A 72,089-nucleotide genomic window follows, 5' to 3' on the forward strand; every position below is an offset into this window, starting at 1 on the left:
AAGGCTGGATACATTCTTGCAATAAACGGAAAGTGCCATTCTGACCCAGAATTGTTTTTAAATAAGACACCAATCAAAATTGTCAAAAAGACCAAATCTTTAGGAAATACATTTTGATAACAAAATATCCTTAATAACCACATTAAGAATCTTAAACTTAAATGCATAAAGGCACTAGATATTCTTAAAGTTGAGGCAAATGATACATAGGGTGAGGATAAAGAAACTCTTCTGCATCTTTACAAAACATTGGTCAGATCTAAACTAGATTAGGGATGTTGTATATATGGTTCAGCCCGCAATTTCGTCTTTATGACAAAATATAGATTTGAGTCCAAATAGTCAGTTTTACTAGTTTTTTTCTGTGAAATGTTACTGATAGTTTCTGTCATCCCTATACCATTGTTATTCATATGCACAAGCTGATTCTCGCCGTGAATAGCTGTAATATTGCTGATGCACCGTGAGGCAATATTTATTCATGCATTCATGCTACAATCTTAAAGCAAAATGTACCAGATCCTTGTCCCTGGGGTTCTTGTCAACGTGACGTGGACACCTTGCTCCTGGGGACGTTTTGCCGAAGGTGCACGTGTCCCCTCCACATGTCAACCTGGCGTCCGAATGTCCAACACATGCATCATCGGTTGTTTCATCTGCTCCATAAAAGAAATGTCTATATTATCAACAGTGATGGAATTAGCAAGTTTCACAGGAGCTGTTTGTTTGTTCTTTAACGCCACACTCAGCAATATTCCAGCTATATGACAGAAGTCTGTAAATAATCGAGTATGGACCAGACAATCCAGTGACTGACATCAGGAGCTGAAGTAAATGCGCAAGTGACGAATCCTACCCATCAAGCATACCACTGGAGTACGCCATCAATGCTAAATAAATACAAGGTCCATACGGAAATTATTAATACAAATAGCATGTTAACACATATGTACATGGAATTTGTTCCCTGTTTAATGTACTGACATATTTATACATAACTGTATAATGTGAATATAGTTTTGTATGTTTAAGGCAGAACAAACATAAAGGATTGCTTCCTTCCTGAGACGCCAGGAGTAAGCTTCCCTTCTCCAGGAGACATAACATAACGAGTAACAGCAGATTGACGTATCTCACTTCAGGAAGCCAGAAGAAAATCGCTGTTCTCTGTTTAGGATTTAGAGTAACGGCCCCGTTGCGAGGACAAGGGTCCCTGGGCCGTCTGTGATGGTACCCAGTGCATTAAGTGGGTGCATTACAGATGTACTGGACATTATATCAAGACAAGTACCTGAAACAATTGAAATCAATTCCATGTTGTTCTCATATTCCATTACGATTACATAATTCAATCTCCTTGTTTGTTCTACAATTCACTGTGTCAATGGTGGCATTGGGATGGTGATGGGAGGAACACAGACGATACATTGTGCTGTAAATGTCTACTATTTACTTACAATCTGAAGTCTGTCAATGTTGTGGCATATCCTCTCCAATCTGGTTTGCGTTGGAAGCCTAGGGGACATCCATCTTTTGATACCACGGTTGCTGTTTTTAAAGACGAAATCACCCCCTTCCCCTTTGCTTGGATGACCAGACACAGACATCTGTTGCGGCGAGGCGACGTGTATGGAAGTCCCTGTCACGGCAGATAATATACTGATCTTCATACTTTCCATAATCGGAAAGGGACATAATTCATTTGAAGCGTTATTTAAGAATATGACAATATCGGTTTTATTGCATGATAATGTATACTTTTTCAGTTCGAAAGTGTAAGTTTTAAGTACCTGAACGTCAGTTTTTTATCCTGTGTCATGATGAGACCATAGTAGAGGTCACTCATGCGGGTCTCATTCTCCCTAGCAAGCTCATGGTTTCGGCACCTGATGTCAGCTTGGCAGAGGTACACATACAGTGTATATATGTCAAAACTGAATGAACCATGACAGTGAAATGATCATTTTTCACAGTGAGTAGCCACTTGTAGAATCCGTCTGCTGTTGGATTTTGTTGTTTGCATCTCTTGCATATAGTAACAACAGTTCTCTCATTCTCCCAATGAGCATGATCTCAAATGGTCTGTCACGCCTTGTGGTGGTCAGAGGCGTTCTCACGTGTAGACAATGCCTTGGGTGATATATAGCCTCGCATACCAGCAATACCTTAAATGATCATGGGCCACAATAACTTGAATATTCCACGAATCATGTTTATTTCTTTATGGCCGCGACCGGGGACAGGCGACCAAAAGCCAGATGCTCACTGATGTCGTGCATGTTCTGTGATGTCACCATGTGTTGTCAAAAGACATCTGGCCCTCATGACATATATGGCGCACTGATAGGTTGTGGAAACGATTCTAGATACAAAGTTAAAGTGGAGCCCATCACATACAACATGTGTTTTTTAGTGATTTGTACGTCATCATCTACATTTTGGTCTGTGTAGTCTTACTTCACAAGTAGTTGATGTGTGAGGAGCATATAGGACGTCTGATACAATACTATCAAGTGTTATTGTTCAGAGAGGACAATTATTATTTACTTATGTAGACAACGCGTCCTATTTTCTCTGAATACACCATAAACATCCCATGAAGGTACAATGGCGGATTTGCTTTTTGCAATAGCAGATGGTGTACAGGAACCAACTCTAAGGACAGTACTGGGTTAATTAATTACGAGGGTCCATAGACCCGTGAAGATTCCGGGGTAGAATAGGTCTTCAGCAACCCATGCTTGCCGTAAAAGGTGACTATGCTTGTCGTAAAAGGTGACTAACGGGATCGGGTGGTCAGGCTCGCTGACTTTGTTGATGCATGTCATCGATCCCAATTGCGTGGATCGATGCTCTTGATATTAATCACCGCCGTCATATAGCTGGAATATATTCTTGAGTGCGGCGTTAAACAACAAACCAACCAACCAACCAACGAGGGTCCATATGTAAAAAGATGGTGCTGACACTGATGGGGACCTTACAATCGTACCAGAAGAGCTAATTCCTTGCAAGTCCTGGTTATTGTACAAAAATGTCACCATATCTCCAGATTTGGGACATTTAAAGGTTTCATTGCCAATAGTGTTTAGCCATTTTTGGATCGTACTGTAACGGCCACAAGGGCTTGAGGCTGCGTTAACGCCACACCTACCCTCACTACCATTAAAGATACAGCATGAGATTTTGCACAAACCTCAGTGGGGCCACACGTCCATTGTTACATGTGAAAGAAAGGCTTCTCATAACGCACTAGCCTGCCTACTTTTTGTTTTCCCGATGTATCTGTAATGCTATAGTTTCAGAAATAATAAGAATGATTAAATATTCAACAAATTCGGACTTGCTCTAGTAGATTTATATTGTGAATTTGGTACACACATATTGAATGGTCGTTTTGAATAGTGGTCGTAGTGCATTGACATGAATCACCCATACGGGGGCCAGAATTACGGATTCTATGATTGCTTCAACCAGTTTCTTTGAGTATTTAAACACCTTCTCTGTTGAGTCGAGAATGAATCTGACCACATGCCAATAATTTGTTGTTGTTTTTAATCCAGTTGAATAGAAGGCTGTTGATAAACGTTGATGATTACCCATTTGAACCATCAGTGAAATGTAAGTGGAATCCGAAAGAGCATAGAACATGTGTAAGCAGGTTATATGAAAGATTTGGGGTAAACTATAAAGAACTTATATATATATGTTATAATGGAAAAAGATTTTAGTATAGTAATATAAATGTTAAGTGATAGTGTGGTATCAGTTGCTGCGTTATCTGTCACAGATGAATATAAGGAATACTTCAATACCAATGGACAAGTAGACTGGAAGTGGGAGATGATATAATCCTCAGAATTGAAAAACAAAAGTACTTTCAGAAAATAGTAGAAAAATGTTTTGTTCAAATTTGAAATATTGACATCCGGTAGGTACACCCATTTTTCAAGAGTTTCTTATAGGATTAATCAAATGCAATTTCTATACTTACCAATGTTATATTTGATTGGCTTCGTGTGGGCTAAACAACATCCGAAATGAACTTTATCCGTTCATACCATGACCATCTCCTTATGTACAGGGCATCTAAACCAGCACCACTTTTCCGCGATTTTTCTTTCTAAGCCCTCTCCTGGGACAATTGGGCCCTGAGAGTGTTCCATTTTGGCTTGAATTCATCTTCTGGAAAAACTGTTGTATATATATGTAAACAATTATCTCAAATACAATTTATGGCAAATGTATTCCCATTATTGTAATCGTACCGTGAAGGTGATTGTCTCTCAAATAAAATGTTTGTTGCATTGGTCCCCATCTCAGAGTTGTTTTCTGCATGCAGTTCCCTTACGGGATGCTGATAACTGTTTCCTAACATGAATCAGAGTTATGTCCCTTGCCTCTGCCTGACTACAACCGTATTGTTGTTTTCAATACGATACTATTCGAACACAATTACGGGTACACAGTTGTGTTCTTATTATGAGTATTTGAAGGGAAGGAACATTCTTACTTCAAGGCATCAATTGGTGTCTAGCTATCATCATGACTTTGTCATATTCCTTATTTATCAATATGTACAGGGGCGGTCGGGTAGCCTAGTGGTTAAAGCGTTCGCTCGTCACGCCGAAGACCCGGGGTCGATTCCCGACATGGATACAATGTGTGAAGCCAATTTCTGGTGACCCCCGTCGTGATGTTGCTGGAATATTGCTAAAAGCGGCTGTAAAACCATACTCACTCACTTATCAATATATACAACTCATATTCATATTTCACGCCTCAAGTCAGCTGTACTTCTAACCCAGGTTACTTCATGTATGGAAGTATGGCTATAGGGACTGCACTAGTCTCAACAATCTACTGCAGGCCATTGAAGGTTGACAAGTATTCATCATAAATGATGCATGAACAAAATGACGAACATTACACTGGATATTTAACAACTATGTTAATAAGTGTATTTAAATATCATCAATATGTGATGTGCCATTCATTACAATATATTTACTTTGGAACCGTGAAGGTTTATGTTTCATACACTAATTTCAAATTCAAATTATGAAATGAAAAACTCACCATTTACTTGTAGCTTTTCGCATATCTCCAGTACAGGATTACTCCCTCCTCTTGACCTTGTCGTGGTACAAGTTTGACCTGACATCTCAAATACAGTCTCGTTGTTGAACTAAATCAATCAGTTCTCCCAACATATCGTTGGTCCAAAAGAGTTTGCTCATTTTCAATTGACTCCCTGCACTTCCGGTTGATAAGGGGTAAATGTTCCTTGCATTGTGATTGGTTATATTAAATTGACGTCATCAAACTTTGATCAAACTTTGACAAGAAATAGGATCGGTTTCCATTCCATCAAAGTCCCGTCAAAAACTTTGTCTTAGTTTTTGACGGCATGTTACACTCGCAAAAAAGTTTTTTTTATCAAAGTGTGTGATAGTGTAACGGGGGCTTTAGAAAACAACTATTGTCGAATGACATCAACAATCTTTAGATATGACGTGGGTTCTAGTGTGACGTCTTTCCGACCTTCAGTCTGGCCCTCACTCTATGAAGATTCATACCAAAATGAAGTCACAAACAGTGAACGTCAATTCTTATAAACACCATTTTTTACCTCAGATAATGTAGAGCTAGATCTATACAAATTATATTTTGTACTTGTGATTTCATGTCTACACTGACAACCATACAACAACCAGCTGTATCGCGGAATAAAATGGTTCCTCAAAACGAGAGGTGACATGAGCGTATGTCGTTTCTGTGATCAAATGCATTCTAATAATATCCTCAGTAAGTGAGAAAGGTGAGTTAAGAACTACCCCAGTAAGTCAGTAACAAAGACAGCGCGTCGTAATACATTAAATCAAGTACAAGACGAAAAAATGGCCGAAAATATTTCCGAAGTTGTTAGTGAACCTGTAGGTATTAAGAATGTTAATCATACTTATCAATTGATCTATCATTGAAAGGTGATAGAAAAGATGTCTCCAATAGATACAGAGGTAAATTTATAGAATGCTGTGGGCTGCCACTGTTATCTAGACACGGATCGAGTCGATACTGCGGTAGTTTGGATGTTGGTGTTCTAAGTTTTGTTTTCTAGGATGCCTTGTAGCGACAATATCCCTGCAAGGCCATGCAATCCAACTCACTGACTTACCCTAATGTATGATAAAACGTCAAGTTCAAGACTAAAGGGCCCACATGATGGATGAGAAACAACGCTTCTGTATAATTCGTGCTTTGGAATTCCAAGGAATGTTGAAGTAGTCCGTTAGTGTTTACAACATTTCAAGAATACAGTGTCATGCAAAACGAATGAACGTCAAAATGTGTCGTTCATACACTAATGAACTGCAGTTTCGCAGTCATGTGACCGATCTCAAACTTCCACATTAGGAAATTATTAATATTTGAATGCCTTCAAAAATGCCGTCTGAATTACGAAAACTATAAACTGGTGCGGTGAAATGATATTTGCTCTAGGGAACATGCGATGTTTATCAGTGAGTGAGTGAGTGAGTTGGGTTTAACGCCGCTTTAACAGTATTCCAGTTATATCACGGCGTGTCAGCTTAATGTGGGAGGAAAGCCCGAAGTGATGCAGGTCTCAGACGTTTACCACTTCGGTGAAACCCACGAGCACGGGTATGGTGCTGACAAACCTAGAAACATAATCGGGGCGAACCGGGATTCGAACCCACAATCATAGGTTTCTGTCGTGCCCAAGGGACGCAACTCTGCACAGCGAATCGCGGCGCCCAAGACGACTGGGCCACCCGTGCCCCCCGATGTTTATGAACTCGGTTATGTCTAACCCAGTGGGTAATAAAACGGAAATAGGGTCTAGGTGCCTTCAAGCATGAATAAAAGTGCCATGAATTAAAAAGATCATTATAACGTTACACCGGTGGAATAGAAGAAGTTCCGCAAAATATGAAAAGTCAAAAGACTCTTTCTTACACACTGCTATGCAATACCAACTGATCAGGATAAGATAGGTGTTAATACGCAGTCTTCTAACTGCAATACATAGGCATTCATACACGAGGACAAACAAGGGCCAAACAACTCCTTTACATATGAACCGAAAATGTGAACCGATAACTCACCTGTGTCCTTTGCAACGTTGACCACATGCACAATCAGATCTGAAGAGTAACCCCAGGAGTTTTAGCTCACCTGGCCTGAACAGCATTTTGGGCTTGTGCCGTTGCAAATCGTCCGTCTTCGACCGTACACTGTTTACGTTTTGACTTCTTCTACGAATTGGCGTGATGTATTCAGCTAATGTTTGCACCAAATAACCAAATTATCTCATCTCCCCTGCAACTGCTGAACCTGAAACTTCATATGCTCGTTTCCACCAATGATGACAATCTATGTTTTTTTCAAGAAGTAATGAAAATCTGAATAATGGACATTTGTTCAGAACGTAATGAAGTTTGGTGTATGTTTAGATAGAAGTGGGGCTGATCACATTCGTATCGATTTTCGCATCTCGATTTTTCAATGATCAATAAATTCTTTCAAAAAGCATTTTTGGCCTACAAAACATCATCTCTGTATGTTTCTTCCTGTTATGGGATCATATTGTTTTTTCAAATCATTATTAGGTTAGTGACTGTGACTGTGTATTCCGTATTCATGCAGAAAATATTTCAGTGTTGACTGCAACATATCTTATAAGTGGCTATCTTTATTGACATTTTAAAATGTTCACTACATATCCAGGTAAGCCTTGTAACCTTTTTCATCCTTCCTGATGCCGGTCAAACATGGAGACATGTCGTATTGGTCATAAACCCACAGGTTCATTATTTTAGCAGGAGCGGGGAGGAAATTGAAGCTTAACGGGTGACTGACGGACAACCCGCCATGCATGACACTCGCCCAGGTAAGCTAACAGCGGGGTCTTAAAATTGTAAATCCTCCAACCATTTAAATATTTCAGTGGCGGTATATTAGCAACTTATTTCATACCAAATAAGGATTTAAAATGTGAGTTCAATAAATCATCTAAATGTATCTGTCTGCCATGGTGGCGAAGATGATGTGTTTTTTGTCACGACTTGCTCAGTCGTTACAGACGCGTTCCACTCCAGTTACCAACGCGTTGTTAATGTCAGTGACCCTTAGTATAGAATGTGGTCGAAGGACGAGAGTATGGATTGACACAGTTAGCAATCGCACTCACTGACATGCTTATAACTGAAATGATGCGTGAAGAAAACAAATTCGTTGACACATATATGCCTACAGATCGAAATAAAACGTCAAAGACAGAGAAAAACCGAAGTAACCGATTGTCCGTCGAAACAGATTCCATTGGGCGTAAAAGGCAGTGGTGACAATTTATCAACACCCTTAAAGAGACTGTTGATATCTCGTATAAGATATATACGAATTGTGGTCGTTGTTTATCGTACGGCGTCATTCATGGTTATTCTCCTTGCCGTGTTTTATTGTACGATAAACATCTCCCACTCATCGTTTATTTCTTAATTCAAAACTGTTCCCATGAGTGAACAAACAGTGATGATAGTATCGTTCTGTGAAGAAGTCTTAGCATTCATAATTAATGTTGTATTTTCTTTTCTTTTCGAGACTGAGTATTGATCGTATGGTGACCTGATTCAGTATCGATTATAATGGATCACATGGACAAGAGAACTTATTGGTAAGCAGGAGTATATTTGTGCTAGATGTCCTAACTGACGAAGAGACGTCAAACGGGTCTTCTCCTATTGAGGGTAAGTATTGTGAGCAGAATAATACTTTGTGCTTCCATTTTGCATTCGTGCATGTTGACAAAGAGTGAAACGATGCCTCATGATGTTGGCCCTGTGTGTTAATATTATAGATTGATTCATTACCCAAGGCAAACGACCAGGCCTCCCCGTCGGCTTGTCAATAAGGGAATGTTCGGCTTGTGGTCGTGGTGAGGATGCTTTTTATTATATTTTTCGTTGTTGTTTTTTGTTTGGAGGTTGTTTTTTTGTTTTTCTGGTTTTTTTGTGCGTTCTTTTTGTTTTTCTGGGTGGGGATTGAGGGAGGGTTTGTTTAGTGTTGTTGTTTTGTTTTGTTTTTGTTTTTTTTTGGGGGTAGTGGTTTTGGTTTTGATGGTGGGAGGCAGTAGCGGTTTTGTTCAGTGGAGAAGAGAGGAGAGACAGCAATTTTGTACACACCAAACAAACTACCTACCACGTGTATTTGTGTTTTTAGAATTACTATTTCCCTCATTGTCAAAACTGGTTGTTACATCAACATCATCACAGTCGTCATGGTTCTATTGCATCAGTCATCACAGCCTAAGAAGTTTCTAGTTATCTCTGCCGTGAGCTGACGCTTGCTCTTCACGTACCCTATTTTCACATGCCAAATATTTTTTAATCATGTTTATTTTTTCCTTCGTCAGTTTCTGTGTCTTTCGTAATATTGTGATAGTCTAGATATTTGTCCAAGTCTGACTGTCAATGTTTTTTTTCTCATTTTCATGAAACAAATAGTTCACTCAATTGATGACCCATATAGGTTCTGCTCCAGTCGCGCTACACTGGATAATGTATATGGTCTACATATTTCTGTGAAGATCCGGGGTAGATTAGGTCTTCAGCAACCCATACAAGGCGACTATGCTTGTCGTAGGCGACTAATAGGATCAAGTGGTCAGGCTCGCTGACTTGGTTGATGCATGTCATCGATTCCAATTGCGTATAGTGGCTGATGATATCAATCACTGGATTGTCTGGTCCAGACTCGATCATTTACATACCGCCGTGATATAGCTGAGTGCGGCGTTAAACAACCAACCAACCAGCCAACCATTTGGGGGCATGTACCTGTGTTTCTTCAGTTCAAAAATAAGGAATGGCATCTGAACTAAATTTAGTCACTGATGCGTCAAATTTAGAAATGTGTTCCACATGTCTGCAATAGAACTATGATGAGTAAATGGTATTCTATACCATTTCAGATAGAAACATATATATCTACCAGGTAACATAACTTACATAGTTCAGTTTTAGCGGGTATTGTAATACAACCCGTATCATTTAGACTTCTTCAACGGCACACCGTTATATACTGTAAAACAGGAATTTAACTGAAACACCGTTATATAATTGAAACACCGTCATATAACTGAAACACCGTTATATAGCTGAAACACCATTATATAACTGAAACACCGTAAATGGAGACATAAATCCACGAATGTATTGCCTTCTTTTCAAAACAAGACAATATATTGTAAAGTATGTATCATAGCATAATGGGTATTTCATTAATGAAAAATGCGGAATGTATAAGTCATATTGTTTAAGCAACATAAACAAACATCAGGAGTGCGTTGCAAAGCGCCAATCGCTTGCAAGCGATGGACAGCGATTCCCTTACAACAGTGCGCTAACTTTCAGGCACTTGCAAGCGCAACAATCGCTGGCTGAGGTCGCTTCGTTCTCAAACCAAAATGGCGGCTGAGTTTGACTGCGAAATTCTTGCCTGGATCAACTTGGAAATTAGCAAAGGCAGCTAAAGCTAACATCGCACCGTCCTCAGTCTGTTCCAACTCTACAAAGTAGTCATAAATGCATCGGCTAGTCATCGAGCCTCTTCTATGCCGTTCTTCATTAGGACAAGGCAACCAAGCGATAATTGCGCCGCCATTTTGGAAGAGTGTGCAAGCGCGTCGATATGTCGCAGACCCCGGGGTGAGCCATTAACTTGCTTACTCTAAGCGATTCGTGGCTTGCAACGCGCCCAAGATCTTTTTAGCTCTTCTGTGTATTGTTCATAATGTAATTATCATTCTGTGAATCATGTCATCCAGAGAAACCTCTTGTCTTGGAGTAGATCAGCTAACTCTTCAAGGTACGGTCTGTACAATTTGTCCAACAAAAGACGAGTTTTATTAAGCATTGGTCCAGCTTTTCTCTTCTTCTCAGTGACGTGCATGTGAGGTATTCGAGTAATCTTATTCAGGAAATCTTCAGTGTAATCTGAAATTACATTAATTCATCCGTTAAATCCAGATTTATTAAAATCGTTAATAAGTTTTTTCTTGTCAATACTTCTTGTTACCTTAATGATGAAAACATATCACATTTGTTCTGGGAATATATTCTAACAACTTACTCAATTTCGACCCGTGAAGATTCCGTTTGTTTGTTTGTTTGTTTGATCCGGGGTAGAATATGTCTTCAGCAACCCATGCTTGCCGTAAAAGGTGACTATGCTTGTGACAAAAGTCGACTAACGGGATCGGGTGGTCAGGCTCGCTGACTTGGTTGATGCATGTCATTGATCCAAATTGCGATGCTCATGATATTACTGGATTATTTACAGACCGACGTCATATAGCTGGAATATTGCTGAGTGCGGCGTTAAACAACAATCCAAACCAATCCAAAAACTTACTTAATTTCAAATAATCATACACTTTTCGCAGTGTACCCTTCATGTCGTGGTGGTAGTCCTCTGTCCTTAGTGTAAGGAAATTTTCCCTCCTGAAAACGTCCAGCCATTCCTTCATATACACTGAGTAATATCCGATGAAGATGCGTGTCTGAAGGCGATGATAAGCATGTATAATACAGATGTACGACAATTGAAACAAGCAAATGGCAATGCACTGTGGACATACAGCTGTGCTTAAGATGGTACTTTGATGTTGTGTAAAATTTCATGTAAAAGCTATTCAGCTGTCTGAATGGACCAGGTGTATCGGCCTTTAATCCATGTGGAAATCTCACTTATGAAAGGAATCCGCACTTAAGGAGTGAATTCAGTTCAAACAGCTTATGGCTATATAACACCAGGTGAGATGAAATGGGATTTAACGTGGCGGCCAAACTTTTTGCACTTATATAGCGACGTGCATGCACGTGTGTTCTTGTACTAGTCCGGACTGATGCCGATTTATAGTGCTAGCCCACTGAGATATCATGCCGCAGTTTAAGACGGATACCTCACTCACACACAGTATACTGACTCCGAGCCGACCAGTTTTCGCCCGTTAATGCCGAGCGCCAGACAGGGTAACAACAAGTGCCATCTTTTAACGTCTTTTGGTATGACGTGGCCCAGGATCAAACCCAAGACCTTCTGCTCTCCGGGCGGACGCTCTACCACGGAGGCGATCCCCATACAACACCATTTGTGGGAAGCTTCATTCACCTTTACCGATTAAAATCGGATGGTGGACATTTCGCGGACTCCTTCACATGTACATATTAATTTATTACATCACAGTATCGTACATTTTTCTTGAGTGACACCATGCAATGACCTAATGTTATTCTGAATAAAACATTATCGCCTTAAAACATTTTGAGAATATATACGGTCTTCAGCAACCCATGCTGTCTTAGGAGGCGACTATCGGGATCGAGTGGTCAGGCTCACTGATTTGGCTGACGCATGTCATCTTATCCCAGTTGCGTTATTGATGCTAACAATGTCAATCACCGGATTGTCTGGTCCACACTCGATTATTTTCATCGACAATCATTTTCGTCATATAGCTGGACTGATGCCGAGTGCGGGGTTAAACTAGAAAAATTATCTCTCGCTTTGGGAAAGCGTTTGTTTCCACAACAGAGTCAGTCGTTATACAGATATACTAATGAAATGCAGCGTAACATATTATCACATGTATCACATGAAATGGTGTAAAAATCCTTCGAGATGGTGACAAATTTTGACAATCATACGAACTGCCAATTATTTTGTGTGAGTTCATTGGAGTTGAACCTTGACAGACCGAGGGCCAACAGTTAGCTTCTTACCGGCAGTTGTTTGGAAACATCCAAGCTGAATAGACACTGCCTCGTTGTGTTGTTCCTCATACATTCTTCCTCGATCTGAATAGCTTGTAGCACATGTTTATGAAAGGTCTGAGGGGAATCGCCATGGTTCAGGAATATGTAATCCGAGTATAATCTGTAATTATTACAATATTATTAGAGTCATAAGATAATAAACCGGAAAATGGCTATACTTGGTGTATTATGCAATAAGATGCATTTCAAACAAGATGACTTGACCTCACTGAGATCATCGTAAACATTGTTGATGACCATTATCTTGCATTGACATATCAACTTATCTTTCTTCATTCAACTCATGACTTACTTCTATCTTTACAATATAAGCGACAAAATCCTTTTCATTTTCATAAGACATATCTGCCAAAAGCCGAGAGTCGATCTGCCAAGAGTCGATTGAACGATTCCGACTATGGTTTTGTTTTTTTGTTGTTTTTTGTTTAACGCCGCACTCAGCAATATTCCAGCAATATGACGGCGGTCTGTAAATAATCGAGTCTGGACCAGACAATCCAGTGATTGATATCGTGAGCATCGATCCACGCAATTGGGATCGATGACATGCATCAATCAAGTCAGCAAGCCTGACCACCCGATCCCGTTAGTCGCCTTTTACGACAAGCATTGTCACCTTTTACGGCAAGCATGGGTTGCTGAAGACCTATTCTACCCCGGAATCGTCACGGGTCCATTCCGTCTATGAGCATGTGTTTATGAGTCACAATCAAACATGTAAAATCACTACCTTAATATATCGAGCACTGGTGTTCATACGTTCAAAGACGAATTTGCACATCGACAGTTTCATGTGTTGAGAAATAACGTCAGTCTGTAGTTGTGGCAAGGTTGAACTTGGTGAAACTAACCAAACTAGAGTTCATTATTTCAAGGAATACTAGGTCTCCTGAATTGTTTGTACAAAATCAAGGAACTGTTTTTTAATTGAACGGTATTCGGAATGTGGGTCGTTTTTTATGCTTATGTCAATGTGTGATCCGGAAAGGAGTATTGTTTATCATTTATTTTATTGGAGCCAGTTGTATTAATAATTGACCTAGCGTGCGCACATTCTTTTACGTTTATACTGGCTATAAGATTAAACTTATGTTCACTCCTAAAAACAAATATATCAACAATAATAATTTCACAGACTACTTCTGGTACAGAATTTAGACAACGATATTATTATGAGCTCTAGCAGCAACCAATCAAGAAACAGATATCGGGTAGTGGGCGTGGCCTAATTGTGTTTAGGTTTATAGAAACGTAAAACGCAAAACAAATTGTTTGGATAGCCACACAAATTCTGTAGAATCACTTGCAATTTATTTATTATTGGATAACATATCACCATGTAAAGTAGTATCGGTTGCTCGGTTTCTTACCTGTCTGTTGGATTCCTGAAGATTATAATGAATTTTGGATCGTTATACATGTGCTTCATAAGGTGAGGTTTAAGAACCACAGGGTCGCTGAGGCCTGCATTTTGAGGGATCCTTTTCCATCTCCGGAAATTATAGAAATCTGTCGGAGTTCCGTCTCCTGTATCAAAGGATCAATCCTTTAGTATGTATATTCCATTATTTATATAATATATCATATAGAAAGAATTGCGAAGTGAAAGATTTTGTTGTGGACAGTATATCATGTCAAAGAGGTATATCCGTATATTCCCACAAACCTGAGTCAATTGAGAAAATAGTTTCGCTGTGACAGGTGGGTAAAATAAGCACAGGTCTGTGACCTTCACAATGGACAAAATGGAGGAACGTGCAGTCATCTAGTACTTACAGAAAAGAAACACCGAATACCTTCCATGAGGACCTCAGTGCGGCACAAGGGAAGGTTGCCACCTTAAAGGCAAAGGCCCTGAGCTTATTATAAGCCTACCTAGCCTGACTGTGCCAGGATCACACAAACGCTGAATTTTGTAATTTAATCTGTAAATAATAATAATAATCATAATAATAGTGACTGACAAAGCACCTTTCGGACATATCAAAGTGATATATATATTGTTCATTTCAACTTTGAGGTCATCTTCAAAGCGTGTTAGAGGACGTTTAGAAACATGTGTTTTTAATGTATCTGAAACGTGCAATGGAGGGCGAAATACACCACATGTCATGTGATTGAGTGATTGAGTGAGTGAGTGAGTATGGTTTTACGCCGCTTTTAGCAATATTCCAGCAATATCACGGCGGGGGACACCATAAATGGGCTTCACACATTGTACCCATGTCGGGAATCGAACCCGGGTCTTCGGCGTGACGATCCAACGCTTTAACCACTAGGCTACCCGACCGCCCCTCATGTGATTGAAGGTAAAGAGATCTACAAAAGTCGATGTGGATGACTAATTTTCCCTTTACCTCTGTTGAAACCTTTGGCACTGATGCAGGGTACATCTTATTTTGTTATCAACAAATTTGTCCATGAACTGACATATACTTTATATATTTCATTCGGTATATCGTTCATAACCCTTTGCAAGGGATCTGGCGGTATTCTATATATTTGTTACCACCAACCCTTTGGAGTTTTGGGTATCCTTAAAAGAAGTAAAAATACCCACTATTCATCAAACTGTTCCTCAGAAGTGCAGATCGTATACGACTCCCATAATGGTACATATTCATGTTATTATCAAACCTGTTAAGATCCGGGGTGGAATGGGTCTTCAGCAACCCATGCTGGCTGTAAAAGGCGACTATGCTTGTCGTTAGAGGCGACTTTCGGGATAGGGTAGTCAGGCTCGCTGACTTGGTTGATGCATGTCATCGTATCCCAATTGGGTGGATCGATGCTCGTGATATCAACCACTGGATCGTTTGGTCCAGACTCGACTATTTACAGACGGCCGTCATTTAGGTGGAATATTGGTGAGAGCGGCGTTAAAGAATAAACAATCAAACAAACAAACCTGTTATCTTATTGTGAAAGTTTGTGGAAGTAACATTCCCTTCAATCCAGTGTGCAGGAAATCCTCGAATATAGCAGCTGAAGTTACATGGCCGGACACGCTTAAGTTGATACGTCAAACCTGCATTTCCAAAAACATCTTTATTATGGGTTGTTGCAAATGGGTGTATGAATACGCGTTTCCATAAACGAATAAATGATTCTCTGTTGTTTTTTAAGAAAGATGTGCCTCAGCAATACGTCCTTCCCTGTGATTTTACACCGCTCTCAACAGTGTTCCAGTTATATCACGGAGTGTCCGCATACCGTTAGAGGAAATCTAGAAGTGATGCAAGTCTCAGACGTTTACCACTTTGCTCAAACCCACGACAAACAAAGAAACATAATCGGGGCGAACCTTCATTCGACGCCTCGTGAAGATTCCGGGGTAGAATAGGTCTTCAGCAACCCATGCTTGCCGTAAAAAGCGACTATGCTTGTCGTAAAAGGCGACTAACGGGATCGGGTGGTCAGGCTCGCTGACTTGGTTGATGCATGTCATCGATCCCAATTACGTTGATCGATGCTCTTGATATTAATCACTGGATTGTCTGATCCAGGTTCGATTATTTATGGACCGCCGTCATATAGCTGAAATATTGCTGAGTTCGGCGTTAAACAACAAACAAACTAACAAGCAAACGTGATTCGACACTACAATCATAGGTTTCTGGCATGCCCAAAGGACGCAACTCTGCACAGCGAATTACGGCGCCATAGACGACTGGGCCACTCGTGCCCCCACCCACCCCCGACCCATAAAGAAAGCTCCAGCATAGTTGTTCTGAAACAACTGGTACAGTATCAGAACGGATGAAAATTGGTGACGGGTTGGGCCTACCATATCGAGTATTGCTCCAGTAGTACATGCTTTTGCCGAGTCTGTACCCACAGCCCAGTACGTCCTCGTGTGCCCTGATTCGAGCGGAAAGGTCTCCTGTTCCTGATTTGCTGACTCCCAGAATGTGATAGTACGGGAGACAGCGTAGTTCACGTTGTCCAGCCTCATCAGAATACCAGCATGGGTTCTTGTAGTTTTGAAGGAACGCAGGCCTTTCCTGTATTAAAACAGCAATACTTACTTTTTAATATTGCGGCTGCTATTTGTAATGAAATAGATACTTAATGTGTTCAAAAGCTTGTGTAGTTTTTAAGGAACGTAGGCCTTTCCTGTATTTAAACAGCAACAGCATCACTTTATATTCACACTTTTTAAAAAAGCTACTTATAAGGTTACCGATATGCCATATATGATCTCAAACACACCCCGATCACGAAAATGAAGATAATTTACTTTTAGTGTTCTTATCGTGAACGAAACGTATGCGTACTTTTCCTTGGCATACTATGCACGTACAATACAAAGAATGTCTTCTGTCTGTTGCGCTTTTTCGCCAATGCATTGCATGTTTGGTGTGTGTCTTCCACCATGAAATATTGTTTCCTTCCACGCTGTCCAGGTCCTTTGATTGCCAATACAAACGTAATGCCACACACAAAAACAGAGTAGACACTGTGTCAGAATCACGATCAGCAGGATGCCTTCTCTCCCCATGGTCCACTGGAAATGAATATCATAATTCTTTTACATGAACATTTGTTAAGGTTATTTGAGGATGTAAAGTACAACTATCAGGCTGATTGACTGACATTTCAAAATATCAATTATATATGTACTATACATAGGCATATGACAAGCCAACTGCATATCAAACCTGTTTATTCCACAATAGCTAAGTATTTGGCAACAATAATTTTGCAAGTTTCCATATTATCCTAAACCATTATATACACATGCACAAAAGTTAAGCGCCGCCCACCATATTTGTGAGCTGTTACTTTTGGCACTTAATGATGACTATTATAACGAGATGTACGATTGTTATAAGCCGTATATGTAAACCTCATGTGATGCAAACGTTAAGCAAAAGCAAGTTTATCTTGTGTTCCAAAAGAATATGTGCAGAATGGAATTTTACCGAAGACCAGAAATTGAAGGATTAGAAAACATTGAAAAACCTTTTTTGTCATGTAACTGTCATGATATCAGCAGACCATATCAGGTGTTACCTAGACACCCTAAGGAGTGCAAAGTCTATTGCAACACAGAAACGTCAGTAACGTGTGTATGATCCACGGACATTGACCACAGCTTCAACCCTATGCCCCATACTCATTACAAGTCGTTGAATGCTTCTCTGAGGCAAACGGATCCATTCTTCATGAAGTGCGGCTTCAAGTCCAGCGAGATTTTGAACTGTGGGATCACGATGTCTGATTTTCCGGCCAAGATCGTCCCAGAGATGCTAAATCGGATTAAGATCCGGACTACAGGCCGGCCAAGGAAGAGTGGCAATAGGTTCTTGACGCAAATAAGCCGAAACTGCCCGAGATCTGTGTGGTCTAGCATTGTCGTCCATGTAAACAGGTCTTGTCTGAAGAGGATGGTTGTCAAAATGAGGGACTACCACTGGACGAAGAACGGCATCTTGGTATGGTTGGCCATTCAGGTTTCCACGAATTGTCACCAGCGGAAGTTTGCAGCCGAAGGAAACACAACCCAAAATCATGACACATGCTAAGCTCTTCTGGATGTCCCTCGGTGCAAAACGAGTGTTACGTTGCCTCCAAACACGTATTCGACCATCAACAGTTCGTAGCAGCATTCGACACTCGTCAGACCAATGGATCCTTCTCCAGTTGGCCAAGTTCAATCGACTACGGGCACGACACCATATCAGACGATTCCGCATGTGCCTCTCAGTCAGTTAAGGACGTTTTACTGGTCTTCTGGCGTTATAACCAGCCGCTCTGAGGCGACGCATTACAGTCATCGTCGAGAGTCTCTGATGGGTAATCCACTGCAGTCTTAAATTTGCTGAAGTGGCAAATGGATTTCGTCTGACTATCCTGAAAAGACGTCTATCCTCTCTGTTAGAGGTCTTTCTTGGCCTACCAGACCTATGCCTGTCATTGACATCATTGGTTTGACCATGTTTGACAATCAAACGAATGATAACACTGTAATGACGACCCATTTGTCTTGCAATGGCCCTGCATGATATGCCAGCATTTTTCATGCCTATGACTTCCTTCCTTCACTATGCTGTCCTTCAGCGTCGTTCACTTTCTCCTCACCATGGGTGATTTTCAACCTCTATTGGAAGGGGAATCTCACACAGGAGCAAAATTCAACCACGTGTCTGAAACTTGAATTTCACTATTTATAGGGTAGGGGAAATGCAGCAACACGTAAAACACGCTTTCCTTGTGGTATCTGGACAAATTTGGGTTCATGAAACTATGGAAGCCTAATTCAGTCATACATCATCATATTTCGTATTTCTGATTCCCACACGTGAAATCAAGAGACTATGAATATGGTGGCGCTTAACTTTTGTGCATGTATATATGTTACAGAATTTAGATGTCTGATTGGAGAGCGCCGTCTTGCAAACCCTAGCCATTTGGTTGACCGGTTTTTACGGGGAGCACAACGCCAAGGTGTGACGTCACCTGCTTGACACAGCATTAATAGCCCTGTTCGTACTTCGAGTTAATCTGCTGTCAGTCTGATGACAGTCACACAGATAGATTAAGTTTTTTCCGAAAATATGTCTTCTAACCTGTGACCTCCGAATACAAAAATCGTTACATTTGTCACTATTGGGGAGTAGGGGATTTTAAGAACTGAACTTCCCGGACAATCCGAAAGTGACTCATGTTATCGCGTTGATTAATCAACACTGCCGGACAAAAGAAAATATACATTTGAAAGTTACAAACCTCATAGTAACGTAACCGAAACACAAACTTCAGATCCAAAACACAAATATGATAGTAGTTTGTTACATGTTAGACACTATCAAACATTTGTGTATACTTTATTTTGCCTGGCAGTTTATGCACAATCAGTCGATAACCGCTTGGTTTGGGTTATATTATTTCAGCATTAATGTTACTGCAAATGTGGCAATGGGTATAATGACCTTACCTGTTTTCTCTTCATTTTCAGGTGCAAGTTGTTTCTGGAAGTATATTAATGACCCTTAATCACGATACGCACTTGTCATCTGCAACACATCACCATGACCAACAAACTGCTGCTCAGACTGAAGGTAAGTATATTTCTCATATTGATCATGACAGATGTTATCGAACACAAAAATGTAGGATCTAATTGGGAAACTATACAACCGACGTCCGAGTCGTATTTCATTAATTTTGTAGTCTCTTATCATGTTACACATCACAAGGACAGCTGCTAGGCGTTCTGAGTGTAATCATTGGACTGGATTTTCACATGACACACGGAACTCGCAAGACAATATGGCTACACCCCGTTCAGTTGATCCTGGTGACTGAAGTCAACATACCCCGACTCCCAGCTGGCGACTGACAGAGAATGGGGGTCAAGCGTTGTCTCTAGCCGGGTCTTCCCTTTTGTTTTAGAATAGAGGCCAGTTTGTATAGTATAGCCTGTGATAAGTTACTGCTAGAAACTGGGAAATCTCATAGTTTGGTCGAACCTCTGTCCTCATAATATATATAGAATGACTGCTTTAACTATGCATACATTCATACTTATTTGCTTCACCAATCAAGATGTCATGATCCCTATGACAGGTCATAGTGGCGGTGTTATTCTCCAAATGGCCTTCATTATCTTTATTTGTATTGTCAGCTTTTACAAAGCAGGTTTATACATGTATGATGTCTTTATCTGTAGTCTGTCTGTCGCCATAAAGTTTTTCGTCATTGTCATCCTCTAAAATTAATGTTTTGTTTTCAACTTCTGAAACTCTGCTCTTGTTTCATACTCACCCAGTAGCACCTCGAAATGTGGGCTGGGTTGTACCCTTTAGGACAAATGATGTGTTCTCACCAAAATACATCGAGTGGTTTCACTCTTAATCTGTAAAATGTATGCATTTTGTTCTGTTAACAAACCATATTTCATACAGTAGTGAAAGCTCAAATCAGTTTAAGCCCTTGTCAACTCTGCACTGTATTCATTACCACTGGAAATGACGTGAACACTGTATATTGATCCTTACCAATACATTCAGACTTCGACTTGCATCTTGGTCCAGTGGATAAAGCGTCAGCCCGGAGAGCAGAGGATCGGTCGTTAGATCCCCAACCGCGTCATACCAATAGATGTTTAAAATATGGTACTTGTTTTACCCTTCCTGGCGCTTTGCTTTAAAGGGGTAATACAGGGGCTGGTAGGCTGTGTCGGAGTGGGCTATCCATGTTAACCAGCGGCATGGTATCTCAGTGGTCCAGCTGTAAAAACCGGCATAAGTCACGACAAGTAGACACACACGTGCATGCACGTCGCTATGTGCAATAATCTTGAACGCGGCCTTAAACCCCATTTCAACTCACCTAAACGCACATTCAGACAGTCACGAGCTTTTTATAAACATTTTCCCTGGTTCAAATAAAAATATGTACATAAAGGTTTGTAAGTGAAACAAGTTCACGTCATAATAACATTTGCTTTTAGGCATATGATATCCATTGATATATGATGATTCACAGGTTAGCTTGTTTGTTTCCAGCGAACCAATATCGTGACAAAGAGATTCCTACAGATCGTGATTTTCTCTACGTGTCTACTCTGTATTTTACTGTGGTATCTGCTATACCATGGCAGACAGATGATTTATGTATCGCCGAAGAAAATATCTATAAACGCTGGAAGTGCATCTCGAGACAGTCATATACCAAACACGAAGTGTATTGGCGCAAAGGCACACCAGCCAGAAGACCTTTTTTGTATGGTACGTGGTTAGTCACGGGTGCCTGAGCGCATACCTGTTTTACAACAAAACTTGTAGCGAGTGAGTGAGCATGGTTTTCGCCGCTTTTAGCAATATTCCATCAATATAACGGCGGGGAACACCAGACATAGGCTTCGCACATTGTAACCATGTGGGACATCGAGCCTGGTACGTGACGAGCGAATGGTTTAACCACAAGGCTAACCAACCGCCCCAATTCTAAAAGTAAACTGAAAGTACATCGTGATTTGTAATTATACTATTCGTGTTCTTAAGCTTTTGAACACATTATATATTCATTTCATTACACATAGCAGCCGCAATATCAAAAAGTAAGTATTGCTGTTTTAATACAGGAAAGGCCTGCGTTCCTTCAAAACTACAAGAACCCATGCTGGTATTCTGATGAGGCTGGACAACGTGAACTACGCTGTCTCCCGTACTATCACATTCTGGGAGTTAGCAAATCAGGAACCATAGACCTTTCCGCTCGAATCAGGGCACACGAGGACGTACTGGGCTGTGGGCAAAGGCTCTGCAAAAACATGTACTACTGGAGCAATGGTCGATATGGTAGGCTCAACCCCTCACCAATTTTTGGGACATTTTTGACAGCGGTCCATCTCTAGATCCTGGCTGATATCTGAACCATTTCTCTCAAACCAGTTCTACAGTTTAATTCGCTGATCCCATGGTCTATTTCAAGTAATTTTCTGACATGATTTGTTTTTGGCGCCGCAGTAGTAGAGACATCTTTCCTCGTCTCCTCATCCGCCACCGAGTGCCATCAAAGACAGTGCCTTATGCTTGCGGGTCTTTGATAAGCGGTGGCAAGGATACCTAACTGATATTCTCGAGCAGATAAGTTAAGGTCTATGCAAGTATTACTTTGATGTCTAACATTTCGTCCACAACATCTGTTACTGAGAGTGTGTGAGTGAGTAAGTGAATTTAGTTTTACGCCGCTTATAGCACTATTCCGGGGGACATTAAAAACGGGCTTCACACATTGTACCCATATCGGGAATCGAACCCGGGTCTTCGGCGTGAAGAGCCAATGCTTTAACCACTAGGCTCGCCTCTTACTACCAGGGCCCACTTGCACAAAGCGATCTTAGCCCTAAGATGATCGTAACTCCCATACTTTGACATAAGCTTACAATAGTCGTCGCACGAAGATCGCTTTGTGCAAGTGGGCCCAGCAATATAAAATCTTAATAAGCGCATAATATCGATGTTTATGAAAACACAGGTTTCAGATATAATATGCTGCCTGTGACGAAATGGAACTTCAGCAAATATGTTCAAGGACTTCCTGCATACCTGATTGAAGAGAGCGTTTCCTCAGACAACTTTCACAATAAGATAACAGGTTAGTTGATCAAATTAATATGTTTCTTTAAAAAGAGAATCCCCCCCGAGTGTCTTTTGATATGAAATATATCAACACGAGTTGATAAAAGTGGAAAAAGTCCGAGGCTTTCCGAGGATTTTTGCCACTTTTATCAACGAGTGTTGATATATTTTATATCAAAAGACACGAGGGTGAGATTTTATTTATCATCCAACATCATTCTTTCAACTTTTTCAATTTGTAGACAGTAATTAGCAGTGTCTTCAGTGTAAAAAGTACTGCAAACAGCTTCAGTAGCAGAGCCATTAGTGATGTCATTTGATTGTGACGTCATGGTAATAAGTGACGTCACAATGGTCTGCAAAGCATTGTGATGTAATTTCATTGCAGCGATATCTACAGTGTAGATATCGTTTGATCTAATCCAAGCGATATCTCCTGTGGGGGCCTGTTTTGGATGATAAGAGAGTGGGGTCGATTCCGTGGTCTTGTGGATCATCATAGCAGAGCATCTACCCGGAGAACGGAAGATCGGTGTTTCAATTCACTCGCCACGCCATACCAAATGACGTTAAATGTACTTGTTGTTAACCTGCCTGACGCTCGGCATTAAGGGCATAAAACGAGGACTGGTCGGCTCGGAGTCAGTATACTGTTTCTCAGTTGGGTGTCCATGTTCAACTACTGCATGATATATATTTCATCAGTGGACTCGCACTGCTAAGTGTGGACTGGAACAGACGTCGTCATGGAAGTGCAATTATCCTGATCGCAACGTTACACCCCAGTTCACGAAAGTGGTATGCTTCCTTTATTTTTGAGGAAATTGATGTACACTGGTCATGAAGGACATATGGTAAGGATACCAACACTTCAAAAGGTTGGTGGCAGCAATTATTTGAAGCACGCATTCACTGTCAAATTTCCACGCATCCCTTGCATTATGGACGATTTGACTGATCATATATATGTCAGTAGTTCATGATATTTATGGAATAAATTGTACGTATCCTGTGTCAGTTGTCTCTAAATGGGGGGCACGGGTGGCCCAGTCGTCTAAGGCGCCGCGATTCGCTGTGCAGAGTTGCGTCCCTTGGGCACGCCAGAAACCTATGGTTGTGGGTTCGAATCCCGGTTCGCCCCAATTATGTTTCTAGGAAATTGGAGTAAGTAGTGGATGTTTCCGGGCTAGGGCTTGGTTTCTAGGGCTAATATTGTTTTTTATTAAGTTTTCGATTAGAGGGTTTGATTGGGACGCGGAAAGAAAGAAAATAATAAAATATAAATACTGGAACAAACGTGCTGCAAAGTGTAAGACAACGTCACTGTACTGTGAGAAGAGCTGCTGCCCTCCCTCTAGTACCTCGTGACAAAGTGGATGATGTGTCGCTTGATGCCATTGCTGACTCTCCTGCTGGCCCTAAAGTGACTGCCTTCATGGACTACGTGACAACCAGTTGGGTTCAAGGAGGTAGTGAAGCTATTTCAGCGAGAGCAGTCACTCAAAGAGGTGACAGTCCTGAGACTCTCTCACCAGTGGTCAGAACCTTCACGAAGAAAGAAGTACAAGGCAATCGATGCACGTATTGCGTCCCTCAAGATCCAGCTCCTGAACCAACACCTGAGTGAGATGGAATATGCTGACCACGTGGGCGACCTCCTTCATCTGCAGTAATGACATGAAATCCATTATGCTATTCATATTCATCAATGTAAAGTTTTGATGAATATGTTATCCTTGTTGAATAAAACATGAGAAAACAAGACTTGTTTTGTTATATACGGTAACCTGTTAGAATCACAAAGCATGTTTTGACAGCATACCCGCGAGAGCCACATTATACAATCACGCAACCATAACCATTGCCGCGAGAGCCACATCAATTTGGGCTATCTATTTTCGAAATGTGGCTTTGCCGGCCTGTAACCGTTATTTTCCTTTGGATATGGTGAAATTTGGAATAGACAATCAGTTTCTTGTATTCATTCATTTATATCCGCTTTTAGAATAAGATTGATATTGATAAACAGTGTCTCTTTGAACCTTTTGACAAATTATCTTCATTATATTTGGATAAAACAATTAAACTATCAAATGAATATGAAAATGATTTAAGTGTTGTGAATATTGCTGCATTTAGGATTACTCGATCTCTCACAGTTTCAAACGTCGAGCAGTGATCTTATGGTATCACAGGGTAGAAAGTTAAGTATTCCAATATGTGAAAGACTTTGTCCATTTTGTATGATTCCAAATGTAGAAACAGAAAACCATCATGTTTGTTTAGTTTGTCCGTTTTATGACGATCTTAGATTAAAACTTTCTGCCAAGTTGTTATTATACATCTCCATCAGAGCATAAATGTAAAGTTTTATTTACCACCAGTAATGCTTTCACAATAAATAATCTTGCCAAGTTTACATTCTTCGCTCTTAAAATGAGGAGCAAGCAGTTGTCCATTATATAAACTATTAATTCTACCATCATATGTTTATGGTCTCAGATACACTTGTACTGATTAGTATTGATATTACTACATGCACTATTTTGATAAAAGTATGTCCGTTGCATGATGAACTCAGAAAACAGTTCATTGATAAATATTACATCTGTTATCCTAGTTTACAGAAGTTTGTTTCGTTAGTGTCTGGTAACAATGTTGTAATAACGACAACAACTGTCAATTGCAATGCACATGTTGCATGCTATGAACCTTAAAAGTCCAGAATATGTTACCTTTTAAAAACTGTCATACACCTATTACTGTATGACATGTACCAGAGGTCTATGGCCTCTCAGTATCATGAATAAACACTACTTGGCGTTGGTCAAATCTTCTAATTATGTAGACATCTTCTAATAACGTGATCACAGTGTCACTCAAGTGACGAAGAGATCTCGGTTCACTCAGTTCACAGAGTCACTGCGACTGAAATGGAGGATCTGTCACAGCAGCAAGGCCATGTTTAAGAAGGCACTGACTCAGAACAAATTGACGAATGTGAAGACTGATCATCATTAGATGAGAAGAAATCGCGCCTCGGGACTTGATCCTCTCAATGTGTTGTGCTTAGGTTGTGCTTAGGTTGTGCTTTACTGTGCTCCAACTGGCTGACAATTGGAACATGAATGGCACGTGAATCAATGACAAACGAAGCAACGTTACCACCTCTATCGAACGATAACTCCGGCAGACTGCGGCCGGCTACTGTAGGAGATATCTCGTGTTGTATCCGAAATGACTTGTGAATGGCTTATAATTGTATTTGACATCATGATTAAGGATTAACTTGATCATGCATGACTTTTGATGAATATTTTTCTTTTACATTGAATAATTAATTTTACTTGCATTATTTACCCTGAAAGCCTTCGAGTGTTGAGATTATGTTATTCATTTTGTCATTACTTCTGCGGAAGTTATTATTTTGAGATGTATTCGTCACCTGTATCGAAACCTTCCAATTACATCTTCTTTGATTGTCTTTAGTCATTTTTGTCTCTCTGGTCGACACACCGAAAGATTGACGTTGTACATATCGCAAACTGGAGTTTTCTTTCAATTATGTTTTCAATGATTGTGGTGTGTTGTTTCCCCGGTCAAGATTTAAATGTGAACACGTGTCGGATTTTGATTGTGTAGAAATTGTTGGAAGGTTATTTCTGATAGCTTTGCCAAACAAGTTTCAAGTAAATTCAATAATGATTAATTTTTTTATTTTTTTTATATTTTGTTTTAGTTTACATTATTTTTCCCGGTCGACAGACCTACCTTAAAAGTAGGTAATTTTTTCTTGGAAATAATAGTTGAGTTCATATATTAATAAAATCATGTTACAGTATGTTCCCAGTCTCTTTCTCCTCTTTCTCTCGCTATGATACTGACTTTGGTTTTGTTTATTTGTATTCAACAGTGTGTTTTGTGCAATACAACAACATTTCTGAGATATGGTTCGGATAATAGTGTGCAGAATATAACGTTTAATCTCCTCTTCTGGCGGGAACACCCCGTGACTCTGTATTAGTTGAATATTTGATTATTTTTGATGGGTATCGACAGAGTATCGAGATGTTCAACAGCAAAAAAATTAATGATATGAAGGGTAAACTTAAATACAATCTATCATATTATATTATGCTTCATGTTTAACGTGTTTCAGGAGACGGAACTCCGACAGATTTCTATAGGTTCTACAGATGGGAAGACATCCCTCAAAATGCAGGCTTGACCGAACCTGTGGTTGTCACACCACATTTAATGAAGCATGTGTATAAAGATCCCAAGTTCATAATCATATTTAGGAATCCCACAGACAGGTAAACAACTTACCATCCGTACTACTGAACCTGGTGTTTTGTTGTTGTGTTATTTGTTTCCACATGGCCTTTGCATACTGTTTCTTTTTCAAAAAGTTCTGACTTACAACATTCATTTGCTTTCCATTTTTTTATGGTATAAATTTGGAGGAAACTTCCACCCGTGACCAAAGAAATATATGATGCACTTCCTTATTTTCACTTGTATTATACTTGAGTTTATACCTACAAGGCTACATAAATAGTCGTTATTATACCGAAATATGTGATTAGTGTTGCAATGTACGCTACTTTACAACATTGTCGCAGCAACGGTTGGCATTGTGGTTTGTTTGTTTGTTGTTTAAAGCCACACTCAGCAATATTCCAGCTATATGAGGGCGCTGGATGGCGTTGTAAGATATAATATAAAGGAAGTGATTTCACAAAAGTGTACCGTTTAATGGCATGGGCTACAGTTAAATGAAAGAAGACGTCAAATTTGATATTGCAGGTTGTCTCAAAGTGGACATCAAATTAATTAATCGGGTTTTTTTTAATATTAATGACGTCGAATACTTCCTGATCCTAAAATTCACCATTGTATCTTTTCATGTTCAGTATATCAACACTCATCGCCCAACATGCGTTGATATAATGGATGTGAAAAGAATCTGAGAAAAATTGTTTCTTGGGTTTCGATCTCTGAAATGTTAATCTGTTTTTATTTCCATTTTCTGTGGTATCTATAACTTGTCAGAATTAAGTCCCTAAAAGTCAATTAGATGTCCGACATTGGAAATTAGGAATCATAGCATTTGATAACTCAATGACACGTTCGATATGAGTATGATGCAGAATACACATATAGTCGAACCCCATTGTGTCAACCTGAGATGTGTAGACATTTCTCGAACTCAATAAGTTCCAAGAGACAAATATTGGTTAAAACGTTAAACTCAATCTATTCTTAAACACAATATAGCACAAACTATTATAATTAAAATGCATATAAATGCATAAATGTAAATATTGACAAACGCTTCTGGTTTTATTTCTTATTATATGAATGTATGATCAAATTACAGATTATACTCGGATTACATATTCCTGAACCAAGGCGATTCCCCTCAGTCCTTTCATAAACATGTGCTACAAGCTATTCAGATCGAGGAAGAATGTATGAGGAACAACACAATGAGGCGGTGTCTATACAGCTTGGATGTTTCCAAACAACTGCCGGTAAGAAGCTAACTGTTGGCCCTCGGTCTGTCAAGGTTCAACTCCAATGAACTCACACAAAGTGATTGGCAGTTCGTATGATTTTTATGTCAAACTTTATCACTAATTGCCGGTAAGAAGCTAACTGTCAAGCAACTGTTATAAATATTCCATTCAAAGATGTTTCCATTTTATTCATACATACATGGGGGCACAGGTGGCTCAGTGGTGTAAGGGGCATTTCCCTTGGGCACACCGGAAACCTATGATTGAAGCTTCGCATCCTCTCGATTATGTTTCTAAGTTTGTAGGCCCCATGTCAGTGCTCATTGGTTGGTTGGTTTGTTGTTTAACGCCGCACTCCGCAATATTCCAGCTATATGACGGCGGTCTGTAAATAATCGAGTCTGGACCAGACAATCCAGTGATTGATATCATGAGCATCGATCCACGCAATTGGGATCGATGACATGCTTCAACCAAGTCAGCGAGCCTGACCACCCGATCCCGTTAGTCGCCTTTTACGACAAGCATAGTCACCTTTTACGGCAAGCATGGGTTGCTGAAGACCTATTCTACCCCGGAAAAAGTGTATGATTGAACTTGTTTATTGTATGGCATCCTTCGTCTTCATGTTTGATTCGTGCTAAAATCGGCGAAAAAGCAGTTTCGGTCATTGATGAATTCAATTCTCCAAACCCAACCCTCAATTCATGATTGATTTAATGCTCCGATACCCTCATTGTGTGTACGGACCAGCCTGTGGAAAGCGGAAGGTCGGTGGTTCGATTCCCTGTCGGTTCCGAGTTCATATACTATTCTTCTGAGTGAGGGATTCATTTAAAACTGCGGCATGGTATCTCAGTTGGTTGGCACAAAAGACAGTATTAGTCTGACTAAAATCAGCAGCCACATACTCGTGCATGCACGTTGCATAAGTGTAATATTATTGAACGCGACGTTTGAAACGCCATTTCACCTCATCTCACCTCCTCCGTGTGTGTGTGTGTGTGTGTGTGTGTGTGTGTGTGTGTGTGTGTGTGTGTGTGCTGTAAAAACATAATCACATGTTACTGGAAGTGAGACCACTTTCCCTATTGACACTTTTACCTGGCATTTGAAGATCACCGACTTCTGTCATGCAAACCCGCCTTCAATAAAACCATATACAGTAAACTACGGTTATAACGAACTAATTAGGGCTCCCTGCCATCCTGGCAAGAGCCCTATTGTAATTGTTCGATTTATTATTATTATTATTATTTATTATTATTATTATTATTAGGGCTCCCTGCCATCCTGGCAAGAGCCCTATTGTAATTGTTCGATTTATTATTATTATTATTATTTATTATTATTATTATTATTATTATTATTATTATTCCGCCGATTTTTGTTCCAATCCTACCTCCAAAACTACTGCTCAGAATCTCTTCAAAATTTCCACAAAGATAGCTTAGGTCCTGAAGCAGATACCACAAAAATCCCAAGACTCTAGACTCAAAGACTAAGGGCAGATAACTCAAAACAACTTTAAAAATCGCGATTTCAACAGCTAATATCTCCGCCACGAAAGCTCCAAAGACTTCCAAAATTCTTGAACTGGTGCGCAATCAGATGGCCAACAAATTCTCTACACATCCAATGTAGCGAAATTGCTTCGTTTGGCCTCCAGATCGGATTAAGTGTTTTTGCACTGTTTTTTAGCAGATATCTCAGTACTTGACTCCCAAAATCTCCTCAGCTCAAACTACCAGCTCGAAAGCTTCCAAACTCTCCAGACTTTGGCTCCAAGTACCATACTAACAACTTCAAAGAAAAAATTCTGAGATATGTCTTCAATGGCCGCCATATTGACTGCAACTTCCGGCTGAAAGTTATTTTCAAACTTTTTATAGGACATCTTTAGCAAGCTCTAGCATTGGAAACTTATCAGGTAAGGCACTTGAACAACTACTGATGAGTCTTGCTTTGGTTGCTGAACAAGATCTATTCTTGCTCTTATGTCAAAAGTCACGTGATGTGGCGGCCATATTGGATTTAGCTAGCCTCTCATATTTTTACTTTGTAAACTACGTAGCTGCTAAAGTTCTTGATAGAAAGTGCTACAAATTACCACAATGCACCAGCATCAGACGCTGAACATTTCCTGTTCTTAGCTGTTTGTCAAAAGTTGCGTCATTTAGCGTCCATATTGGATTAAAGACCGTGAAAATGCCAAAAGTGATAAAAACGGCACAAAACAGCATATATCTCCGCCAAAATTGCTCCAATAGCTACCATATTTTGCATGTGACACCGTCATGAGATAGCGATCATTTTCGATCGGGCCGTCAAAATGGATATTTCCAGCCGTTTGGCCGCCATCTTGGATTTAAGTTTTTCTTCGTCAGGTTGCCATGGAAACCAAACTTGACAACGAAATGAATTGATATTCCCAGCACTATTAGATACAGACCATGGGAAGATGTCTGCAAAGTTTCAGCTTTGTAAGTTAGATAGTACGTGAGAAAATGACAAAACAGAGTTTTGGTGGACAGACGCGCGGACGGACGGCGGACATGCATATCATCAAAATTTACCTATACATGTGCTAGAACTGGTCGGGGTAATGCATAATTACCAACCACTTCCACCATACATGCAATAACAGTCGCGTGAGAGCTCGCCAAAAAAAGTACATTTTCGTTTTACGGACCACCTAAATGACCTTGACCCCGTGACCTTGGTGACCTTGAATTTTTTTAAATGGTTTTAGTCCAGCTACCCGATCCCAGGGTCAAAAGTGCCAAAATCGCAAAAATAAGGATTTCTTATTAGGGCTCCCTGCCATCCTGGCAAGAGCCCTATTGTAATTGTTCGATTTATTATTATTATTATTATTTATTATTATTATTATTATTATTATTATTATTATTCCGCCGATTTTTGTTCCAATCCTACCTCCAAAACTACTGCTCAGAATCTCTTCAAAATTTCCACAAAGATAGCTTAGGTCCTGAAGCAGATACCACAAAAATCCCAAGACTCTAGACTCAAAGACTAAGGGCAGATAACTCAAAACAACTTTAAAAATCGCGATTTCAACAGCTAATATCTCCGCCACGAAAGCTCCAAAGACTTCCAAAATTCTTGAACTGGTGCGCAATCAGATGGCCAACAAATTCTCTACACATCCAATGTAGCGAAATTGCTTCGTTTGGCCTCCAGATCGGATTAAGTGTTTTTGCACTGTTTTTTAGCAGATATCTCAGTACTTGACTCCCAAAATCTCCTCAGCTCAAACTACCAGCTCGAAAGCTTCCAAACTCTCCAGACTTTGGCTCCAAGTACCATACTAACAACTTCAAAGAAAAAATTCTGAGATATGTCTTCAATGGCCGCCATATTGACTGCAACTTCCGGCTGAAAGTTATTTTCAAACTTTTTATAGGACATCTTTAGCAAGCTCTAGCATTGGAAACTTATCAGGTAAGGCACTTGAACAACTACTGATGAGTCTTGCTTTGGTTGCTGAACAAGATCTATTCTTGCTCTTATGTCAAAAGTCACGTGATGTGGCGGCCATATTGGATTTAGCTAGCCTCTCATATTTTTACTTTGTAAACTACGTAGCTGCTAAAGTTCTTGATAGAAAGTGCTACAAATTACCACAATGCACCAGCATCAGACGCTGAACATTTCCTGTTCTTAGCTGTTTGTCAAAAGTTGCGTCATTTAGCGTCCATATTGGATTAAAGACCGTGAAAATGCCAAAAGTGATAAAAACGGCACAAAACAGCATATATCTCCGCCAAAATTGCTCCAATAGCTACCATATTTTGCATGTGACACCGTCATGAGATAGCGATCATTTTCGATCGGGCCGTCAAAATGGATATTTCCAGCCGTTTGGCCGCCATCTTGGATTTAAGTTTTTCTTCGTCAGGTTGCCATGGAAACCAAACTTGACAACGAAATGAATTGATATTCCCAGCACTATTAGATACAGACCATGGGAAGATGTCTGCAAAGTTTCAGCTTTGTAAGTTAGATAGTACGTGAGAAAATGACAAAACAGAGTTTTGGTGGACAGACGCGCGGACGGACGGCGGACATGCATATCATCAAAATTTACCTATACATGTGCTAGAACTGGTCGGGGTAATGCATAATTACCAACCACTTCCACCATACATGCAATAACAGTCGCGTGAGAGCTCGCCAAAAAAAGTACATTTTCGTTTTACGGACCACCTAAATGACCTTGACCCCGTGACCTTGGTGACCTTGAATTTTTTTAAATGGTTTTAGTCCAGCTACCCGATCCCAGGGTCAAAAGTGCCAAAATCGCAAAAATAAGGATTTCTTATTAGGGCTCCCTGCCATCCTGGCAAGAGCCCTATTGTAATTGTTCGATTTATTATTATTATTATTATTTATTATTATTATTATTATTATTATTATTATTATTCCGCCGATTTTTGTTCCAATCCTACCTCCAAAACTACTGCTCAGAATCTCTTCAAAATTTCCACAAAGATAGCTTAGGTCCTGAAGCAGATACCACAAAAATCCCAAGACTCTAGACTCAAAGACTAAGGGCAGATAACTCAAAACAACTTTAAAAATCGCGATTTCAACAGCTAATATCTCCGCCACGAAAGCTCCAAAGACTTCCAAAATTCTTGAACTGGTGCGCAATCAGATGGCCAACAAATTCTCTACACATCCAATGTAGCGAAATTGCTTCGTTTGGCCTCCAGATCGGATTAAGTGTTTTTGCACTGTTTTTTAGCAGATATCTCAGTACTTGACTCCCAAAATCTCCTCAGCTCAAACTACCAGCTCGAAAGCTTCCAAACTCTCCAGACTTTGGCTCCAAGTACCATACTAACAACTTCAAAGAAAAAATTCTGAGATATGTCTTCAATGGCCGCCATATTGACTGCAACTTCCGGCTGAAAGTTATTTTCAAACTTTTTATAGGACATCTTTAGCAAGCTCTAGCATTGGAAACTTATCAGGTAAGGCACTTGAACAACTACTGATGAGTCTTGCTTTGGTTGCTGAACAAGATCTATTCTTGCTCTTATGTCAAAAGTCACGTGATGTGGCGGCCATATTGGATTTAGCTAGCCTCTCATATTTTTACTTTGTAAACTACGTAGCTGCTAAAGTTCTTGATAGAAAGTGCTACAAATTACCACAATGCACCAGCATCAGACGCTGAACATTTCCTGTTCTTAGCTGTTTGTCAAAAGTTGCGTCATTTAGCGTCCATATTGGATTAAAGACCGTGAAAATGCCAAAAGTGATAAAAACGGCACAAAACAGCATATATCTCCGCCAAAATTGCTCCAATAGCTACCATATTTTGCATGTGACACCGTCATGAGATAGCGATCATTTTCGATCGGGCCGTCAAAATGGATATTTCCAGCCGTTTGGCCGCCATCTTGGATTTAAGTTTTTCTTCGTCAGGTTGCCATGGAAACCAAACTTGACAACGAAATGAATTGATATTCCCAGCACTATTAGATACAGACCATGGGAAGATGTCTGCAAAGTTTCAGCTTTGTAAGTTAGATAGTACGTGAGAAAATGACAAAACAGAGTTTTGGTGGACAGACGCGCGGACGGACGGCGGACATGCATATCATCAAAATTTACCTATACATGTGCTAGAACTGGTCGGGGTAATGCATAATTACCAACCACTTCCACCATACATGCAATAACAGTCGCGTGAGAGCTCGCCAAAAAAAGTACATTTTCGTTTTACGGACCACCTAAATGACCTTGACCCCGTGACCTTGGTGACCTTGAATTTTTTTAAATGGTTTTAGTCCAGCTACCCGATCCCAGGGTCAAAAGTGCCAAAATCGCAAAAATAAGGATTTCTTATTAGGGCTCCCTGCCATCCTGGCAAGAGCCCTATTGTAATTGTTCGATTTATTATTATTATTATTATTTATTATTATTATTATTATTATTATTATTATTATTCCGCCGATTTTTGTTCCAATCCTACCTCCAAAACTACTGCTCAGAATCTCTTCAAAATTTCCACAAAGATAGCTTAGGTCCTGAAGCAGATACCACAAAAATCCCAAGACTCTAGACTCAAAGACTAAGGGCAGATAACTCAAAACAACTTTAAAAATCGCGATTTCAACAGCTAATATCTCCGCCACGAAAGCTCCAAAGACTTCCAAAATTCTTGAACTGGTGCGCAATCAGATGGCCAACAAATTCTCTACACATCCAATGTAGCGAAATTGCTTCGTTTGGCCTCCAGATCGGATTAAGTGTTTTTGCACTGTTTTTTAGCAGATATCTCAGTACTTGACTCCCAAAATCTCCTCAGCTCAAACTACCAGCTCGAAAGCTTCCAAACTCTCCAGACTTTGGCTCCAAGTACCATACTAACAACTTCAAAGAAAAAATTCTGAGATATGTCTTCAATGGCCGCCATATTGACTGCAACTTCCGGCTGAAAGTTATTTTCAAACTTTTTATAGGACATCTTTAGCAAGCTCTAGCATTGGAAACTTATCAGGTAAGGCACTTGAACAACTACTGATGAGTCTTGCTTTGGTTGCTGAACAAGATCTATTCTTGCTCTTATGTCAAAAGTCACGTGATGTGGCGGCCATATTGGATTTAGCTAGCCTCTCATATTTTTACTTTGTAAACTACGTAGCTGCTAAAGTTCTTGATAGAAAGTGCTACAAATTACCACAATGCACCAGCATCAGACGCTGAACATTTCCTGTTCTTAGCTGTTTGTCAAAAGTTGCGTCATTTAGCGTCCATATTGGATTAAAGACCGTGAAAATGCCAAAAGTGATAAAAACGGCACAAAACAGCATATATCTCCGCCAAAATTGCTCCAATAGCTACCATATTTTGCATGTGACACCGTCATGAGATAGCGATCATTTTCGATCGGGCCGTCAAAATGGATATTTCCAGCCGTTTGGCCGCCATCTTGGATTTAAGTTTTTCTTCGTCAGGTTGCCATGGAAACCAAACTTGACAACGAAATGAATTGATATTCCCAGCACTATTAGATACAGACCATGGGAAGATGTCTGCAAAGTTTCAGCTTTGTAAGTTAGATAGTACGTGAGAAAATGACAAAACAGAGTTTTGGTGGACAGACGCGCGGACGGACGGCGGACATGCATATCATCAAAATTTACCTATACATGTGCTAGAACTGGTCGGGGTAATGCATAATTACCAACCACTTCCACCATACATGCAATAACAGTCGCGTGAGAGCTCGCCAAAAAAAGTACATTTTCGTTTTACGGACCACCTAAATGACCTTGACCCCGTGACCTTGGTGACCTTGAATTTTTTTAAATGGTTTTAGTCCAGCTACCCGATCCCAGGGTCAAAAGTGCCAAAATCGCAAAAATAAGGATTTCTTATTAGGGCTCCCTGCCATCCTGGCAAGAGCCCTATTGTAATTGTTCGATTTATTATTATTATTATTATTTATTATTATTATTATTATTATTATTATTATTATTCCGCCGATTTTTGTTCCAATCCTACCTCCAAAACTACTGCTCAGAATCTCTTCAAAATTTCCACAAAGATAGCTTAGGTCCTGAAGCAGATACCACAAAAATCCCAAGACTCTAGACTCAAAGACTAAGGGCAGATAACTCAAAACAACTTTAAAAATCGCGATTTCAACAGCTAATATCTCCGCCACGAAAGCTCCAAAGACTTCCAAAATTCTTGAACTGGTGCGCAATCAGATGGCCAACAAATTCTCTACACATCCAATGTAGCGAAATTGCTTCGTTTGGCCTCCAGATCGGATTAAGTGTTTTTGCACTGTTTTTTAGCAGATATCTCAGTACTTGACTCCCAAAATCTCCTCAGCTCAAACTACCAGCTCGAAAGCTTCCAAACTCTCCAGACTTTGGCTCCAAGTACCATACTAACAACTTCAAAGAAAAAATTCTGAGATATGTCTTCAATGGCCGCCATATTGACTGCAACTTCCGGCTGAAAGTTATTTTCAAACTTTTTATAGGACATCTTTAGCAAGCTCTAGCATTGGAAACTTATCAGGTAAGGCACTTGAACAACTACTGATGAGTCTTGCTTTGGTTGCTGAACAAGATCTATTCTTGCTCTTATGTCAAAAGTCACGTGATGTGGCGGCCATATTGGATTTAGCTAGCCTCTCATATTTTTACTTTGTAAACTACGTAGCTGCTAAAGTTCTTGATAGAAAGTGCTACAAATTACCACAATGCACCAGCATCAGACGCTGAACATTTCCTGTTCTTAGCTGTTTGTCAAAAGTTGCGTCATTTAGCGTCCATATTGGATTAAAGACCGTGAAAATGCCAAAAGTGATAAAAACGGCACAAAACAGCATATATCTCCGCCAAAATTGCTCCAATAGCTACCATATTTTGCATGTGACACCGTCATGAGATAGCGATCATTTTCGATCGGGCCGTCAAAATGGATATTTCCAGCCGTTTGGCCGCCATCTTGGATTTAAGTTTTTCTTCGTCAGGTTGCCATGGAAACCAAACTTGACAACGAAATGAATTGATATTCCCAGCACTATTAGATACAGACCATGGGAAGATGTCTGCAAAGTTTCAGCTTTGTAAGTTAGATAGTACGTGAGAAAATGACAAAACAGAGTTTTGGTGGACAGACGCGCGGACGGACGGCGGACATGCATATCATCAAAATTTACCTATACATGTGCTAGAACTGGTCGGGGTAATGCATAATTACCAACCACTTCCACCATACATGCAATAACAGTCGCGTGAGAGCTCGCCAAAAAAAGTACATTTTCGTTTTACGGACCACCTAAATGACCTTGACCCCGTGACCTTGGTGACCTTGAATTTTTTTAAATGGTTTTAGTCCAGCTACCCGATCCCAGGGTCAAAAGTGCCAAAATCGCAAAAATAAGGATTTCTTATTAGGGCTCCCTGCCATCCTGGCAAGAGCCCTATTGTAATTGTTCGATTTATTATTATTATTATTATTTATTATTATTATTATTATTATTATTATTATTATTCCGCCGATTTTTGTTCCAATCCTACCTCCAAAACTACTGCTCAGAATCTCTTCAAAATTTCCACAAAGATAGCTTAGGTCCTGAAGCAGATACCACAAAAATCCCAAGACTCTAGACTCAAAGACTAAGGGCAGATAACTCAAAACAACTTTAAAAATCGCGATTTCAACAGCTAATATCTCCGCCACGAAAGCTCCAAAGACTTCCAAAATTCTTGAACTGGTGCGCAATCAGATGGCCAACAAATTCTCTACACATCCAATGTAGCGAAATTGCTTCGTTTGGCCTCCAGATCGGATTAAGTGTTTTTGCACTGTTTTTTAGCAGATATCTCAGTACTTGACTCCCAAAATCTCCTCAGCTCAAACTACCAGCTCGAAAGCTTCCAAACTCTCCAGACTTTGGCTCCAAGTACCATACTAACAACTTCAAAGAAAAAATTCTGAGATATGTCTTCAATGGCCGCCATATTGACTGCAACTTCCGGCTGAAAGTTATTTTCAAACTTTTTATAGGACATCTTTAGCAAGCTCTAGCATTGGAAACTTATCAGGTAAGGCACTTGAACAACTACTGATGAGTCTTGCTTTGGTTGCTGAACAAGATCTATTCTTGCTCTTATGTCAAAAGTCACGTGATGTGGCGGCCATATTGGATTTAGCTAGCCTCTCATATTTTTACTTTGTAAACTACGTAGCTGCTAAAGTTCTTGATAGAAAGTGCTACAAATTACCACAATGCACCAGCATCAGACGCTGAACATTTCCTGTTCTTAGCTGTTTGTCAAAAGTTGCGTCATTTAGCGTCCATATTGGATTAAAGACCGTGAAAATGCCAAAAGTGATAAAAACGGCACAAAACAGCATATATCTCCGCCAAAATTGCTCCAATAGCTACCATATTTTGCATGTGACACCGTCATGAGATAGCGATCATTTTCGATCGGGCCGTCAAAATGGATATTTCCAGCCGTTTGGCCGCCATCTTGGATTTAAGTTTTTCTTCGTCAGGTTGCCATGGAAACCAAACTTGACAACGAAATGAATTGATATTCCCAGCACTATTAGATACAGACCATGGGAAGATGTCTGCAAAGTTTCAGCTTTGTAAGTTAGATAGTACGTGAGAAAATGACAAAACAGAGTTTTGGTGGACAGAAGACGCGCGGACGGACGGCGGACATGCATATCATCAAAATTTACCTATACATGTGCTAGAACTGGTCGGGGTAATGCATAATTACCAACCACTTCCACCATACATGCAATAACAGTCGCGTGAGAGCTCGCCAAAAAAAGTACATTTTCGTTTTACGGACCACCTAAATGACCTTGACCCCGTGACCTTGGTGACCTTGAATTTTTTTAAATGGTTTTAGTCCAGCTACCCGATCCCAGGGTCAAAAGTGCCAAAATCGCAAAAATAAGGATTTCTTATTAGGGCTCCCTGCCATCCTGGCAAGAGCCCTATTGTAATTGTTCGATTTATTATTATTATTATTATTTATTATTATTATTATTATTATTATTATTATTATTCCGCCGATTTTTGTTCCAATCCTACCTCCAAAACTACTGCTCAGAATCTCTTCAAAATTTCCACAAAGATAGCTTAGGTCCTGAAGCAGATACCACAAAAATCCCAAGACTCTAGACTCAAAGACTAAGGGCAGATAACTCAAAACAACTTTAAAAATCGCGATTTCAACAGCTAATATCTCCGCCACGAAAGCTCCAAAGACTTCCAAAATTCTTGAACTGGTGCGCAATCAGATGGCCAACAAATTCTCTACACATCCAATGTAGCGAAATTGCTTCGTTTGGCCTCCAGATCGGATTAAGTGTTTTTGCACTGTTTTTTAGCAGATATCTCAGTACTTGACTCCCAAAATCTCCTCAGCTCAAACTACCAGCTCGAAAGCTTCCAAACTCTCCAGACTTTGGCTCCAAGTACCATACTAACAACTTCAAAGAAAAAATTCTGAGATATGTCTTCAATGGCCGCCATATTGACTGCAACTTCCGGCTGAAAGTTATTTTCAAACTTTTTATAGGACATCTTTAGCAAGCTCTAGCATTGGAAACTTATCAGGTAAGGCACTTGAACAACTACTGATGAGTCTTGCTTTGGTTGCTGAACAAGATCTATTCTTGCTCTTATGTCAAAAGTCACGTGATGTGGCGGCCATATTGGATTTAGCTAGCCTCTCATATTTTTACTTTGTAAACTACGTAGCTGCTAAAGTTCTTGATAGAAAGTGCTACAAATTACCACAATGCACCAGCATCAGACGCTGAACATTTCCTGTTCTTAGCTGTTTGTCAAAAGTTGCGTCATTTAGCGTCCATATTGGATTAAAGACCGTGAAAATGCCAAAAGTGATAAAAACGGCACAAAACAGCATATATCTCCGCCAAAATTGCTCCAATAGCTACCATATTTTGCATGTGACACCGTCATGAGATAGCGATCATTTTCGATCGGGCCGTCAAAATGGATATTTCCAGCCGTTTGGCCGCCATCTTGGATTTAAGTTTTTCTTCGTCAGGTTGCCATGGAAACCAAACTTGACAACGAAATGAATTGATATTCCCAGCACTATTAGATACAGACCATGGGAAGATGTCTGCAAAGTTTCAGCTTTGTAAGTTAGATAGTACGTGAGAAAATGACAAAACAGAGTTTTGGTGGACAGACGCGCGGACGGACGGCGGACATGCATATCATCAAAATTTACCTATACATGTGCTAGAACTGGTCGGGGTAATGCATAATTACCAACCACTTCCACCATACATGCAATAACAGTCGCGTGAGAGCTCGCCAAAAAAAGTACATTTTCGTTTTACGGACCACCTAAATGACCTTGACCCCGTGACCTTGGTGACCTTGAATTTTTTTAAATGGTTTTAGTCCAGCTACCCGATCCCAGGGTCAAAAGTGCCAAAATCGCAAAAATAAGGATTTCTTATTAGGGCTCCCTGCCATCCTGGCAAGAGCCCTATTGTAATTGTTCGATTTATTATTATTATTATTATTTATTATTATTATTATTATTATTATTATTATTATTCCGCCGATTTTTGTTCCAATCCTACCTCCAAAACTACTGCTCAGAATCTCTTCAAAATTTCCACAAAGATAGCTTAGGTCCTGAAGCAGATACCACAAAAATCCCAAGACTCTAGACTCAAAGACTAAGGGCAGATAACTCAAAACAACTTTAAAAATCGCGATTTCAACAGCTAATATCTCCGCCACGAAAGCTCCAAAGACTTCCAAAATTCTTGAACTGGTGCGCAATCAGATGGCCAACAAATTCTCTACACATCCAATGTAGCGAAATTGCTTCGTTTGGCCTCCAGATCGGATTAAGTGTTTTTGCACTGTTTTTTAGCAGATATCTCAGTACTTGACTCCCAAAATCTCCTCAGCTCAAACTACCAGCTCGAAAGCTTCCAAACTCTCCAGACTTTGGCTCCAAGTACCATACTAACAACTTCAAAGAAAAAATTCTGAGATATGTCTTCAATGGCCGCCATATTGACTGCAACTTCCGGCTGAAAGTTATTTTCAAACTTTTTATAGGACATCTTTAGCAAGCTCTAGCATTGGAAACTTATCAGGTAAGGCACTTGAACAACTACTGATGAGTCTTGCTTTGGTTGCTGAACAAGATCTATTCTTGCTCTTATGTCAAAAGTCACGTGATGTGGCGGCCATATTGGATTTAGCTAGCCTCTCATATTTTTACTTTGTAAACTACGTAGCTGCTAAAGTTCTTGATAGAAAGTGCTACAAATTACCACAATGCACCAGCATCAGACGCTGAACATTTCCTGTTCTTAGCTGTTTGTCAAAAGTTGCGTCATTTAGCGTCCATATTGGATTAAAGACCGTGAAAATGCCAAAAGTGATAAAAACGGCACAAAACAGCATATATCTCCGCCAAAATTGCTCCAATAGCTACCATATTTTGCATGTGACACCGTCATGAGATAGCGATCATTTTCGATCGGGCCGTCAAAATGGATATTTCCAGCCGTTTGGCCGCCATCTTGGATTTAAGTTTTTCTTCGTCAGGTTGCCATGGAAACCAAACTTGACAACGAAATGAATTGATATTCCCAGCACTATTAGATACAGACCATGGGAAGATGTCTGCAAAGTTTCAGCTTTGTAAGTTAGATAGTACGTGAGAAAATGACAAAACAGAGTTTTGGTGGACAGACGCGCGGACGGACGGCGGACATGCATATCATCAAAATTTACCTATACATGTGCTAGAACTGGTCGGGGTAATGCATAATTACCAACCACTTCCACCATACATGCAATAACAGTCGCGTGAGAGCTCGCCAAAAAAAGTACATTTTCGTTTTACGGACCACCTAAATGACCTTGACCCCGTGACCTTGGTGACCTTGAATTTTTTTAAATGGTTTTAGTCCAGCTACCCGATCCCAGGGTCAAAAGTGCCAAAATCGCAAAAATAAGGATTTCTTATTAGGGCTCCCTGCCATCCTGGCAAGAGCCCTATTGTAATTGTTCGATTTATTATTATTATTATTATTTATTATTATTATTATTATTATTATTATTATTATTATTCCGCCGATTTTTGTTCCAATCCTACCTCCAAAACTACTGCTCAGAATCTCTTCAAAATTTCCACAAAGATAGCTTAGGTCCTGAAGCAGATACCACAAAAATCCCAAGACTCTAGACTCAAAGACTAAGGGCAGATAACTCAAAACAACTTTAAAAATCGCGATTTCAACAGCTAATATCTCCGCCACGAAAGCTCCAAAGACTTCCAAAATTCTTGAACTGGTGCGCAATCAGATGGCCAACAAATTCTCTACACATCCAATGTAGCGAAATTGCTTCGTTTGGCCTCCAGATCGGATTAAGTGTTTTTGCACTGTTTTTTAGCAGATATCTCAGTACTTGACTCCCAAAATCTCCTCAGCTCAAACTACCAGCTCGAAAGCTTCCAAACTCTCCAGACTTTGGCTCCAAGTACCATACTAACAACTTCAAAGAAAAAATTCTGAGATATGTCTTCAATGGCCGCCATATTGACTGCAACTTCCGGCTGAAAGTTATTTTCAAACTTTTTATAGGACATCTTTAGCAAGCTCTAGCATTGGAAACTTATCAGGTAAGGCACTTGAACAACTACTGATGAGTCTTGCTTTGGTTGCTGAACAAGATCTATTCTTGCTCTTATGTCAAAAGTCACGTGATGTGGCGGCCATATTGGATTTAGCTAGCCTCTCATATTTTTACTTTGTAAACTACGTAGCTGCTAAAGTTCTTGATAGAAAGTGCTACAAATTACCACAATGCACCAGCATCAGACGCTGAACATTTCCTGTTCTTAGCTGTTTGTCAAAAGTTGCGTCATTTAGCGTCCATATTGGATTAAAGACCGTGAAAATGCCAAAAGTGATAAAAACGGCACAAAACAGCATATATCTCCGCCAAAATTGCTCCAATAGCTACCATATTTTGCATGTGACACCGTCATGAGATAGCGATCATTTTCGATCGGGCCGTCAAAATGGATATTTCCAGCCGTTTGGCCGCCATCTTGGATTTAAGTTTTTCTTCGTCAGGTTGCCATGGAAACCAAACTTGACAACGAAATGAATTGATATTCCCAGCACTATTAGATACAGACCATGGGAAGATGTCTGCAAAGTTTCAGCTTTGTAAGTTAGATAGTACGTGAGAAAATGACAAAACAGAGTTTTGGTGGACAGACGCGCGGACGGACGGCGGACATGCATATCATCAAAATTTACCTATACATGTGCTAGAACTGGTCGGGGTAATGCATAATTACCAACCACTTCCACCATACATGCAATAACAGTCGCGTGAGAGCTCGCCAAAAAAAGTACATTTTCGTTTTACGGACCACCTAAATGACCTTGACCCCGTGACCTTGGTGACCTTGAATTTTTTTAAATGGTTTTAGTCCAGCTACCCGATCCCAGGGTCAAAAGTGCCAAAATCGCAAAAATAAGGATTTCTTATTAGGGCTCCCTGCCATCCTGGCAAGAGCCCTATTGTAATTGTTCGATTTATTATTATTATTATTATTTATTATTATTATTATTATTATTATTATTATTATTCCGCCGATTTTTGTTCCAATCCTACCTCCAAAACTACTGCTCAGAATCTCTTCAAAATTTCCACAAAGATAGCTTAGGTCCTGAAGCAGATACCACAAAAATCCCAAGACTCTAGACTCAAAGACTAAGGGCAGATAACTCAAAACAACTTTAAAAATCGCGATTTCAACAGCTAATATCTCCGCCACGAAAGCTCCAAAGACTTCCAAAATTCTTGAACTGGTGCGCAATCAGATGGCCAACAAATTCTCTACACATCCAATGTAGCGAAATTGCTTCGTTTGGCCTCCAGATCGGATTAAGTGTTTTTGCACTGTTTTTTAGCAGATATCTCAGTACTTGACTCCCAAAATCTCCTCAGCTCAAACTACCAGCTCGAAAGCTTCCAAACTCTCCAGACTTTGGCTCCAAGTACCATACTAACAACTTCAAAGAAAAAATTCTGAGATATGTCTTCAATGGCCGCCATATTGACTGCAACTTCCGGCTGAAAGTTATTTTCAAACTTTTTATAGGACATCTTTAGCAAGCTCTAGCATTGGAAACTTATCAGGTAAGGCACTTGAACAACTACTGATGAGTCTTGCTTTGGTTGCTGAACAAGATCTATTCTTGCTCTTATGTCAAAAGTCACGTGATGTGGCGGCCATATTGGATTTAGCTAGCCTCTCATATTTTTACTTTGTAAACTACGTAGCTGCTAAAGTTCTTGATAGAAAGTGCTACAAATTACCACAATGCACCAGCATCAGACGCTGAACATTTCCTGTTCTTAGCTGTTTGTCAAAAGTTGCGTCATTTAGCGTCCATATTGGATTAAAGACCGTGAAAATGCCAAAAGTGATAAAAACGGCACAAAACAGCATATATCTCCGCCAAAATTGCTCCAATAGCTACCATATTTTGCATGTGACACCGTCATGAGATAGCGATCATTTTCGATCGGGCCGTCAAAATGGATATTTCCAGCCGTTTGGCCGCCATCTTGGATTTAAGTTTTTCTTCGTCAGGTTGCCATGGAAACCAAACTTGACAACGAAATGAATTGATATTCCCAGCACTATTAGATACAGACCATGGGAAGATGTCTGCAAAGTTTCAGCTTTGTAAGTTAGATAGTACGTGAGAAAATGACAAAACAGAGTTTTGGTGGACAGACGCGCGGACGGACGGCGGACATGCATATCATCAAAATTTACCTATACATGTGCTAGAACTGGTCGGGGTAATGCATAATTACCAACCACTTCCACCATACATGCAATAACAGTCGCGTGAGAGCTCGCCAAAAAAAGTACATTTTCGTTTTACGGACCACCTAAATGACCTTGACCCCGTGACCTTGGTGACCTTGAATTTTTTTAAATGGTTTTAGTCCAGCTACCCGATCCCAGGGTCAAAAGTGCCAAAATCGCAAAAATAAGGATTTCTTATTAGGGCTCCCTGCCATCCTGGCAAGAGCCCTATTGTAATTGTTCGATTTATTATTATTATTATTATTTATTATTATTATTATTATTATTATTATTATTATTATTCCGCCGATTTTTGTTCCAATCCTACCTCCAAAACTACTGCTCAGAATCTCTTCAAAATTTCCACAAAGATAGCTTAGGTCCTGAAGCAGATACCACAAAAATCCCAAGACTCTAGACTCAAAGACTAAGGGCAGATAACTCAAAACAACTTTAAAAATCGCGATTTCAACAGCTAATATCTCCGCCACGAAAGCTCCAAAGACTTCCAAAATTCTTGAACTGGTGCGCAATCAGATGGCCAACAAATTCTCTACACATCCAATGTAGCGAAATTGCTTCGTTTGGCCTCCAGATCGGATTAAGTGTTTTTGCACTGTTTTTTAGCAGATATCTCAGTACTTGACTCCCAAAATCTCCTCAGCTCAAACTACCAGCTCGAAAGCTTCCAAACTCTCCAGACTTTGGCTCCAAGTACCATACTAACAACTTCAAAGAAAAAATTCTGAGATATGTCTTCAATGGCCGCCATATTGACTGCAACTTCCGGCTGAAAGTTATTTTCAAACTTTTTATAGGACATCTTTAGCAAGCTCTAGCATTGGAAACTTATCAGGTAAGGCACTTGAACAACTACTGATGAGTCTTGCTTTGGTTGCTGAACAAGATCTATTCTTGCTCTTATGTCAAAAGTCACGTGATGTGGCGGCCATATTGGATTTAGCTAGCCTCTCATATTTTTACTTTGTAAACTACGTAGCTGCTAAAGTTCTTGATAGAAAGTGCTACAAATTACCACAATGCACCAGCATCAGACGCTGAACATTTCCTGTTCTTAGCTGTTTGTCAAAAGTTGCGTCATTTAGCGTCCATATTGGATTAAAGACCGTGAAAATGCCAAAAGTGATAAAAACGGCACAAAACAGCATATATCTCCGCCAAAATTGCTCCAATAGCTACCATATTTTGCATGTGACACCGTCATGAGATAGCGATCATTTTCGATCGGGCCGTCAAAATGGATATTTCCAGCCGTTTGGCCGCCATCTTGGATTTAAGTTTTTCTTCGTCAGGTTGCCATGGAAACCAAACTTGACAACGAAATGAATTGATATTCCCAGCACTATTAGATACAGACCATGGGAAGATGTCTGCAAAGTTTCAGCTTTGTAAGTTAGATAGTACGTGAGAAAATGACAAAACAGAGTTTTGGTGGACAGACGCGCGGACGGACGGCGGACATGCATATCATCAAAATTTACCTATACATGTGCTAGAACTGGTCGGGGTAATGCATAATTACCAACCACTTCCACCATACATGCAATAACAGTCGCGTGAGAGCTCGCCAAAAAAAGTACATTTTCGTTTTACGGACCACCTAAATGACCTTGACCCCGTGACCTTGGTGACCTTGAATTTTTTTAAATGGTTTTAGTCCAGCTACCCGATCCCAGGGTCAAAAGTGCCAAAATCGCAAAAATAAGGATTTCTTATTAGGGCTCCCTGCCATCCTGGCAAGAGCCCTATTGTAATTGTTCGATTTATTATTATTATTATTATTTATTATTATTATTATTATTATTATTATTATTATTCCGCCGATTTTTGTTCCAATCCTACCTCCAAAACTACTGCTCAGAATCTCTTCAAAATTTCCACAAAGATAGCTTAGGTCCTGAAGCAGATACCACAAAAATCCCAAGACTCTAGACTCAAAGACTAAGGGCAGATAACTCAAAACAACTTTAAAAATCGCGATTTCAACAGCTAATATCTCCGCCACGAAAGCTCCAAAGACTTCCAAAATTCTTGAACTGGTGCGCAATCAGATGGCCAACAAATTCTCTACACATCCAATGTAGCGAAATTGCTTCGTTTGGCCTCCAGATCGGATTAAGTGTTTTTGCACTGTTTTTTAGCAGATATCTCAGTACTTGACTCCCAAAATCTCCTCAGCTCAAACTACCAGCTCGAAAGCTTCCAAACTCTCCAGACTTTGGCTCCAAGTACCATACTAACAACTTCAAAGAAAAAATTCTGAGATATGTCTTCAATGGCCGCCATATTGACTGCAACTTCCGGCTGAAAGTTATTTTCAAACTTTTTATAGGACATCTTTAGCAAGCTCTAGCATTGGAAACTTATCAGGTAAGGCACTTGAACAACTACTGATGAGTCTTGCTTTGGTTGCTGAACAAGATCTATTCTTGCTCTTATGTCAAAAGTCACGTGATGTGGCGGCCATATTGGATTTAGCTAGCCTCTCATATTTTTACTTTGTAAACTACGTAGCTGCTAAAGTTCTTGATAGAAAGTGCTACAAATTACCACAATGCACCAGCATCAGACGCTGAACATTTCCTGTTCTTAGCTGTTTGTCAAAAGTTGCGTCATTTAGCGTCCATATTGGATTAAAGACCGTGAAAATGCCAAAAGTGATAAAAACGGCACAAAACAGCATATATCTCCGCCAAAATTGCTCCAATAGCTACCATATTTTGCATGTGACACCGTCATGAGATAGCGATCATTTTCGATCGGGCCGTCAAAATGGATATTTCCAGCCGTTTGGCCGCCATCTTGGATTTAAGTTTTTCTTCGTCAGGTTGCCATGGAAACCAAACTTGACAACGAAATGAATTGATATTCCCAGCACTATTAGATACAGACCATGGGAAGATGTCTGCAAAGTTTCAGCTTTGTAAGTTAGATAGTACGTGAGAAAATGACAAAACAGAGTTTTGGTGGACAGACGCGCGGACGGACGGCGGACATGCATATCATCAAAATTTACCTATACATGTGCTAGAACTGGTCGGGGTAATGCATAATTACCAACCACTTCCACCATACATGCAATAACAGTCGCGTGAGAGCTCGCCAAAAAAAGTACATTTTCGTTTTACGGACCACCTAAATGACCTTGACCCCGTGACCTTGGTGACCTTGAATTTTTTTAAATGGTTTTAGTCCAGCTACCCGATCCCAGGGTCAAAAGTGCCAAAATCGCAAAAATAAGGATTTCTTATTAGGGCTCCCTGCCATCCTGGCAAGAGCCCTATTGTAATTGTTCGATTTATTATTATTATTATTATTTATTATTATTATTATTATTATTATTATTATTATTATTCCGCCGATTTTTGTTCCAATCCTACCTCCAAAACTACTGCTCAGAATCTCTTCAAAATTTCCACAAAGATAGCTTAGGTCCTGAAGCAGATACCACAAAAATCCCAAGACTCTAGACTCAAAGACTAAGGGCAGATAACTCAAAACAACTTTAAAAATCGCGATTTCAACAGCTAATATCTCCGCCACGAAAGCTCCAAAGACTTCCAAAATTCTTGAACTGGTGCGCAATCAGATGGCCAACAAATTCTCTACACATCCAATGTAGCGAAATTGCTTCGTTTGGCCTCCAGATCGGATTAAGTGTTTTTGCACTGTTTTTTAGCAGATATCTCAGTACTTGACTCCCAAAATCTCCTCAGCTCAAACTACCAGCTCGAAAGCTTCCAAACTCTCCAGACTTTGGCTCCAAGTACCATACTAACAACTTCAAAGAAAAAATTCTGAGATATGTCTTCAATGGCCGCCATATTGACTGCAACTTCCGGCTGAAAGTTATTTTCAAACTTTTTATAGGACATCTTTAGCAAGCTCTAGCATTGGAAACTTATCAGGTAAGGCACTTGAACAACTACTGATGAGTCTTGCTTTGGTTGCTGAACAAGATCTATTCTTGCTCTTATGTCAAAAGTCACGTGATGTGGCGGCCATATTGGATTTAGCTAGCCTCTCATATTTTTACTTTGTAAACTACGTAGCTGCTAAAGTTCTTGATAGAAAGTGCTACAAATTACCACAATGCACCAGCATCAGACGCTGAACATTTCCTGTTCTTAGCTGTTTGTCAAAAGTTGCGTCATTTAGCGTCCATATTGGATTAAAGACCGTGAAAATGCCAAAAGTGATAAAAACGGCACAAAACAGCATATATCTCCGCCAAAATTGCTCCAATAGCTACCATATTTTGCATGTGACACCGTCATGAGATAGCGATCATTTTCGATCGGGCCGTCAAAATGGATATTTCCAGCCGTTTGGCCGCCATCTTGGATTTAAGTTTTTCTTCGTCAGGTTGCCATGGAAACCAAACTTGACAACGAAATGAATTGATATTCCCAGCACTATTAGATACAGACCATGGGAAGATGTCTGCAAAGTTTCAGCTTTGTAAGTTAGATAGTACGTGAGAAAATGACAAAACAGAGTTTTGGTGGACAGACGCGCGGACGGACGGCGGACATGCATATCATCAAAATTTACCTATACATGTGCTAGAACTGGTCGGGGTAATGCATAATTACCAACCACTTCCACCATACATGCAATAACAGTCGCGTGAGAGCTCGCCAAAAAAAGTACATTTTCGTTTTACGGACCACCTAAATGACCTTGACCCCGTGACCTTGGTGACCTTGAATTTTTTTAAATGGTTTTAGTCCAGCTACCCGATCCCAGGGTCAAAAGTGCCAAAATCGCAAAAATAAGGATTTCTTATTAGGGCTCCCTGCCATCCTGGCAAGAGCCCTATTGTAATTGTTCGATTTATTATTATTATTATTATTTATTATTATTATTATTATTATTATTATTATTATTCCGCCGATTTTTGTTCCAATCCTACCTCCAAAACTACTGCTCAGAATCTCTTCAAAATTTCCACAAAGATAGCTTAGGTCCTGAAGCAGATACCACAAAAATCCCAAGACTCTAGACTCAAAGACTAAGGGCAGATAACTCAAAACAACTTTAAAAATCGCGATTTCAACAGCTAATATCTCCGCCACGAAAGCTCCAAAGACTTCCAAAATTCTTGAACTGGTGCGCAATCAGATGGCCAACAAATTCTCTACACATCCAATGTAGCGAAATTGCTTCGTTTGGCCTCCAGATCGGATTAAGTGTTTTTGCACTGTTTTTTAGCAGATATCTCAGTACTTGACTCCCAAAATCTCCTCAGCTCAAACTACCAGCTCGAAAGCTTCCAAACTCTCCAGACTTTGGCTCCAAGTACCATACTAACAACTTCAAAGAAAAAATTCTGAGATATGTCTTCAATGGCCGCCATATTGACTGCAACTTCCGGCTGAAAGTTATTTTCAAACTTTTTATAGGACATCTTTAGCAAGCTCTAGCATTGGAAACTTATCAGGTAAGGCACTTGAACAACTACTGATGAGTCTTGCTTTGGTTGCTGAACAAGATCTATTCTTGCTCTTATGTCAAAAGTCACGTGATGTGGCGGCCATATTGGATTTAGCTAGCCTCTCATATTTTTACTTTGTAAACTACGTAGCTGCTAAAGTTCTTGATAGAAAGTGCTACAAATTACCACAATGCACCAGCATCAGACGCTGAACATTTCCTGTTCTTAGCTGTTTGTCAAAAGTTGCGTCATTTAGCGTCCATATTGGATTAAAGACCGTGAAAATGCCAAAAGTGATAAAAACGGCACAAAACAGCATATATCTCCGCCAAAATTGCTCCAATAGCTACCATATTTTGCATGTGACACCGTCATGAGATAGCGATCATTTTCGATCGGGCCGTCAAAATGGATATTTCCAGCCGTTTGGCCGCCATCTTGGATTTAAGTTTTTCTTCGTCAGGTTGCCATGGAAACCAAACTTGACAACGAAATGAATTGATATTCCCAGCACTATTAGATACAGACCATGGGAAGATGTCTGCAAAGTTTCAGCTTTGTAAGTTAGATAGTACGTGAGAAAATGACAAAACAGAGTTTTGGTGGACAGACGCGCGGACGGACGGCGGACATGCATATCATCAAAATTTACCTATACATGTGCTAGAACTGGTCGGGGTAATGCATAATTACCAACCACTTCCACCATACATGCAATAACAGTCGCGTGAGAGCTCGCCAAAAAAAGTACATTTTCGTTTTACGGACCACCTAAATGACCTTGACCCCGTGACCTTGGTGACCTTGAATTTTTTTAAATGGTTTTAGTCCAGCTACCCGATCCCAGGGTCAAAAGTGCCAAAATCGCAAAAATAAGGATTTCTTATTAGGGCTCCCTGCCATCCTGGCAAGAGCCCTATTGTAATTGTTCGATTTATTATTATTATTATTATTTATTATTATTATTATTATTATTATTATTATTATTATTCCGCCGATTTTTGTTCCAATCCTACCTCCAAAACTACTGCTCAGAATCTCTTCAAAATTTCCACAAAGATAGCTTAGGTCCTGAAGCAGATACCACAAAAATCCCAAGACTCTAGACTCAAAGACTAAGGGCAGATAACTCAAAACAACTTTAAAAATCGCGATTTCAACAGCTAATATCTCCGCCACGAAAGCTCCAAAGACTTCCAAAATTCTTGAACTGGTGCGCAATCAGATGGCCAACAAATTCTCTACACATCCAATGTAGCGAAATTGCTTCGTTTGGCCTCCAGATCGGATTAAGTGTTTTTGCACTGTTTTTTAGCAGATATCTCAGTACTTGACTCCCAAAATCTCCTCAGCTCAAACTACCAGCTCGAAAGCTTCCAAACTCTCCAGACTTTGGCTCCAAGTACCATACTAACAACTTCAAAGAAAAAATTCTGAGATATGTCTTCAATGGCCGCCATATTGACTGCAACTTCCGGCTGAAAGTTATTTTCAAACTTTTTATAGGACATCTTTAGCAAGCTCTAGCATTGGAAACTTATCAGGTAAGGCACTTGAACAACTACTGATGAGTCTTGCTTTGGTTGCTGAACAAGATCTATTCTTGCTCTTATGTCAAAAGTCACGTGATGTGGCGGCCATATTGGATTTAGCTAGCCTCTCATATTTTTACTTTGTAAACTACGTAGCTGCTAAAGTTCTTGATAGAAAGTGCTACAAATTACCACAATGCACCAGCATCAGACGCTGAACATTTCCTGTTCTTAGCTGTTTGTCAAAAGTTGCGTCATTTAGCGTCCATATTGGATTAAAGACCGTGAAAATGCCAAAAGTGATAAAAACGGCACAAAACAGCATATATCTCCGCCAAAATTGCTCCAATAGCTACCATATTTTGCATGTGACACCGTCATGAGATAGCGATCATTTTCGATCGGGCCGTCAAAATGGATATTTCCAGCCGTTTGGCCGCCATCTTGGATTTAAGTTTTTCTTCGTCAGGTTGCCATGGAAACCAAACTTGACAACGAAATGAATTGATATTCCCAGCACTATTAGATACAGACCATGGGAAGATGTCTGCAAAGTTTCAGCTTTGTAAGTTAGATAGTACGTGAGAAAATGACAAAACAGAGTTTTGGTGGACAGACGCGCGGACGGACGGCGGACATGCATATCATCAAAATTTACCTATACATGTGCTAGAACTGGTCGGGGTAATGCATAATTACCAACCACTTCCACCATACATGCAATAACAGTCGCGTGAGAGCTCGCCAAAAAAAGTACATTTTCGTTTTACGGACCACCTAAATGACCTTGACCCCGTGACCTTGGTGACCTTGAATTTTTTTAAATGGTTTTAGTCCAGCTACCCGATCCCAGGGTCAAAAGTGCCAAAATCGCAAAAATAAGGATTTCTTATTAGGGCTCCCTGCCATCCTGGCAAGAGCCCTATTGTAATTGTTCGATTTATTATTATTATTATTATTTATTATTATTATTATTATTATTATTATTATTATTATTCCGCCGATTTTTGTTCCAATCCTACCTCCAAAACTACTGCTCAGAATCTCTTCAAAATTTCCACAAAGATAGCTTAGGTCCTGAAGCAGATACCACAAAAATCCCAAGACTCTAGACTCAAAGACTAAGGGCAGATAACTCAAAACAACTTTAAAAATCGCGATTTCAACAGCTAATATCTCCGCCACGAAAGCTCCAAAGACTTCCAAAATTCTTGAACTGGTGCGCAATCAGATGGCCAACAAATTCTCTACACATCCAATGTAGCGAAATTGCTTCGTTTGGCCTCCAGATCGGATTAAGTGTTTTTGCACTGTTTTTTAGCAGATATCTCAGTACTTGACTCCCAAAATCTCCTCAGCTCAAACTACCAGCTCGAAAGCTTCCAAACTCTCCAGACTTTGGCTCCAAGTACCATACTAACAACTTCAATGAAAATATACGTATGTGATATGTTGCCCTGATAGCCCTTGTCCTGGCGATTCCAGAATACCAAACAGATTAACTCTAGCTCAACAGACAACGAAACTACAGAGAGTTGAAAATAGCACTCTTTGGCCCAGGTCCATAAACTTGACAAATAGCACAACTCTAAATACCCGTAGCTGAACTCTAAATACCCGTAACTCCGAAACTACTCGTCCGATTTCGACCAGATTTGGTATATGTATATTGAGTGGGGATGTCTGTGCTACCACGACCAATTGTAGCGACATAGGAAATAAGACGACGGGGAGAGAAATTATGCATAATTTATGTATAACAACATCTTTCAGCATCTTGCTCCTAACCAGATCATTCTATAACTGGCAGACTAGGCAATCTTTAGTATTTACATGTGCAATTCGATATTAAAATGCAGTCACAAATCACAAATCCTACATACATCAAACTCTTATTTCACATGTTCTGAAAATGTCATTTAGTGGGGGTGACATGGGTGCTTTACGAACTCTTCAAACATTTTTTAAAGTAAAAGACACTGAAAGAAGCAGCCATAGAATCACAACTACGTCCCGTTCACTGCACTTCAATCGCCAGTAATACTGTGTCCTCTTTGCGCTATACGCTACATGATTGTCGATAGACCAGTGGTATAGGTTTATTTATATACCAAACTACAGTCTGCAGTACGTGAGCTTTGTGTATAGTTTTCGGCTGTGGACTACAGAAATCAGTTACCAGGGTCAATGAGATACAGTGTTTATACAGCTGATGGATAACGCAAGCAGAAACGGACTATAGAAATACATTTACGTTTGCGCTCGCATGTTCAATGGTTCTGCATAGAAAACAGTGTAGCTGAGAGTAAATAACGACATCGTGTGTTTGTTATGTGAAAACTAATATCTGCATCAATTGGCGCGAATTCACAATACACATTGTCAACAGAGTTAAGCAAAGAACTGCGCATACATGTGTATTGGCCTCACAGCGTGTCAGCGTACCTCAGTCCCATGCGGCCGGGTCGGTCGGTCGGTCGGGTGCATATTGGAACGTGATCCACGTGCACGGCAATGGAGAGTGAACCAGTGGTAGCGCTATATCGGATTACCTAAGCTTCTGGCAGCGGGGTCATCCGAGAGCCAAGTGTGGGCTCCTCCAGTCAAAACGGACCCTACCTCCCCACCCCAGGGAAACACCTCCTTCATAAATCTTTTTCGGACTGCGGGATTTACGGTAGGTTTGTGATTGAAAGTTTGATATTCCTGAACCCTCCGATTAATTTACTCGTACTTGTCATAATTGTATTACCGCAACTTCCAAGTATAGTAACCGACGGGTGATATGTTAACTTCATGTTTCGATAGCAGCGATTTCTATAGTCTGTTTCATTATGGATTTTCTTCACGCTGTTTTCAGTAGTCTCTGCCAGCAGAAAGCACGCATTTTGTACGTTTGTGATTTAATATCGCTGAACTTTCCGTTTAATTTACTGGTACTTGTCTTAATTGTATTACCACAATTTCAAGTAATAACAGACCATTTATATGTTCACTTCCTTTCAATAGTAGCGACTTCTATAGTCTGTTTCTGTATAGATTCTCTTCACGCTGTTTGTAATACATTCTGCCAGTGGAAAGTGCACAGTTTCCCGTACTTGTACACTAGATCCGTTCAGTTGCTCCCTGTCTAAAAGGATCGTTGTACAACATGTTTGGTTTTCTTTTTATAAAATGCCTTATTTTCTTTGGAACGGATTTCCGCACTATCAACTTACCTTTTTATAATACGAACCTGTTCATTTTTGATACTTCCATTTTTTCCTGAAAGATCCCAGATATAATGCCAACTTTAAGGAGTATTATTTACCCATATCATTATGGTTTAGAAACCAGTCCCTTTCTCAACCTACTTAAGTGCATTGATCTCCATTGTGTTTACAGCTAATCTTCTTTTAAACTTTGATCACAAACGCTTGGAAGACTTGGGGTTTTCTTAGCTGATTGGTTGAATTGCTTCAACAAGGAGATGACAAGAGATGACTGACATGTGTTCTTACTGTTAGATAATGTCCCAAGCCATCTCATCCCTGAGCACGGGTCAAATTACAAGATCCATTTCCTGCATATTACAATAACAAGTCACCAACACCTCTGCATGCTGGTATCTTCCATACTTAACAGGTACAGGGCCAAAATGGGAATTTTTTTCTTGGTCAAAACGGACAGGTGAAATATCCTATTGATAATCCAGATCATATTATAGTCGTGCACAGTATAGCACATATCCTTCCGCATATCCGAATGCTTTTATATAACAACAGGAGAAAATGCCTTAATGGTAATCAATTAGTTTTATTAAGAACTCAGTTTCAATGGTTTTTAGTACTCTGTATAACCAAAGTGCAATTTTACAAAAGTACATCTATGAATAGAACAGGATCCGCTTCCACAATTCTTACACAGCGGGAGCCCGACATCGCTGCTTGCAGCTATATTTAATTATTGTAATTATTATTTATTTATTATATTATAATTTCAATTCGTTATAACCGTAGTTCGTTGTAGGCACATATACAGCCTATATACAGCAAATGGACGGGACCCAGGAAACAGTTCGTTACATCCGTAACTTTGGTATAAACGTGTTCGTTATAAACGTAGTTTACTTTATAAACAAATAGTAATTCCAGAATCCAAGTCTTGTCTGGCTTCCAGATTTATTTTGCAACATCATATACACTGTTTCCAGCAGCTAACTGTTAATATGTATGTCTGTGCAAATTTGCATTGAAATACGTGTTTACACTATATCGAGTCAACATAAGCTCAGTAGGAAGGTATATTTCAATATTGCTGTAAATCACATATTTGAAATATTTAACATGTGTTTTAGTAGTTTAGTAACAATCTAGATCTCCCATGGATCATGTCTGAACTTTCAGATGTCATTTGTCAGATGGGGTACATGTATGTGATTAGGTTTAACGAAGTCACGATCCACAAGAACCTTGGGTCATCGCATGACACTTTCGTGCCATCGTATCACCTCCTCGCAGGATCTGTTCATGGCTTCGTATAACAGCACCCCGCGTCCGTGTCGTCCTACTGTCGCCATCTTGCAGGCAATGGTTATTTGTGAGGAAGAGGCAGGGAGCAGCTGAATGGGATTGTCACGCCGTTGTTCTTGTAATAGCACCGTGGTGTTACTTTTGTATCATCACATCGTACACTTATACCGTGCTTCTGTGTGTGTACACACACCACTACATGTTTGTCACAATGTTAGGAAATGGCAGCAATTGGCCAGCTCAGAGAAGTCGCAAATTGGCAATCGTATGTAAAGGTGAAGGAAGCGCACCACAAATATGCTTAATATCCATCAATTCACATGCGTGATCGTATTCAATGGAATGAGAATTACAAACACCAAGTGAATAAATATGAATATTTAAACGAAAGAAGGTAGGTATGAATGTCTGACTGACCATTCCAAATATTGCGTCATCAGTCGCAGATTATACATTCAGCAACAAAAAGCAATATGATGGAGACCCGTCTTCAGCAACCCATGCTTGCCGTAAAAGGCGACTATGCTTGTCGTGAGGGGCGACTAACGGGATCGGGAGGTCAGCCTCGCTGACTTGGTTGAAGCATGTCATCGATCCCAATAGCGTGGATCGATGCTCATGATATCAATCACTGGATTATCTGGTCCATACTCGATTATTTACTGACCGCCGTCATATAGCTGGAATATTGCTGAGTACGGTGTAAAACAACAAACCAACAACAATATGATGGATTGCGCGACCTTGATAGTGTTAATCAATGTCCTTTGGCAAAATCTTCAAATCCACTTCCTAGTGGCACACAAGGAAAGTCTCAACGCAACTATATCACTGAAAATGCCCAAAGCATGAAGAAACAATCACGCGTTTAACTGATAATCATGAAATTACAGGCACGAACATTTTTTGCACTGGAATATGGATACAAAACCTACATTGGATATAGATTTGTGATAAAACGTTTTTTAGTCATCTTTGTTTTCTATAGTGCATTATTATTATTATGTTTCAATTGTCGTACATCTGTCTTATAATGCTTATCTTCTTCAGACACGCATCTTCATCGGATATTACTCAGTGTATATGAAGGAATGGCTGAATGTTTTTAGGAGAGAAAATTTTCTTATACTAAGGACGGAGGACTACAATCACGACATGAAGGGAACGCTGCGAAAAGTGTATGATTATTTGAAATTAAGTAAGTTGTCATATATATATTTACTAAATATGTATTTTCACTCATTTCCTGTGATCTATTCTTATGATTTACATCTTTATTTTTCCCTTTGCTCCCAATAGAATGGTTTTCTGTAATTAATCCAGATGCCGTTGAAGTTTTATGTTTCATATGTTCTTATATTTTGTTTATAATAACAACACATTATTGAGGATAGAGTGAGTGAGTGAGGTAATGCTTTATGTCACATCGGCAATATTTCAGCCATATCGTGACGAGTATTGAGGATAGAGGACTGCCACAACTTCTTGAAAGGTCAACTACGAACAGTGTTTGATTATTTACCAGATGTTTAATATGAATATCATGAAAACAAAGCAGAATTGAAACAACGAATATATAACAAAGATTTATGCAATAAAAAAAAATTTTCAATGATCGGTGAAACTTATTTCAGATTACAATGAAGAATTCTTGACTAGTGTTGTAAACATACCTCATATGCACGTCACTGAGAACAAGAAGAAAGCTGGACCGATGCTAAAAGAAACTCGTCTTTTGCTGGACAAATTATACCGACCATACCTCGAAGAGTTAGCTGTTCTACTCCAAGACAAGAGGTTTCTGTGGTTGACATGACTCCGGCATAGGTACAGCATGTACACCATACAGAAGAAACTTTTAGACTGCTTTGTTGAAAATATGCTTTGGTGGTATAGTCCTATAAATGTTGCACCGTAATATATATCAAAACCGTTTTGGTACTTGTGATACCTCTCAAACAACAATGTCGGGCAAAAGTAAGTTACACTTTGACCAAAAATTATAAACGTTATGAAACCGTTACAATGCTGACAACAGCCATCCAAAAACTGCCAACTGATGTCCAAAATACAACTATGGTACCCGTATCAAATACTTCAACATCAAATAACCATTTCTTGGTCCTTTTATATAGCCACCATCACATATGAGTGTATTCTTCCTTTTACCCGGCAGTATAGCTTTTTGTCATGGTGATGTGAACCTTTATTTAGTTATTTCACATGGAAGTCGTGCAGGCATCCGACTAGATGACAAAACCAACAGGGCCACTCCTGTCAATGACTATAATCAATGGTTTCTTGTACCCGATTTCCTCAGACGGTGGTTCAGGGTTCTGATCTAGAATTCCTGTTGCTTAAACTGATGAAGTCCTGGCATAACTGTACCAAGTTAGTGTAAATTCGTTTGTTTGTTTGTTTTTTAACGCCGCACTCAGCTATATGACGGTGGTCTGGATCAGACAGTTCGGTGATTGATATCATGAGCATCGATCTACGCAATTGGTATACGTCAACGAGTCTTAAAATCCGATCCCGATCCCTTAACCATAGGTTAAGACTTTATCTAACCTGTTTCTTCATGGGTATTCATTTGGTAAAGGTTCCTATGGCTTACAACGTGACATTAAAGACACTGGTTCCTGATGTTATAACTGAATAATTCCTTTTGGACTTTGTTCCATTTTGCAGCACATGTTTTTTGTTATTTTATTAAGTGAAAATCACTGGGAGGCACGACGTCGTCACGGTCAATGCATGCATTCGTAATGAAAACATGCGCAGGTTAATCTCGAGCTTGAACTACATTGCGTTTTGTGACTTGTCTTCACGTAAGAATGTACAGCTTAATCTTCACACTTAATAAATGGTGCGTGTCTCTTCGTGAATTTTGTGCTCATGTTTTACAGATTTTTGTATTTTTATAACAATATTTGTAATTAGGGAATGTTACTTGTCCCGCATTATGCGAGGTGGCGAAAAGGGGCTTAACGTGCATTCACGTGCGTGTGTGGTTAGGTGGTAAAATGCGGTTTAACATCGTGTTTAAGATTTGTTGCACTTATATAGGGACGTACACTAGATGCCATGCCGCAGTTTAGCATGGATGCTCGCATTCAAAGAGCAGCTTCTTTTCTATGCGTCCGATCCTCAACATGCAGATTTCGAACAGACTGGACCTTCAAAACTCCGGGACCGCACTAACAATTTCCCCTAGGCTACCGCAGTTTTGGGTGAGTGAGTGAGTTGGGTTTAACGCCGCTTTTAGCAGTATTCTAGTTATATCGCGGCGTGTTAGCTTAATGTGGGAGGAAAGCCCGAAGTGATGCAGGTCTCAGACGTTTACAACTTCGGTGAAACCCACGAGCAAGGGTAGGGTGCTGACAAACCTAGTTACAAAATTCGGGCGAACCGGGATTCGAACCCACAATCATAGGTTTCTGGGATGCCCAAGTGACGTAACTCGGCACAGCGACGACAGTTTTGAACAGGGGCCGAGTGTTAACGTTCATCACTAGCACCTGGTGTCATCACATATTTTCAGTGATCCATTTATTTTAGTTTCCAAACGAATTTGTCTCGGCGGATAACCGAGACTACTTATACTATGGTGTTGACGAATTTATACTAAATGTCACGTTGTCTTCTCATGTCCATTGTCAAGGTCACTTGGCCCGTGAAGATTCCGGGGTCTTCAGCAACCCATACTTGCCGTAAAAGGCGACTATGCTTGTCGTAAGAAGCGACTAACGGGATCGGGTGGTCAGACTCGCTGACTTGGTTGATGCATGTCATCGATCCCAATTGGGTGGATCGATGCGCATGTTGTCAATCACTGGATTGTCTGGTCCAGACTCGATTATTTGGTCTCTTACCGCCGTCATAAAGCTGGAATAATGCTGCGTACGGCGTTAAAGAGCAAACAAACAACCAACAAATGTTAAGGTCATTGACCCTTCACAAACGGTTTCTTTGAAATTACAAGCATTCTCGCCAAAGCGGCATGGTGTCAGCCTTTGAAGATATGCGTTATATCACAGGGGGTTTATCGTTTAACTGCTCTTCACCGAGAATGATTATGACATACACTCATTTGGTTGCGCGAGACAAACAACAATGTCGCGAAAGACTAAACGCACAGGTAATCATGTATTTCCACTATACCTTGATGTACGTTCAAACTACCCGTGAAGATTCCTGGGTAGAGTAGGTATTCAGCAACCCAACGTAAAAGGTGACTATGCTTGTCGTTAAAGGCGACTAACGTTATCGAGTGGTCAGGCTCGCTGACTTGGTTGATGCATGTCAACGATACCAATTGCGTGGATCGATGATCATGACATTAATCACTGGATTGTCTGGTCCGGACTCGATTATATACAGACGGCCGTCATATAGCTGGAATATTGCGGAGCGCGGCGTTAAACAACAAACCAACCAAATCAATCAAACTGTTCATTACAGAGAGTCCATTTATCATTTTTTGTGACCAAATCCTTTTGTACAACAAGGGAAACAACTCTGCAAAATAAGTTGCATTTTTCCATTAACGATTTCTTTTAATATAAAAGACACATTGAGATAAATGAAAGCGACAAACCCCTTTCCATGTGTATTAACGATCACTTGATCTCCCTACAACGTTTAGTTGTCCTCATGTTGTCGTCTTCATCCAAATATACAGTCTAGAAAACTGCACTCTGGTTTTGGTGTTGGCGGAGATCCATCTCTTATCGATACATATATCTGCTGACAAGACAGTTCGTCATCCGTACCAGAGTCCTCTAGCTTCAGAGTCAGTCGATAATCGCCCTGGGGTAAACGTTACGTATGTTGAAATATCAAATGATAGCTTTTTTAACACTGGTATCAGCTGATGTGGTGTGAGGGTAAAAGAAAACAAACTAAACTCCTCCTTTAAATATACTACTTTTAACAATGAGAGAGTGAGTGAGTATGGTTTTACGCCGCTTTTAGCAATATTCCAGCAATATCACGGCGGGGGACACCAGAAATGGGCTTTACACATTGTACCCATGTCGGGAAGCGAACCCGGGTCTTCGGCGTGACTAGCTAACGCTTTAACCACTAGGCTACCCGACCGCCCACTTTTAACAATGATTCATTAAGTATGATGTATATGGTACAAAACATTTTCTTATACCTGCCAATAGTCGTGGCTGATGACACGTGATAGCGATACAATATTGATTTGAAATTCGCCTTATGATAAAGTACTTCAAGTCAGTAATAACCATATTGCAACCCATGAAGATCCGGGATAGAATAGGTCTTCAGCAATCCATGTTTGCGCTAAGAGGCGACTATGCTTGTCGTAGGAAGCGACGAACGGCATCGGGTGGTCAGGCTCGGTGACTTGGTTAATGCATGTCATCGTATCACAACTGCGTAGATCGATGCTCATAGTATCAATCACTGGATTGTCTGGTCTAGATTATGTACAGACTGTCATCATATAGCTGCAATATATCTGAAAGTGGTGTTAAACAACAAACAAACAAAACCATATTGCATCCGACAGAGTGCCGACATGTTCTGAGCCAGGAACTACTGATTGCACCACAGACACTAAAAGTGTTGCCTCAAATGATGGACACGTGATGGACCCGCGCTGCCTCACACGATGGACACGTGATGGAACCGCGCTGCCTCACATGATGAACACTTGATGGACTCGCGCTGCCTCACATGATGGACATGTACGTGATTGACCCGCGCTGCCTCACATGATGGACACGTGATGGAACAGCGCTGCCTCACATGATGAACACTTGATGGACTCGCGCTGCCTCACATGATGGACACGTACGTGATTGACCCGCGCTGCCTCATATGATTGACATGTGATGGACCCGCGCTGCCTCATATGATGGACACGTGACGGACCCGCGTTGCCTCACATAATGGACACACAATGGGCCCGCGCTGTCTCATATGATGGACACGTGACGGACCCGCGCTGCCTCATATAATGGACACGTGGTGGGCCCGCGCTGCCTCACATAATGGACACATGAACAGCCCGCGCTGCCTCACATGATGGACACGTGACGGACCCGTGCTGCCTCATATAATGGACACGTGGTGGCCCGCGCTGCCTCACGTAATGGACACATGATGGGCCCGCGCTGCCTCACATAATGGACACTTGACGGACCCGCGCTGCCTCACATGATGGACACGTGATTGACCCGCGCTGCCTCACATGATGGACACGTGATGGACCCGTGCTACCCTACATGATGTGCAGTGCACGTGCATGGGCTCCATAACAATGGTGAGACTTCCTGTAGTATGTTGTTCTACAATGACATGTCAGATTGCCACGTTCTATAATGATACGCCATCAGCCACGTTGGATCATTTCATTACTGCACAGAGGTACAGCTGCACACTAGGTACACACAACAGGACACGTGTCTACTCACCTTCACTAACCACTGGAGACTTTTGCTTATCTTCTTTATGGTAAACAGCTCGTGATGCTTCAGTGCATATGTACCCGGTGGGAAGGGACACTCACAAGGGATGTCATTCTCCGCTAACTGTTTCGGACATTTCACGGTCTTGTTGACATCAGGGCCAATCAGGTCGCAAAAGTCATACTTGCTGGAAACATATTATATTATGAATTATGTTTTCACGAGATTCCCTTTACTTTTCTTTGACCAAATATTTCAAATGTGTGATTACAGCATTGTCTTGTCAGAAACATCGGGCTGATGAGCAACTTGAAAGAAACTTTCTCTAAAGAACTGACGCGTAATTTACGAAGTAAATATACATACTCTGACGACCACACTGCTTTTGTGTCTCTGTTCAATCATGTCCAATCTAATATTTGAAGTCTTAACCACAGTAAGTACGACTTAATCGCAAATCCTCCAGTTCAGTGCCCCCGTGAAGACCCGGAGACAAAATTGGCCTTTAGCAACCCATGGGACTAACGGTAACAGAGGATCGGTCTCGCTGTCTTGATTGATGCATGTTATCGTATGCCTGTTGCGTATATCGATTATTATGATGTTCAATCACCCAATTGTCTGGTCTATACACGATTATTTACATACCGCCGTCATACAGCTGGAACATTGTTGGGCGCGGCGTTAAACTACGACTACCAACTAACATCTTAGTGCTACGATTGTCGTAAATTGATGATAACGCAACGATGGCTTTGTGAAGCATTATTAGTAATAGTGCTTGTTCACAACGATTGCAAAAAGGATTTCCATATGGAATAGCACGATGACGCTATTTTTGAATATAGAACGGGATTTGTAAGAATTTCGTTTAACGACCATCGTAGCAACGCCAGAAACCTATAATCGTGTGTTCGAATCCCTGTTCGACCTTAATAAGTTTCTAGGTTTGTCAGTACCATACTCGTTCCTGCGGGTTTCATTAAAGTGGTAACATCTAAGACCTGCATCACTTCGGGCTTTCCTCCCACATTAAGACGACACGCAGTGATATAACTGTTCAAAGTAGCGTTACATCCACCTCACTTACTCTCTGCCCGGAGCAGCCCCATCTCCCCCTCATGAATGAATGTGCCTAGACTTACTCGCTTTCTATCTCCAGCCAAAAGAACCCCAGCTTTCTCTCGATCATCAGGTCCAACGTGATGTTGCCCTCGATGGGCTCCGAGATGTTGACCGATCCCCATACCGTGAGGTTGCCTGGGATGGCTACCGACTTCGGATCCAGATGGGCATCTGTGATGGAGAACAGCTCGCGCGTCTTGTTTTGACCTGCATGAATGAAATTATTCAACTGAAAAAGGTCACCGTGTCTTTCGGTTGATAGTTATAATCATTCAACGTTCAACAGTTAATGATTCGTCTGTAGCATAATCAATATAGATATATACATATTTATGAATAACTGGTAAGCAATAAAAGTGTGTCCAATGTACGCCACACTATATTTGTCTTTGTGCTACACCCGTGATCCCTGACACCAGCATTGCATTCACAGGGAGGAGCAGAATGGTTACATGCTTCGAGTATAAGGTAAAAAAACTCACTGCAGTCTACCACTTTGAAAGGTGATCTGGCAGATGTGTGGCTAACGAGAATAAGCAAGATGATGCCGAGAACTGCGTGTGTCGCCATGACAGGGAGAGTAATAGAGTTACGTGTGTCGCCAGCTGGAAGGGAGTGTAGGTACGAGGTCAGCTATCAGTCATGTAGACTGGCACAAGTCTGTAAGGCAATAATTAATAGTTCAAATGATAATTTCTAGATTATGTAAATAATAAGAACAATTTGTCCCGAAAGAGATTGAAGTCCTGTCTAGTCCTAGACATATCTAGACTTGCCTATCAGGAGCATGGAATTACTACAAATCCATGGACTTGTACAGTACAGTTCAGCCTTTCAGTACAGCCTTGGAGCAAGGCTGTCAGTCATGTAACTGAGCGTGATAAAATAGTTTAGGTCTTTCAGTAACCTTTGCACACCAAAGGTGCGGTCCACACGTCGATTAAGACCATCCACAGACGTTGAACCTGTGTGAGTGAGTGAGTTTATCACTTCGGTGAAACCCACGAGTATGGTTCTGACAAACCTAGAAACATAATCGGGGCGAACCGGGATTCGATTGAACCTGAGACACCTTGGTATGAAAAGTATTGTTATTCTACCATGGCACTTTTTTAAACATCTATTCTAATTGTGAGTGAGTGAGTGAGTGAGTATGGTTTTACGCCGCCTTTAGCAATATTCCAGCAATATCACGGCGGGGGACACCAGAAATGGGCTTCACACATTGTACCCATGTCGGGAATCGAAACCGGGTCTTCGGCGTGACGAGCGAACGCTTTAACCACTAGGCTACCCGACCGCCCCTTATTGTTCAGACCATGATTGTGTTGATATCGAGAAAGAAAATCATATATAACAGCAGTTCTATCACTGATCCGAACGGTGATCCATTTTAGGTAACGATGTTTCGTAATGCACCTGTCACAGTACAGTGTTGTGGATACTATACTTTTCATTAAGTTTGGCAACGCTCACGCCGAAGACCCGGGTTCGATTCCCGACATGGGTACAATGTGTGAAGCACATTTCTTGTGTCCCGTGCCGTGATATTGCTGGAATATTGCTAAAAGCGGCGTAAAACCATACTCACTCACTGACTTGATGATTGTATTGTCTTAAGTTGGAGACAGTATTACGGACAGAAGACATTATGTTTTCAGTATTAAAGAGCAAACATTAAAACCGCCATTGATACCTAAAATGCTCATTCCAGCCCATTTCTCCATTTTACCAATAAATAATCTACATGCATAAACAAACAACCAATTATGGCAGCATTGCCATAATTTATAAATCAGATATTCTAAAACGGGTTCTACAAGAATTATCCAGAAATATGAAGTTAAAATCTTCATGATACAAAGAGTCGGGTGTTGATGTTAAGCTGCGACATGATTTTACAGCGGGTTAGCACTACAACACCGGTATTAGTCACGACAATAGACCCACAATTCCCCTTTGACGTACACCAATATAAATAATACCATTTGACCTTCATTTGACCTTCTTTGATTATCATTTCCCACTTTTGTTTCGTGTAAAACTTGTCAGTGATTTCTGCTGGATAAACATGCTGATCATGCTAAAGTCCTACTTGTGATAACATTTGTATAATATTATATTACTATTTGCCTATTATATCGGATAAAAATAAGAATCGTGCGTTCATTATTGAGGTGGGTCGTTTACTGATTATACTCAAGACAGCGAAGTCACGATAGGTACTGTGGCCTCGTTTCTTGCACCTTGTTTAAGAGGGAGCGAGTTTGATTTTATGCCGCTTTTAGCAATATTCCAGCAATACCACGGCGGGGGACACCAGAAATGGGCTTCACACATTGTACCCATGTCGGGAATCGAACCTGGGTCTTCGGTGTTACGGGCGAGCACTTTAACCACTAGGCTACCCGACCGCCCCTCCTTGTTTAAGGGGGATGCCAAGATGATAAGAGGGATGACAAGAGGGATGACGTACATCAACTTTCCGATAGTCAAATGCAACGTCAGTCATATGTGTTTAGTTTCTCACCTTTTGAGGAACAATCTTGCTACTTAGATTTCAAAGAGCGTCACATGACTTTTGCTCAGAAGTTGGATTAAGATGACAACATTCAAGGCCTCAGTAAAACTTATATAGGTTTAATGGTAGACACGTGGGGGACAAAACTGTAGTCGGTCATAGCGGTGAAGCGGTCGTTAAATACCCACCCAGACTGCAGTAGAGAATAAGCGCCAATAAACACACATTCCACTAAATGGTGAAAGCTACAGTTATGTCGAAGCCACATTGACCGTGAAGATCAAGGGTAGAATAGGTCTCCAGCCACCCATGCTTGCCGCAAAAGGCGACTTTGCTTGTCGTAAGATGCGACTAACCGGGTCAGGTGGTCAGGCTCGCTGACTTGGATGTCATCGTATCCCAATTGCGTGGATCGATGCTCATGATATCAATCACTGGATTGTCGGGTCCAGACTCGAATATTTACAGACCTGCGTCATATAGCTGGAATAAAGCTGAGTGTTGCGTTTAACAACAAACAAACAAACAAATCATATCGGTCTGTAAAAAGTAGAGTTGGGTGAGACAGAACCAGTGGTTTATAGCATGAGCAATTATTCACAAAGTTGGAATACGATCCTGAAACATCCAGCAACGTCGGACTTTGCACCATTCCAAACCCATCTTCCAGAGGCAAGGGCGTTAACCGACTGTAAATGTCAAGTTTGTAGACCAACATATGAGGTTTCCAAACATATGAGGCGAAGTGGGCTTTTACGTCGCGTTCAAGATTATTGTGTGTGTGTGTCCCTTTGTGTCTGTTTGTGTCTGTGTCTGTGTCTGTTAAGCCCACTGAGATACCATGCCCCATGGATACCCAACAAAATACTGACACAGGGCCGATCAGTCCTTGTTTTAACCCCTTGATGCCGAGCGCCAGGCAGAGAAACAACAAGTACCATATTTTAAAGTATACTCATCAAAAAGAGAAGGCATAGGAGATAAAAAGAATGATGATTTTATTTATTCAAGAAATATTCAATACAACTGCAATATTTTTGACCGAACGTTGTTAGTCACGTGTTCGTTGACTGGTGTAGTGCACAAACGCAACCGTGTTAAACTTTTGTAGCTTTATACAGCAAGTTTTATGAGATTGGACGAAACGCATGGAAAGGAAACTAACAGCAGAATGCACGTGCAAGTTGTGACAATCATGGGCAGTGACAATGACTATAAGAGGTCAAACGTCAATCAACTATTGGAAGTGCCGAGACTGAATGCTTCCATTCGCAACATCTCCATAGGAAACTGGAAACTGGAGAGTCCCAGTTTGCAGTTGCACGTCATTTCAACGAACACCAGAACACCATATCTCGTTTAAAGGATAGGTATACCCGCCTCAATTCAACCCCAGATTGTCCGAAAAAATCGCAGACCAAATGCCGCCACCCCTACACAAGATCGCTACATCCGGGTCTTTCACCTATACTTATCGATATGTTACTGCCTCTGATACTGCAGGACATACGCTTGGCTTGAGGTGGGTATCGGACCAAACGATGAGGAATCGTCTTTGAGAGTATCTGTAAGCATCGACGAGAGCGAATGCGATGGAGCAACATCGTCAATGCATGGACTCAGAGCAACTGACGGCGAGTCTGGTTCAGTGATGAATCACGATGTCTTGTCTTGTCCACAGCGTGTCTACCAACGTCGTAATGAACGTTTTGCACCGAACTGCGTTCGTCAGGTCGACGGAGTCGTTGGCAGAAGTGTGAAGGCGTGGGGAGCCATATCCTACACACGAAGATCTGACTTGGTGGTGGTCCAGAGGAGAGTCTTTCTTATCCATACCAATCCACGGAGACACTCTCCTCCATCCGCTTCTTCGAAACACACCACATCTGCCCAATCGAAGCACACCACATAGGCTCCATTGAGACATACCACATCTGCCCCATCGAGGCACACCACATAGGCTCCATTGAGACACACCACATCTGCCCCATCGAGGCACACCACATAGGCTCCATTTAGACACACCACATCTGCCCAATCGAGGCACATCACATCCGCTCCATTGAGACACACCACATCAGCTCCATTTAGACACACCACATCTGCCCCATCGAGGCACACCACATAGGCTCCATTGAGACACACTACATCAGCTCCATTTAGACACACCACATCTGCCCCATCGAGGCACACCACATAGGCTCCATTGAGACACACCACATCTGCCCCATCGAGGCACACCACAAGGGCTCCATTGAGACACACCACATCTGCCCAATCGAAGCACACCACATAGGCTCCATTAAGACACACCGCATCTTCCCCATCGAGGCACACAACATAGGCTCCATTGAGACACACTACATCAGCTCAATTTAGACACACCACATCTTCCCCATCGAGGCACACCACATAGGCTCCATTGAGACACACCACATCTGCCCCATCGAGGCACACCACATAGGCTCCATTTAGACCACAACATCTGCCAAATCGAGGCACACCACATAGGCTCCATTTAGACACACGACATCCGCCCCATCGAGGCACACCACATCTGCTCCATTTAGTCACACCACATCTGCCCCATCGAGACACACCACATCTGCCGCATCGAGACACACCACATTCGCTCCATTTAGACACACCACATCTGCCCCATCGAGACACACCACATCTGCCCCATCGAGACACACCACATCCGCTCCATCGAGGCACACCACATCCGCCCCATCGAGGCACACCACATCCGCCCCATTTAGACACACCACATCTGCCCAATTTAGACACACCACATCCGCTCCATCGAGACACACCACATCCGCTCCATCGAGACAAATCACATCCGCTCCTTCGAGACACACCACATCAGCTCCATTGAGACACACCACATCTGCCCCATCGGGACACACCACATCTGCCCCATCGAGACACACCACATCAGCTCCATTGAGACACACTACATCTGCCCCATCGAGACACACCACATCCGCTCCATTGAGACACACCACATCCGCTCCATTGAGGCACACCACATCCGCTCCATCGAGGCACACCACATCCGCCCCATTGAGACACACTACATCTGCCCCATCGAGACACACTACATCTGCCCAATCGAGACACACTACATCTGCCCCATCGAGACACACCACATCTGCCCCATCGAGACACACCACATCTGCCCGATTGAGACACACCACATCTGCCCCATCGAGACACACCACATCTGCCCCATCGAGACACACCACATCTGCCCGATTGAGACACACCACATCCGCTCCATCGAGACACACCACATCCGCTCCATCGAGACAAATCACATCCGCTCCTTCGAGACACACCACATCAGCTCCATTGAGACACACCACATCTGCCCCATCGGGACACACCACATCTGCCCCATCGAGACACACCACATCAGCTCCATTGAGACACACTACATCTGCCCCATCGAGACACACCACATCCGCTCCATTGAGACACACCACATCCGCTCCATTGAGGCACACCACATCCGCTCCATCGAGGCACACCACATCCGCCCCATTGAGACACACTACATCTGCCCCATCGAGACACACTACATCTGCCCAATCGAGACACACTACATCTGCCCCATCGAGACACACCACATCTGCCCCATCGAGACACACCACATCTGCCCGATTGAGACACACCACATCTGCCCCATCGAGACACACCACATCTGCCCCATCGAGACACACCACATCTGCCCGATTGAGACACACCACATCTGCCCCATCGAGACACACCACATCCGCCCCATCGAGGCACACCACACCCATAGTGTTATGTAGGACTGGAGGTTTAGTTGGGGGAAAGTTGCTGGTGGATACATTGCAGGATGTTTACTATTTGTACTGTAAAATATGAATTTACTTTTACCAGTGACGGTGTTGGCAGTGACTAAATATGGTTCATTTAATCAATTACTATTTAATAAGTAATCAGCTATTTATATATTGTTTTTGTTTAGCTTTTTTAACGTCACACTCAGCAATGTATCATCTATGTGGATGCTGCCTGTAAATAATTGAACGTGGACCAGACAAACCAGTGGTTGATATTATAAGCAACCCCAGGCCGTCGGGGTATGATGACACGCAATCAACCAAATCACCGGCCCTGTCCACCTGATCTATTAAGACGCCTCTTTGATCTTGTATTAATGCTGGGGACGTATTCTTAAACAGAACCGTCAACAAGCATGTAGTTTTAGTCGTATCCTGTTGTTTCCAAACCCATCAATACCAGACCGTTTATATACAATAAACCATTCATACCTTTTTGTCTGATTGCTGCTTTTATCTCGAAAGTGTCAAATCTGTAAACTGAAATTAAAACATTAAAAATGTATCATCTGACTTTCTCCTCTTCCGGAATACAAAGGACAGGGGTTCCATACTAACATGTTTACTGTGAATGTGTCCACATTTGTACCGAGAGTTGTATATCGTATTATTCGTCAGGAATCACGACAGCAGGAAAACAATCATGACACACAAGGCATTTAATTTCATGGTTGTTGATCTCGTTCTTTCAAATGCCGTTCTGCAAATCAGTGGCCTATGTTCAAACCGCTTAGAATCTTCAATAGAAACCGTTTCGGGTCCAACAAACATATCTCTATTGTTTAAGAGAAACAGCCTTCTCTTCATAATTATTTCAAAATATTTACATTTTTATTGAGTTCATCGACCACAAATGAAATAGATTCTAGTGGACGACACAGATGAACCGTGGGCTTGTCTTAAAGTTTCCGTCAGTTTCTGTCCAAGAAGGGAAAACACTAGACCCATTGGAGGATGTGTCGATAAGTCCTACCTCCTCAACACTGATTACATTTGTATAATGCCCTAGACCAGAGACCAGTCTGCAACTGAATCTATTTTATTTGTTTATAATTACATCTTTGATGAGGATGCTCCTCGCACTGTCTGGGTGGTTGACGATGGCGTGAATAACGCAGGAGGCGGGAATGTAATCAGAAAAGCAAATATTGTTCTAATTGTATTTGAAAGTTAACACTGGGATGTATTTAACTGAGGCATTGTCCGACACTTACTTAGAAGTCAGTAAGTTCGGCAGAAAGTCGATCTGCGTGATATTTGCGGTAACTTTGATTGACCTTGCTATAAATACGAGACATCACGTTGATACAAACTGATGTTTATGGCTCGGTGAGGAACATGAGTACATATATACTAAACCGCAAAAGAAACGTCACCATGGATAGATATACGCGACACCTTATTTGTCCAAACACTGTAAACATACTTTGAGACATATTAAAAAGATGAAACGTGGCAAAACTGGTCATCAAGGTTGAAGTTAAAGTGTTAAATGTTCTTAAAGTGAAACACAACACTAGTCTCTGAAAAAATGGCATCACAAGTCAGTATCTCGTGTGTCCGGCGTGTGCACTGATGACTGCCGTGCAACGTCGATGCATAGAATGGATGAGGCGGTTGATGAAGGCCATAGGCACTTGAGCCCACACCCTGAGGAACGCCTGACGCAGTTCATCTGCAGTTGTTGGCCTTGGTGGGACGTTATTCAGCCGTCTTTG

General features: G+C 40.8%; 2 protein-coding genes and 1 pseudogene across 2 annotated transcripts; 1 reads left to right on the forward strand and 2 right to left on the reverse strand.

Annotated features, from left to right (window-relative positions):
* Positions 1–10,261: 10,261 nt before the first annotated feature.
* LOC124149094 lies at positions 10,262–20,738 on the reverse strand (annotated as a pseudogene).
* A 760-nt stretch (positions 20,739–21,498) lies between these two features.
* LOC124149095 (carbohydrate sulfotransferase 15-like) lies at positions 21,499–59,258 on the forward strand. The gene is made up of 6 exons (XM_048380638.1): positions 21,499–21,595; positions 21,952–22,168; positions 27,111–27,267; positions 28,335–28,488; positions 57,458–57,605; positions 58,042–59,258. Exons 1-6 carry the CDS (start codon positions 21,593–21,595, stop codon positions 58,221–58,223), a joined length of 861 nt encoding a protein of 286 aa, XP_048236595.1. The 5' UTR covers positions 21,499–21,592; the 3' UTR covers positions 58,224–59,258.
* A 1,678-nt stretch (positions 59,259–60,936) lies between these two features.
* Positions 60,937–64,614, reverse strand: LOC124149100 (ganglioside GM2 activator-like). Its single transcript, XM_046520469.2, has 4 exons — positions 64,458–64,614; positions 63,996–64,182; positions 62,857–63,037; positions 60,937–61,219 (listed from the first exon to the last, which is right to left on the reverse strand). The coding sequence occupies exons 1-4, from the start codon at positions 64,543–64,545 to the stop codon at positions 61,076–61,078; spliced, it is 600 nt and encodes a 199-aa protein (XP_046376425.2). The 5' UTR covers positions 64,546–64,614; the 3' UTR covers positions 60,937–61,075.
* Positions 64,615–72,089: the final 7,475 nt, after the last annotated feature.

The sequence above is a fragment of the Haliotis rufescens genome, unplaced genomic scaffold (assembly GCF_023055435.1).
Source record: "Haliotis rufescens isolate VD_foot unplaced genomic scaffold, xgHalRufe1.0.p SCAF_32, whole genome shotgun sequence".
Lineage (NCBI taxonomy): Eukaryota > Metazoa > Mollusca > Gastropoda > Lepetellida > Haliotidae > Haliotis > Haliotis rufescens.

What these genes read in the sequence shown, in the direction of transcription:
- LOC124149095 (XM_048380638.1), top strand. An exon ending in TTTAGGAATCCCACAGACAG is followed by an intron (nt 27,268 to 28,334) that starts GTAAACAACTTA and finishes ATCAAATTACAG; the next exon opens with ATTATACTCGGATTACATAT. An exon ending in ATGTTTCCAAACAACTGCCG is followed by an intron (nt 28,489 to 57,457) that starts GTAAGAAGCTAA and finishes TATCTTCTTCAG; the next exon opens with ACACGCATCTTCATCGGATA.
- LOC124149100 (XM_046520469.2), bottom strand. Translation starts at nt 64,545, where the DNA reads ATGGCGACACACGCAGTTCTCGGCATCATCTTGCTTATTCTCGTTAGC. An exon ending in TTTCAAAGTGGTAGACTGCA is followed by an intron (nt 64,183 to 64,457) that starts GTGAGTTTTTTT and finishes TCATTCATGCAG; the next exon opens with GTCAAAACAAGACGCGCGAG. An exon ending in GTCTCCAGTGGTTAGTGAAG is followed by an intron (nt 61,220 to 62,856) that starts GTGAGTAGACAC and finishes CGTTTACCCCAG; the next exon opens with GGCGATTATCGACTGACTCT.